This window comes from Megalobrama amblycephala, linkage group LG3 (genome assembly GCF_018812025.1).
Source record: "Megalobrama amblycephala isolate DHTTF-2021 linkage group LG3, ASM1881202v1, whole genome shotgun sequence".
Classification (NCBI taxonomy): domain Eukaryota; kingdom Metazoa; phylum Chordata; class Actinopteri; order Cypriniformes; family Xenocyprididae; genus Megalobrama; species Megalobrama amblycephala.
This window is the reverse complement of record NC_063046.1, coordinates 36,465,249-36,537,337: the sequence shown is the minus strand read 5'-3', so window position 1 is coordinate 36,537,337 and position 72,089 is coordinate 36,465,249. Positions and strand designations below refer to the sequence as shown.

Sequence of the window (72,089 nt, the reverse complement as noted above, 5' to 3'; positions counted from 1 at the left end):
CATAAAATAGCAAATGTCCTTGTGAAAACCTGAGTATTTTTTTTTTTTTTTTTAGTGGTGTTAAAAATATTCTTGATTTAAGAACATTATTAATGTATGTTTTACAGACTGTTTATGATATTGCACTTTGTGTAGCCACTTGTTACAGAAATGTAAAAACTTAAGTTACACATTTTGACTAGCACATAGGACTGCTCTAACTGTGCTTTCACTTTTGTTGTTTGTACAAGTTCAAAGAGCAGAGCAATCCCTAACATATGAAGATCAAACCAGTCAGAATGTGTTGACCGGGACAAATAATAACTGGAATTTTTAATAACCAATTCTTTAACTTTTACTTGGTCTCCCTCTTCTTAAATGTTTAGTTACATCGTTGTCTATAATATTATAGATTGTAAAATATAAACTAGTTTGCATGTTTTCAAACTGAAACTCGGGGATGGGCGGACCGATCTCGAAGAATTGCTAGCCTGTTTTCGGGGATGGTCCTCACTTATCGAAAGATCCTCACTTAAATTACAAATTCAAGACAAATTTAACCATGAAAATGCGTATCACAAGAGAAAAAGAAAAGGTTGTAAGGTACAATGCCTGCGGCACATGCAGTCGATAGCAGCGCGCTCATTCATAGAAATGTATAGAAAGTATTTTTCTGTAGTTGTTTTACATCGAGCAGCCACGAATGGAAATGTGGCATTTAATATCACTGGTTTGTGTGTTGTTTGTTATAAGTTTAAATTGAAAGTTGCTAAAAGACTGGCAATGATCTGTTATTGATTGCTGATAAATGCTCAACAAAACTGAAATCTGATAATTATGTTAAAAGTAGGCTACGGCTTTCAAATGTTACTTAAATGGTTATAATTACCTGTTTTATTCACAGAAATCGCAAAAACTTTACATTCAGAAGAGACAGACCTGGCTATCGATATTGGTAGCCTATCTCGTTGAGTTGATATCTGGATAGATTACGTGGTATCCGATACAATAGCGGTAAGTGTCTTCCTGGTTCTTAAACATACGTCATCCACCCCACGAAAGGGTCATGTAACCACTGAAACTTTTAAGGACAGTAGCCTACAAACAAAAAAGCTGTTAAAACCGTTCATTTACATACGATTTTGTGAAATAGCAAAGTCTTTTATTGTTTATTTGGTTTATTATTTAGTTTTGGTTTTTATGTTGGTCTATACTTTCTTGTTTGGTTGATATTTTTGTATATTTGTTCGCAGGCATTTTTGTTGTTGTTGTTGTTGTTTCTATTTTGTAATTGTTGTTCAAGCATTAATTTAAAAAGAAAAGAAAGTAAGCACTGAAACATATTTGGCACCTTCCTATAGGCTATAATACACGTAATGCTACAGATTTAGAAAAGTACAAAGTTTGAAGTGGTTTGTAGGAACAGTTTAATTGTAAGATATGTTCAACAAGCCAGTCTCACATATTTAAAAAGATACAAAAAGAATGAGATCCTGACAAACGGACTGCTGCAATAGAGGGTATGCATTGACGTCACTTTCCCGCCGGAACGCGCTCCCTCAGCTGGACTGAGTGGCAAAAGAACCTGCTGCGTGACTGGATTTAATTGGGGAAACAAACGAATTACACTAAAGGTTGGGCTCGAAAGTGTTCCTTATAGCATGTCAAAGAAACCTAATCCATGCATATTGACATGCAGCCAAGAATCGCGAGTTTCCTGATATTTATATGTGCCTGATTTCGACGCCAGGGAAATACATAAAGCAAATCCGCATGTGAACGTTTTATATAACTACAATAGGTATGTCCAAATATTGGTGATCACTTATATCAATGTTATATAATATCGTCATATCGTCCAGCCCTAACACTTGTATAGTTTTTTATCAGTGTTTATTTAAAAACACCCAATTATGCATAATATAAGATTGTAAATATTTAATTGATGAGTTGTCAACACAATATATAACAATACAATATATAGGGTATGATTTTACCTCAAAAGCCAACATTTTGACACAAAATGATCAATGTTTCTCTGCCTGGAGTCCAGTTGGCATGTGGCAGTGGTATGTAAATGGCAGTGATCTATTGCTTCTTTTTTTCTGTAGCTTTCAGCAGTCTGTAAAAATATAATGTCAAAGTTGTTCGTACAGTCAATCCCAAAGCTCTTTCTCTTTTTGGATGTGTTTTGTGTGTTTTTCGCAGCATTCACGCTGAAAACCAATGCTGCCACTCAGTCTTTTTGCCACTCAGTGGGCATAACTAAATTACATTATTTGCTAACTGCATTCTTTATATTGTAATGTTGACATGCATTCTCTGTAAAGCTGCTTTGAAATGATATGTATCGTGAAAAGCGCTATACAAATAAATGTGAATAACCGCAGTCATAACGGCCGTCAGTGATGTCACATGCAGACCCTCTATTCATAGGTTAGAGAGCTTTCATTCTGAAGGTCAGGGCTGGATTAGTAATTTGGCATACCTGCCATTTTCCCGGTGGGCTGACGCACTTGGCAGCCGGTAATGTTTTTTAATTTTTTTTATTTTTTGCCAAGTACTGGCCTATCATGCAGGGAAAGCTGCCCGATTGTGTAATATATATGCATGCTAGTGTTGCCAAAAATATAGATATTTCGATATGTATCGATTCTGAAATATCTGAAACAATCTCAGTAGTCATTTCCTGCAGTACACCGATAGGACCAGCTGCGCAATCTTGTTCTCCCTTCTCTCTGATGGCGAATTGACAGTTTAACACAGTGTTTCTCAACCAGGGGTCCATGGACCCCTAGTGGTCCTTGACAGAATGCCAGGGGGTCCTTATAAAATATCTGAATAAAATTTTTGTATATTTTGACATTTGACATGTTCCCATAAAAGAAGAAGTTAATATATGTATTATATAACTGACTATATGACTAAATATAGGACAAGTCAACTAACGTAGTAGTAAATTATTCTTGATTGCATTTGGTCATTACAAAGACATTAGTGATACCAATGAGCCAATTTTATTCTGGGGTCCTTGAGGATGGTTCCAAATATGACGGGGGTCCATTACTCAAAAAAGGTTGAGATTCACTGGTTTAACACACACCTGCCTCTTCTCACTCACTTGTCTCATTTGCTCCAGCTGAATAGTGTTACAGGGCACGAATTTTGGTGCGTGGTTGCAGGTATTGTGCATAATTTTACTCATTCCTGCAGGTTTTGCTCTCACATGAAAAGTATGCCACCACTGATCTACTGTGTATAAGTGTAGGCAGGGGTTAAATTGGGATTTGTTATGTGTGGGTGCTCTGTGGTTTCAGGCTTTCGAGGGGTGCATGTGTATGAGAAGACTACAAAATCGTATCAATTGACAAACTAAAATTTAACAAGTTGAGAGGGCCCTCTGCTATGAACAATAAAATGCTGATCAAAATCATTCTATAGATGCTGGTAGTGTGCAAAACATCTTTCTGTAGGCCTGTGCCTTCTCCTTAGTGTCAGTATCAAATATAGGAGTGATGCTACTATTAAAGGAGAGAATATAAATACAAAATAAAGAGTTCGACATTTAGCCTTGTTTTGTGCTTGTCTCTTGGACAACTAAAATGGTCATTTACTTGTCAGAGTAAAAAACTAGTTTGCCTGGGGGGAAAAAAGTTTTTTTTTTTGTGTGTGTGTTGTAAATATAATTTATACTGAAACAAGCAAAATTCTCATCAGTGTTTTATCTGCAGTGATATATTTAAGTCTGCATATTTATGTTATTTACCCTGGGGGTATTTTATTAATATTCCTTACATAATAATAATAATAATTCCTTAATTAATAATAATAATAATAATTCCATAATTAATAATAATAATAATAATAATAATTAACCTTTATAAAGGGCACCCCCCCCCCCAAAAACAAAAAAAAAACATGCAATATTGGACCTAAAACGTAAGTGATTAATATTAACTACTTGTTTATTGAACTGTTGTATGAAATTAGTGTCAATTTCAATCAAGGTGATATTCAGGTGGACGCTTTGCGCCGAGCACTCACTCCTCGTCCACCTTCACCGGCACCAGCAGTCACTTCCAGCAACACCGTCTTCACTCCTTCACCGACCGTCACGCCAGTCCCATGGCCAAACCAGCGCCCTACTCAGGATCGGCGGAGGATTGCAGCGGTTTCCTCCTGCAATGTGCGCTGGTCCTGGAGATGCAACTGCACCTCATCCCAATGACACTTCAAAAATAGCGTTCATCATTTCCCAACACAAGGCAAAGCGCTGCAATGGGCAGACTCCCTCTGGTCTCAGAAAGGTCCTGTTGTTCAGTCCTATAACTCCTTCGTTACCCATTCCGGGAAGTCTTCGGTAAACCAGTCTCTGACTCTTCCATTGGTGAGAAACTTTACAATTTAAAACAAGGTTCTATGTCTGTCAATGAGTATGCTTTGCAATTTAGAACGCTAGCGGCGTCTAGCGGATGGAACGAGCAAGCGCTCATTACCACCTACCTGGCAAGGTCTGGAACCCAGGGTGCAGTTGCATCTCGCTGCATACGAGGATTCCATCGGCCTCGAGCGCCTCATCCAGCTGTCCATCCGCGTCAGCTCTCGTATGCAGTCGTGTATTGAAGAACACCAGGGCCAGCCACCATTCAACACCCTCCTCCATCGGTCCGAACCCGTCAGCCCTCCAGAACCAGCCAGCGAACCCATACAAGTTGAAAATTCAAGACTTTCATCTCCTGAACGTCAAAGAAGGCTGACCCTGAATCTCTGTCTCTATTGTGGTGCTCCTGGGAATGTCATATCTGCATGCCCCATCCATCGTCCTCGTCCCATGGTGAGTGCCATCATTCCCTCCATTAAAAAGATGAAACCACTCACTACTGTTGTAAACCTTACTGCTGCTGATGTATCTATTCCAGTGGTGGCGCTCCTCGATTCAGGGTCAGCAGGAAACTTCATCTCCGGCACCCTCTGCTGACAACTCAAGCTCAAGACCTCGCCCTCTCCAACCATCTACCAGATCCATTCAATCACGGGCAAACCCCTGAGTCGTAGAAAGGTCAGTTGTTGTGTGGGCCCCCTTCAACTATGGATTGGAATTCTACATCTGGAAGAAATTCACCTGCTGGTTCTGGAGGAATCCACCTCTGACGTGGTTCTAGGGCGCCCGTGGTTGGAGCAGCACAACCCTACCATCTCGTGGAGAACGGGTGAGATCCTGAAGTGGGGCGATAATTGTTTCTCTAACTGTTTCTCTGAGTTTCCTGTTTCCAAATCTCCATTTGTACCACCTCCATCGAAAGCCTTTTAGAGAAATGCTCCGTGGACATTCCAGCATGTTACGCCCCCTTCAGTGACGTCTTCTGCCCACAAAGAGCCTCCAAGCTGCCTCCACACCGGCCATGGGACTGTGCCATCGATCTGCTACCGGGTGAGCCAGTGCCCAGGGGAAGGATCTACCCCCTGTCAATACCGGAGGAGAAGGCCATGGAGGAATACATCAAAGAGGCCCTAGACCAAGGTTACATCTGCCCGTCTACTTCCCTTGCTGCTTCGAGTTTCTTCTTTGTGGCAAAAAAGGACGGAGGCTTGCGGCCCTGTATTGATTACCGTGCTCTAAATAAAACCACTGTCAAGTTCCGTTATCCCCTTCCTCTCGTCCCAGCAGCTCTGGAACATCTCCGTGGTGCCACTGTGTTCACCAAGCTGGACCTCCGCAGTGCGTATAACCTCATCCGGATACGCGAGGGGGACGAGTGGAAGACCGCCTTCGTCACGCCCACCGGCCACTATGAATACCTTGTCATGCCGTATGGCCTGGCCAACGCCTCCTCCGTATTCCAGGATTTCATCCATGAGGTGCTCCGGGAGTTTCTCCACAAATTTGTTCTGGTCTACATAGATGACATCTTGATCTACTCCCGGAGCTTGGCCGAACATCGCCACCACGTTGCGGAGGTCCTCCAACGCCTGAGACAGTTCCATCTCTTCCTGAAGGCAAAAAAATGCTCATTCCACCAACCCTCTGTACACTTCCTGGAATACATCATCGATCACAGTGGCATCCGGATGGACGAGGGGAAGGTGGAAGCTATCAAGTCTTGGCCCACTCCATCTACCATTAAAGAACTCCAACGCTTCCTTGGCTTCGCAAACTTCTATCGCCGCTTCATCAAGAATTACAGTTCCATCGTTCATCCACTCACCAACCTGCTCCGGAACCAGCCCAAGTCTCTGTCCTGGACCCCAGCTGCCACCAACGCCTTTGAAGCCCTCAAAGAAGCCTTCACCACCGCTCCCCTCCTCGTCCACCCCAATCCAGACCTGCCCTTCGTAGTAGAGGTGGACGCCTCCACCACAGGAGTGGGAGCGGTTTTATCTCAGCAGCAGGGGACACCAAGTAGGCTCCATTCATGCGCCTTCTTCTCCCGCAAGCTCAACCCAGCGGAGGTCAACTATGACATCGGTGCCCGCGAGCTCCTGGCGGTTAAGTTGGCTCTGGAGGAATGGAGGCATTGGCTGGAGGGAGCCAAACATTCCTTCCTGGTCCTCACTGATCATAAGAACTTGGAATACCCTCGAGCTGCTAAAAGACTGAATCCCCGACAAGCACGCTGGGCTATGTTCTTCTCCCACTTTGATTTCTCCATCTCCTATCGTCCTGGCTCCAAAAATGTCAAGGCGGATGCCTTATCTCGTCTCCACGCCCCAGATGAAAAGAATGAAGAACCAGAAACTATTCTCCCCGAGTCTATCTTCGTGAGCCCTATCTCCTGGTCAGAAGAGACACTACCCTTCTCCAATGCCTTCCACAAACGCTCCGCCGGGTTGTCCACCAGGCTTGCAATACATCACCAGAACACAACGCACGCTACTTATCCACTCTGCCCACACGTCACTTGGCACTGGCCACCCGGGCGTCAATGAGACCCTCTCGCTGCTGAAGGAGCACTTCTGGTGGCCAAACGTGGCAACGGACGTCAGAAGGTACGTGCAGGGCTGCAGGGAGTGCGCAATCTCCAAGAGCCCTCACCATCTTCCAGCCGGCAAGCTCAATCCTCTGCCCGTTCCTGATCGACCCTGGTCACACCTGGGAGTGGACTTCATCACAGACCTACAAGCATCCGATGGCCACACCTGCATCCTGGTTGTCGTAGACCGTTTCTCCAAGGAATGTCGTCTGATTCCCCTGAGAGGTCTACCTACCGCCATGGAAACTGCTGAACTCATGTTTAATCACGTATTCCGATACTATGGTATTCCCGAAGACATCATCTCAGACAGAGGACCCCAATTCATCTCTCGGGTATGGATGGCCTTCCTATCCCTCCTAGGTGTGACCGTCAGTCTCTCCTCCGGCTACCATCCTCAGTCGAACGGGCAGACGGAGAGGAAGGCTACCATCCTCAGTCAAACGGGCAGACGGAGAGGAAGATCCAGGAGATCGGTCGCTTCCTCCGTACCTTCTGTCATGGCCACCAGGACTCTTGGAACCAGTACCTGGGTTGGGCCGAGTACGCACAGAACTCCCTACGTCAACCATCTACTGGACTCACTCCATTCCAGTGCGTACTCGGTTACCAACCCCCACTGTTCCCCTGGGACGGGGAACCATCTAACGTCTCAGCAGTCGACTACTGGTTCCGAGAGAGCAAGAGGGTCTGGAACTCAGCACACCATCAGCTGCAGCGAGCCCTGCGCAGACGCAGGATGACAGCTGTCAACACGGGACATCAGACTGCATCTGCCCTGCAAGAAGCTGAGTCCCAGGTTCATTGGCCCATTAACCATCACCAAATGTCTTTCCATGTCTCACTTTTAAAACCTCACCACCCCTCTGTTTCTGTTTCCACAGAGCCTGATGTGGCAGCCGCCAAACCCCCCCTTCCATTCATCCTGGATGACAGTGCAGCCTACAAGGTTCATGAGATCTTGGACTCTCGGCGCCGTGGTGGTCTACTAGAATATCTGGTGGACTGGGAAGGCTACGGTCCTGAGGAGCGCTCTTGGGTCCCCCAGAAATGACATCCTCGATCCCAATCTTCTTCAAACATTCCACGCCAACCATCCCGACAGACCTGCCCCATGTGGAAGAGGACGACCTCAGGAGGGGGTCGTGGGAGGGGGGGGTACTGTCACAGACACGCCAGGCTCCACCGTCAACCAATCACAGCGTACCCAGTCACCAGAGTACTGATCACCGGCACCTGCACCTCATCACCCACAGTATAAAGAACACTCACACACACCACTCCAGTGTCTGGTCTCGTTTGCATCTAGACTTACTTGTATGCTTACCTTAAGGACTCCAAATGATCTACTTACCTGTCTCCAGCATCTCCTGTTCTCCTCGTGTGAATTCCTGTCTGTGTGTGAGTGTTCTCCGTCTCCAACGTCAAGTTCCTCCAGCGTCAGTCAAGTTCTCCACTTCTGCAACCACAAAAGGACAGTATCACTATTCTACACTCCATTCATCATCACTGCTTTAAGTTTTACTCACCTGCACTGCTGTTTTGCTCAGCTGATAACAATAAACAACCCTGTGTGTGAATTCCTGTCTCCGACCCTTCTGTGTTGTAACAACCCCACATATTGAATTTTTATTGCAACATGATAACTGAGTTTCTTTGTGTGAGCAGAGCTCATTTGTTTTTAATTCTCCTCAATAGGTTATGTGCACTTCAAGAGCATAATAGGCTATCATCACCAGCGATATATTAGGCTACATTACTATCCACTATCACTATCGCCTCTTAAGCTAAATGAATCATTCTTGCATTTTGGTTGTTATTGACATTTTAATCAAGCTATTTATCTGGTCAGGCAAGTAAAATTCTCTTTCACTTCAAAAAATCCACTTGTCCCGCATTCCTGGACAAGCGTATGTCGAGCCCTGGTAAGCCCAGAGCCATAGAGAGAGAGAGTTGCGACAACAGAAGTTCAAAACGCTTGACCGCCACGTGATTCGCGTAGGCTTAGTTCCAGGAAGTGCTTCGGAGGCAATTCAAAAAGATAGGGTTTGAGAGACAGAACCGTGATTTTTGGTAATTTGTAGTCAATAAATGCATTGGTTTACAAAATTTATGTAATACACATGTGAATGTAGTATATGTATGTAGTTACAGCAATGTTGTTTTTAAAAGATAAAAACCTGCTAATATTTGAGGATTAGTGTGGTCAACCAGCATTGCCTGCCTTGTTAACATACTTCTGGCTAACATTACCTTGGTTAAAGACCTTGTTGCTGTTGTTTTGAAGTATTTTTATGTTTTTAAACTTGTTTGTTAGTTAAGGGCAATCACGTCATGTTCACTATGGTTTCACAAGGACATGAAAAGACCTGCAGGTGACAGGTGATTGCCTTAAAAAAAACATTGCAAATAAGTGAAATGTAAAATATAATTAAGTGAAATTTAATTAATCTTAATGTTAACAATTGTTATGCACCCCATTCACTTAATACTATATACATTCATACACAATATATTCAATTCTAAAACAAAACATGATTATACACACACATTGACTTTTGCACTGATTTAGTACTGGATAGTAATGGATTTATTTCTAATAAACTGCATGTCAAGCATTTTGTCTGTCCTTTCCTACATGTTCTTGTAGTCTCCACTATGGTTTGCAGTGCTGCATGAGGATGATCCAGTTGTTCAGAGAAAGCAGTATGAATGCATGGTTTCCCCACTGACACGGAAAGGAGAAAGTTATGTTCAAGTCAGCAGGAGCAATCTAAATAGAACTAAAGATTGTGTGCTAAGTTGTGTGTTAATCATATACAGGTGTATCTGCCCTTTTTCACAAAAACCAACACTGGGAACTTTTATGTTTATTAAAGGTTTATTAAAAATAAGGAACAAGGAAAAGCTTGTAAAATCCAAGGAGCAGAGACTGGTGGCGAGGGTACAACATCATTCAGGATCTGAATCCCCTTCGTGCTTGTATTGAAAGCAAGATAAAAGGAGACAAAACGGGAGGAGAAATTAAATACAGTAGTAGTATATAATATACTAAACACAGTTTTGGTATTTAGTATGATTAGTATTTAGTATTTGGTATTTAGTATATTTGCTGCTTTAAAGCATTCTTTTTTTTTATCTCACTTATAAACTTCCCTCTCCCCATCAATCCAAAAATCAGCTGAGCTAACACATAATAGACAGACAGTCAACAGAATCACAATACATTCTAAAATAAGGATTTTTTTTTCTTTATTCCCAGGTGAAAAAAAATACTATAGTAATTTATAGTAAATAATATAGTGTCTTCTTAGTGTTTTTGAACCATACTATAGTAAAGTACTTGAATTAATTTACTGTGGTAATTCTATAGTTGCTGTGGTAATAGTAATAATAATAATAATAATAATAATTCCTTACATTTATATAGCGCTTTTCTGGGCACTCAAAGCGCTTTACATGTTGAAGGGGGAATCTCCTCAACCACCACCAATGTGCAGCATCCACCTGGATGATGCGACGGCAGCCATATTGCGCCAGAACGCCCACCACACACCAGCTTATTGGTGGAGAGGAGACAGAGTGATGAAGCCAATCACTGTATGGGGATGATTAGGAGGCCATGATGGACAGAGGCCAATGGGCAAGTTTGGCCAGGATGTCGGGGTTACACCCCTACTCTTTTCGAAGGACATCCTGGGATTTTAATGACCACAGAGAGTCAGGACCTCGGTTTAACGTCTCATCCGAAGGACGGTGCTTTTTGACAGTATAGTGTCCCCATCACTATACTGGGGCATTAGGACCCACACAGACTACAGGGTGAGCACCCCCTGCTGGCCTCACTAACACCTCTTCCAGCAGCAACCTAGTTTTCTCCCATCCAGGTACTAACCAGGCTCAGCCCTGCTTGGCTTCAGTGGGCAACCAGTCTTGGGCTACAGGGTGATATGGCTGCTGGCAATATTGGCCACAATACAATATTGTACAATATTGGGTAAAGTAATTTGTTTATATTACTATAGTTGTTCTAAGTTTTCTACAACTTTAGGGTATATTATACTACAATATACACTACAGTTTACTTTATTTTTTTACTACAGTATACTACAGTATTTATTACAGTATCAGTTCACTATACTGCAGTATGCTGTAGCATTCATTAACAAAGTGTTGTAAATACTATAATATATACAGTATACTACAATTTACTATAGTATGGTTCAAAAACACTATAGTATTTTTTCACCTGGGTTGTACATTTAATAAGGAATAAGGATATTCTCATTTTACCACTTTCACCCACCACAAGCCCCAAAGTTATATTTAATCCCGTTTAGAAGCCTTTTTCTCCAATTACACATCTATGAATAAACTGTTTTAATCTACTGATAACATTCCCTGAAACTATTTATTTAGTGAGTAAAATCAGCTACCATGCTTTAATACACAAGTTAATTTGATTCAGATGTAGGCTACTGATAATATAAAATCTTATAATTTAAATGGCTTACCTTTTAAAAGTACATCATAAACGGTCTGTTCTGCTGTAACTCTATGGCGCGGCTGCTACTTCCGGGAACTATTGAGAGGCTCCACGAGCCACCATTGCTGTAAAAAACCGTTCCATTGGAGTCAATGGAGTTGTCGCAACTCTCTCTCTATATGGCTCTGGGCAAGCCTATGTGCCGGGGCACAGCCCCAGACGGCCCCGGCCCAATTTAACCCCTGAGTGTAGGCTATAAATCACTCGCTGCTTTTGACTGAATCACTTTTGTAACTTTAATTGTTAATTAATTTTAATCTGTATTTCATTTTTACAATGAAGTATAGGCTATCTGTCACAGACACGCCAGGCTCCACCACTGTCCAATAACAGCGCACTCCCTCACCCGAATACTGATCACACGCACCTGCCACCCTATCAGCGAGGGCTCTCTGCAGGTGGTGGTGTGCTGAGTCCCAGACCCTCTCGCTCTCAAGGAACCAGTAATCCACAGCTGGGACGTCCGATGGTTCCCCGGTCCACGGGAACAGTGGGGGTTGGTAACTGAGCGGTTGACGCAGGGAATTTTGTGCGTACTCGGCCCAACCCAAATACTGGTTCCAAGAGTCCTGGTGGTCGTGGCAGAAGGTACGGAGGAAGCGGCCAATTTCCTGGATCTTTCTTTCCGTTCGACTGTGGATGGTATCCCGATGATAGGCTTACGGTCACACCTAGGAGTGAATGGAAGGCTTTCCACACTCGGGAGATGAACTGAGGACCTCTGTCTGAGACGATGTCTTCTGGTATTCCGAAGTACCTGAACACGTGATTGAACATAAGTTCAGCTGTCTCCATGGCGGTGGGTAACTGTCTTAGTGGAACTAGACGACATGACTTGGAGAAACGGTCGATGATTACTAGAATGCAGGTGCAGCCCTCTGATGCGGGTAGATCTGTTACAAATTCCACTCCTAGGTGTGACCAGGGTCGGTTAGGAACGGGCAGAGGATGGAGCTTGCCGGATGGAAGATGGCGAGGGCTCTTGGAAATGGCGCACTCCCTGCAGCCCTGCACGTACCTTCTGACATCAGATGCCATACTCGGCCACCAGAAGCGTTCCCTTAGCAACGAGAGGGTCTCATTGACCCCCGGGTGGCCAGTGCCGAGCGAAGAGTGGGCTGTGTGGATAAGTGGAGTGCGTCGTGCTCGGGTGATGTATAGCAAGCCAGGTGGGCAACCCGGCGGAGGGTTAGTGGAGGCATTGGAGGAGGGAATGGTCTCTTCTGACCAGGAGATGGGACTCACAATGATGGAACTAGGGAGGATGGATTCAGGTTCTGCGGTGGTTTCTTCAGGAGCGTGAAGTCGAGGGAGAGCGTCTGCTTTGACATTTTTTGATCCAGGACGATAGGAAATGGTGAAGTCAAACCGGGAGAAGAATAAGGCCCAACGTGCTTATCTAGGGTTTAATCTTTTGGCGGCTCGTAAGTATTCCAGATTCTTATGGTCTGTCAGCACAAGGAACTGATGTTTGGCTCCCTCCAACCAATGCCTCCACTCTTCTAGAGCCAACTTCACGGCTAGGAGTTCCCTGTTTCCTATGTCGTAGTTGACCTCTGAAGGCGCATGGGTGGAGTCTACTTGGTGTCCCCTGCTGCTGAGACAAAACGGCTCCCACTCCTGTGGTGGAGGCGTCCACCTCCACGACGAAAGGGAGGTCCGGGTTAGGGTGGACGAGGAGGGGAGCGGTGGTGAAGGCTTCTTTGAGACTTTCGAAGGCGTTGGTGGCAGCTGGTGTCCAGGACAGAGACTTGGGCTGGTTACGGAGCAGGTTGGTGAGTGGATGGGTTATGGAGCTATAATTCTTGATGAACCATCGATAGAAATTGGCAAAGCCGAGGAAACGTTGGAGTTCTTTTATGGAATGTAGAAATTGGCCAGGTCTTGATGGCGTCCACCTTCCCCTCGTCCATCCGGATGCCACTGTGATCGATGATGTACCCGAGGAAGTGAACAGAAGGTTGATGAAAGGAGCACTTTTTGGCCTTGAGGAAGAGATGGAACTGGCGAAGTCGTTGGAGGACCTCCGCAACGTGGTGGCGATGTTCGGCCAGGCTCCGGGAGTATATCAGGATGTCTTTGATATAAACAGCACGAACTTGTGGAGGAACTCCCGGAGCACCTCATGTATGAAATCCTGGAATATGGAGGGGGCGTTGACCAGGCCATACGGCATAACAAGATATTCATAATGGCCGGTGGGCGTGATGAAGGCGGTCTTCCACTCGTCCCCCTCGCGTATCCGGATGAGGTTGTACGCGCTGCGGAGGTCCAGCTTCGTGAACACAGTGGCACCACGGAGATGTTCCAGGGCCGCTGGGACGAGAGGAAGGGGGTAACAGAACTTGATGGTGATCTTGTTTAGTGAGCGGTAGTCAATGCAGGGCCTCAAGCCTCCGTCCTTTTTAGCCACAAAGAAGAAGCTCGAAGCAGCAGGGGAAGTAGACGGGCGGATGTATCCTTGAGCAAGGGCCTCTTTGATGTATTCCTCCATGGCCTTCTCCTCCGGGATGGAAAGGGGATAGATCTTACCCCTTGGCACTGGCTCACCCGGAAGCAGATCGATGGCACAGTCCCATGGCCAGTGTGGAGGCAGCTTGGAGGCTTTCTGCGGGCAGAAGATGTCACTGAAGGGGGCGTAGCATTCTGGGATCTCGGTGGAACGTTTCTCAACTGGACTCTCGATGGAGGTGGTGCAGATGGCTAGATCATGAGAGGATGGTACCCGAGGAACTGGAAGGTCAGAGAAACTGCTTGAGAAACAGGCTTCGCCCCACTTCAGGATCTCGCCGGTTCTCCAGGAGATGGAAGGGTTGTGCTGCTCCAACCAGGGATGCCCTAGAACCACGTCAGAGGTGGATTCATCCAGAACCAGCAGATGGATCTCTTCTTGATGGAGTATGCCGACACGTAGTTGAATGGGACCCACACATCATCACACACATCTTCGGCTCAATGGTTTCCCTGTGATTGAGTTGATCTGATAGACAGTCGGAGAGGGCGAGGTCTTGAATTTGAGCTGCCTGCAGAGGGCGCCGGAGATGAAGTTGCCGGCTGACCCTGAATCGAGGAGCGCCACCACTGGAAGGGAAATACCGGCAGCAGTAAGGTTGACAACAGTGGTGAGTGGTTTCATCTTATTGAGTGAAGGAATAATGGCACTCGCCATCGATCGCGGGAACGAGTTGGGCACGCCGAGATGATGTGCCCAGGTAAACCACAATATAAGCAGAGGTTCAGGGTCAGCCGTCTCTGGCGCTCGGAAGGAGTAAGGCGAGAGTTTTCGACATGCATGGGTTCGTGGGCTGGTTCTGGAGGGCTGATGGGTTCTGGTCGGCGGAGGAGATGGTGGAAAAGTGACTGGTCCTGGTGTTCTTCTATACACGACTGCATATGAGAGGCAAAGCGGATGGACAGCTGGATGAATCGCTCGAGGCCGATGGAATCCTCGTATGCAGCGAGATGCAACCGCACCCGAGGATCCAAACCTTGACGGTAGGTGTTATGAGGGCTTGTTCGTTCCATCCACTGGATGGGGCTAGCGTTCTGAACTGCAAGGCATAGTCGTTAATAGTCATTGAACCTTGTTTGAGATTACACAATTTCTCGCCAATAGAGGAGTCGTAGGAGGGTTTACCAAACACCTCCCGGAAGTGGGTAACGAAGGAATCATATGATTGAATGACAGGACCTTTTTGAGACCAGATGGATTCAGCCCACTGCAACGCCTTGCCTTGTAATTGGGAGATGATGAACGCTACCTTGGATGTATCGCTGGGATAGCGGTGCGGTTGCATCTCCAGGACCAGTGCACACTGCAGGAGGAAACCGCTGCAGTTCTCCGCCGATCCTGAGTAGGGCGCTGGTCTAGCCATGGGACTGGCAGGTGCTGAAGGAGAGGAAGAGGTGACTGTGTTTGCGGAAGTGCTGGCTTGTGGTGGTGGAGGTGCGCGGGTGGTGAGTGTTCGTCGGAGAACGTCGACAAGTTCCTGGAAGGGATCCGGGGAGCTCATACTGGCCTCGCGCTGTTAGGGTCCGGTCTTCTGTTACAACACAGAAGGGACAGAGACGGACTTGAACAGTTAGATGAGCTTTATTGACAACCAGTATGAGCAGTGGCAGAAGTGCAGGTGAGTAAGCAGTGTAGTAGAAAGGTATCTTGAGAGGAATGGATGATAACTGAGTCTTTTGTGGTTAACAGGTACCGGGAACCTTGGAGCTGGAAACACTGGAGATACTGGAGACGCTGGAGATACTGGAGACGCTGGAGGTAGGGAGCACTCACACGGAGAGGAGAGAACACACGAGGAGATTCTTGGAAGCAGGTAAGTAGATCGTGGGTGAGTCCTTAAGGTAAGCATACAGGTAATGTTAATGCAAACGAGACCGGACATTCGAGTGGTGTGTGTGAGTGCTCTATATGCAGACAGTGATGAGGTGCTGATGAGGTGCAGGTGCCGGTGATCAGTATTCTGGTGATTGGGTGCACTGTGGTTGGTGAGCGGTGGAGCCTGACGTGTCTGTGACAATAGCTTCTGTATGAAAACAAACATATGAAAAATTGGAGGAAATTAATGTGTAAGAAATGTCTTATATGAAAGAATGTAGAGAAGAAGAAAAAATCAACAACAGATGTTTGTATTAAAGAAAGAAAGACAACTGGTATTGTAACGCCTTTATTAAAGCATATATTAACCACTTAATAAAGAATGAAAAACTGGTATTATAATGCATTTGTTAGTAGCATGTTAGTAGATTAGAGAGGAAAAAATATGTATTAGATAAAAAAGCAGGTATTACCCTAAAGCAATGTGTTGCAGACGAGAAGCAGATGAGGAGCAGGCGACAGCAGCAGTGGAGGGCCCAGAGGAGAAGGACAAGAAAACAGTGGGCTATATATAAGCAAGTCCTAAGGTGCTTTCCCGAGCTTATGACAGCCCAGGACTTTGGATTCGACCAATTAACTGTAAAGGACTGATGATTTATGAGGGGATTTTTTATGTATCATTACATCAGTGATTTGTGTTGTCTATAAAAGACTATAGGAGAAGAACAAGAGGTCAGACGCTGATTCTTAATGAACGGCCTCTCCGGTGTTAGGTAACTTGCTGTTAGCACCTCCTGCAGACAAACCCTTGTAACCTAAGTGTTGACTGTAATTTGATTTTACTTTATTACTTTATTTAGTGTATTGTATGTAAGCTACTTAACCTGTAATTAATAAAACTATATTACTTATAACTAAGAAGCTCGCCTGCCAAAAAAGTCTCTGATTTCTAAACTGAGCTGAACAGACCACAGAGAAGTCTTCTGAGACCTGTTTTGTAAGTATGAGATTTCAACTGCTTTATGAATTAGGACAGATTTGACTTGCTTTACCTAGCCTAAGAATAATTAAAATAAGGTAGAAGGTGTAAACATTTTTAGCACCATAGAACAGTATGCATACACTATATATACTACTGTAGTTTGCATTTGGTTTTTGTTGAATATCATATTACACACACACACACACACACACAAACACATTTATTCATCAGGCTTTTATGGCATTTATATGCAATTCATTGCAAATCAATGATAGTTGAGAGATGGAAAATGTTCCCCAAAAGCCTGTGTCATATTTGACATTTTTACATTAACATGAAAAAATGCCAAAAGAATTTAAAATTTTTAATATTAAAAAAATTGTGTATGAATAACCAAAGTAAACCCAAGTTGCTTTAGTACAGTAAATGTTAATCTTAAATTTACTCTGTAAAAATCAATAAGATTTATGAGGAAAAATGGACTTTACTTGATTAAAAAAAGTATGAATTATCAATCAGAGGACAGAAGGCATGGAGTAGATTGTGTACAACAGGGTTTTTTTTTAGCAAAGTTTTGGTCATATTGATAATTTATAGGACCTAGAAATTTTCTTATTAAATATATATATAAATATAATTATAATATATCCATATATTATCCAATATTAGGCATTATACTTATTGTTCAACAGAATTATACAAAGAATGTTTAGTTTAAGTTATGAGAGAATAAATGCTTTAAAAAATTAGCTATAATGATGTAATATGCATTGCCAAACAAGCATTCTTTTTTCAAAAAAGGAAAAAGAAAAAGTAATTTTAGGGTGTGCTGCGCCAGCCAAGCAATTTCCATTGATATTTGCTCAACCATTCTGTGTAGATTATGCACTGTGGGTTGCTCTAGGTCTTGCCAAGGTTTGTCAAAATGTTGCCCCAGTGAATTCCAGCCTGTTTTGTCATGGCCACAGAGGTGTTTTTAGTTCTTCCATTTCAATAGCTGCATTTTGTTACAGTTCACATCTAGCCTGGACTCCATTTCCCATGATCCTCCCTGTTCCACACCTGAACTCGCTTCCCTCATCATCTCTCCCGCTCTCCCTGGATTCCCTGCACCTGGTCTTCGTCATTAGCACTCCCTATATATTGGACTCACTTCCCTGCACTCCTTGTCCATTGTTAAATGTTTAGTTGTTTGTTTATTATGTTTGGGTGCTATTTTGCCTCTTTATTGAATAAAGCTATCTTTTGTGGAGATCCGATTTTGCCTCATCCCTGCAGCAACTGCATTGTGACACATTTAGATCTGTTGTCTCCTCATGCTTCCTTGGGCTTTGTGTTACAGTCACAGGTTTTTATAACGTAACGAGAAGGTCAGAGTATTTCATAATGTCAATTTTATCAACACTTATCTTAATAAACTCATTATTGGCACATACATTATGGTTATATGCAGAATCTGTAAGAGATTTTTTTTTAAGAGTGTGATCTTTTTTAGTACTGACATGAGGTTGCTCTATGACAGATATTTCCATATTTCCATAAGATAAAGCAAGAACTGAAATTACAGTGTGTAAAAATGTACTCTTTTATTATCATGAAACAGAGGGGTAGACAACAGGAATTCAGGTAATTTAAGTTTATTAAACAGATGAAGCAGATGGCAGACAGAATGGCAGACTTAAGAGTCTTGGTCTTTGCAGGTATATGATGGCTTGAGAAGATAATGAAACAATGCAGGCAGGTAATGGTAGGCAGGTTTACATGCAACCAAATAATCCATTAGTAATCGGACTGGCGGCTCAATCGGATTGAAAAGCCATGTAAACATCTTAATTGATCCGATTGAGCTCAATCAGAATGAAATTTTGATCAGATTGAAAGGGGTGGTTTACTCCTTTTCTCATCCGATCGAGAGAACATGTAAACACTTGATCGGATTGAAAACTGAAACTGGAAAGGACATTGCATGTGTAAAGACAGAGAAATGGCATAATGACGTATGATTGGAACCAGCTGCAATTGTTGTTAAAATGTCATAAATGACTCGTGTTATTCTAAAATTCTCCTACCACTCATCATCTGTGAAGTGGAGCAGAACAACGTCCCATCAGCCCTCACTTCATACTCTCATCCACAGACACTTTATTTTGGGCATGAGAAGGGGTGTTTTTACTGTTTGATAAATATAAGCAGCATGGCATAATGGATCACGAGCTCGTTGTCTCCTAATCAGAACCTGAAATAGATAAATATTAAAGAATTAGCTCACTTTAAATAGAAAATTACTCCAAGCTATACTTACCCTCAAGTCGTCCTAGGTGTATATGAATTTCTTCTTTCTGATGAACTGGAGTTATATTACTAAATAAAAGTAAAATGTCTAGCTTCCGCCAGACCGGCTTCCGTATTCAACTTAAGAAGAAAGCGTAACTGACTTCATGCTTATTTTACTTTATAACTTCTTAAATATGGATATTTTTCTTACACAAACGCATCGCTTCACTCCAGAAGGCTTTTATTAACCCCCCAGAGCCATGTGGAGCAAGTTTTGCTTTGGATGGATGCACTTTCTTGAGCTTTATACTCATTGGTCCCGTTCACTGCCATTATAAAGCTCAGATGCATCAGGATATTTATTAATATACCTCCGATTGTGTTCATCTGAAAGAAGAAATTCATATACACCGAGGATGGCTTGAGGGTGTGTAAAGCAGTGGCGATTTCTTTAAGACTGCAAGGGAAGCTCGGCTTCCCTTATAATGTCACAAAATTAATGGTCAAATATGTACTATTGTATTAACATTTTATTGACTAAAAATGCGTTAGAAAACGTTCTTCAAAGACGATTCGTTCAGAACAGTTACATATAGCAGGTCGGCTACTCGATTTCCTTCTCATCATTCCCGCAGCGTAAGTGCATTTCCCTATTGAAGCCCAGCGTCCATTGACTTCAATGGGGCTGCTTTGAACGGTTTTTTTCAGCGCTTCGAAACTAGACGGTCATTGGATAAAACGCTGCGATTATGTCCCGCCCACGGACGCTCAGCGTCTCTGGGGTGAATGGGGAGTGGGCTGGCCCGGACTCCGAGCTTCTGCGTGATGATTGGAGGGTCTGTCGAAAGACTGCATCTCCTTTTGACTGACAGCGATTCTGTACTATAAGGAATCCTGAAGCTATTCGGCTCAGTCCCATCCGGATTTCTCAAGTCAGTCGAAATAAAAACTGCTGCACCTATTTCTTTGATATTTGCTTGCGAAATTGCTTGATTTTCATCATACATTTCACACAATTATACACCACATTCCTTGTTTCAGTTTTACAGAGTTTAATATTTTTTTTTTAGATGTTCATTCATTCATTCCTTCATTCATTCATTCATATAACGTTAGTAGGCTAGGCTAGCGCTTGAAACTGCGCACGATGGCAGACGGTGCTAATATTTCGACCTGATTTTGGCGAAGCCATTTGAAAGTGTTCCTTACGAGGAAAAACTTAGAATTAAACAGCAGGGCAGATCAACACCTAAGATTGATTTAGTGCAAAAGATAGGGAAAAATAACAGGTCTTTTCAGCTCTCCTGGTATGACAAAGTCTGTTTAATGGAAGTCATACAAACTGTTCTCATTAGTGGCAACAATTGGAGCTACATCTGCAGGTGTAGAAAGGAGCTTCTCCTGTTTAAAGCGACTCAAGTCCTACACCCGAAACACAATGGGCCAAGGCCGTTTAAGCAGCCTAGCTCTGCTGGCCATTGAGAGGACACTGGTCAAGTCACTTGAAAAGACTCCTAGTTGGTACGACAGGGTCACAGACCATTTTCTTGAAAAGGAACGTAGGGCAGAATTTACTTTTAAATAAATAGACAATTTTATGATGTAGGCCGAAAATGAGCTTCCCCTCTCTGACAGACCAGTAGCCGCCACTGGTGTAAAGCTTGGGGTCATTTTCATTTTAAAGTGAACTAATCCTTTAAATAAGTGTAGGAGAATAGAATGTGCAAACAGCGGGAAACTCTGTGTATTCCTGCAGTGTGCTCATGTCAAAAAAATTAATTCTGTGAATGATTCAGTCGGAATTAATGAATTTAATCCGACTGAAACAAAAGGTGTGCATGTAAACATAGTCAATGTTTTTCAGTTGTCAGGGCCTGATTTCCCAAAAAACAATGGATCTTAGCTCATCTTCCATCTGTCCCCACATTTAAACTCATTCATGAAATACCTTCATTATGCAAAATCAATGTACATACTAAAAAATACCAACAATCATATCTGTGGAACTGAGCAGAAGAACTTTTTCAGACTCGCCCTGGAGTTCCATCCTCTCTCCTTTGCAAACCTGAACACACTCCCAAAGAGATCAGGGAATGAATCCATCAGGTTGATGCTCTCTGCGTCATCTGGACTATGTAGAGACACCAAAAAACATGTTTTGACACACAATACTACTAAATATTGAACAAATGTGCATCATGTACATGTAACTCACTAATGCTCGTGTAGGTTGCGTATGAAACGCAGCAGGCCCAGTGTGTTCTCAGGATAGGGCTTCCTATTCATTTCCATTTTCTGGACAAGCTCAGAGAAAAACTGACGAAAGAAATATATTTACAAAAGTAAAATTCTTTTTCAAACCAAGAGTAAAGCAGGCCATGAACTACATTCAAATGATTTGTAACAAAGAATATCCTGAAGACATTAAATCAGTTTTTTGAAGTTGTTACTACTATTTACTAAATATATAAATAATTAAAATATGTTTATACAAATATGTTTGAATATTTCAGCTCTGAAATTAGACTCACTTTAGTTTTCCATTCAGAAAAGCTTTTCCCCTCAGTGTATTTTTCAATAGCATGAAGGAGCTCCTCATCAACATTACGACAGCTCTCGGCTTCATTCTGGTTCCCCATTTTTTTCAAATACTCCACTCTCCTGACAGGATTTCAAAAACAGTTCAATCTCTTCAGCTGATAAAATAGTATGTACAGTAGATACAATGCAGTTTCCCACTTCATTTAATATAAAACCAGAATTTACTAGCTCTATGAGCAGTTCCGAACCTCTCTGTCTTATTTAGACTGATAAATGTCATTGCCAAATCAATGGAATATTCTACCTTTCATCAGTCCAGAAGAAGGGGTGTGCAAGGGTCTGCTCCACAGTTGGTCTGTTGTTTGGATCTTCATTGATCATCCACTCGACAAGATCCTTCGCTACATCATCATCCAGATGTTCCAGTGAGTATCTTCCTTGTAGAATGTTGACTTCACAAAATGGACCTTTACCAAATGGATGGTGTCCTCTAGAGAGAATGTAGTACACTAACATCCCAGCAACCTTCAAACAGGTTACAGTGATACAAGTTTAGAATTTTAATCAAATACAATTTAAATGAATTGTATTTGTAATTGTGTATTTAAGTCAATAATTGAATCTCTAATAATATATTTATAATTATTTAACTTTAAGTTATAATAATTACAGTATAGTTGACTTATAAGGAAAGGAGAGACCACCTGAATGTCGGAGCTCCTCTTGTACCCAGTGTTGCCCTCCTCCTCTATGGTCTCCTTTGCCTTCCAGCATCTAGTTCCAGCAATGCTTGTTCGTAATGTTGTTTGGCTTAAGTTCAGTCTACGACTTATGCCAAAATCAGCCAATCTAGCTTTTCCATTTATGTCTATAACAAACAGAAGTTTCAAATTAATGGGAGAAAAAAAATCAGATCATTTTAATTACTCAGGTTTAGCTCCTACCAATCAGAACATTCTGGGGTTTGATGTCCCGATGAAGCACTTTGGTCTGCGGTTGGTGTAAAACCTGTAAGCTGCAGAGAACTTCCTTCACCAGCTTCTTCAGAACCGAACTTCTCTCAGTGCTATTATCTGGTAAATGCTCTTGGATATATTCCTCCAGTGTGTACTCACAAAGCTGAAGAACAAGATATCCAAAATTGTGATCTTCATCAAAGTCCACATATCGCACAATGGAAGGACTATCAAGTTGTGGAAGTCGTAGAAATTCCTCCTCATTTTTGAGGACCTGATAATTGGACTTAATCATTCGTTTCACAGCCACCTCTGTGCCGTCATTCCTCAATCCTAGAAAAACTTCTGTTCCATCACTTCCTTTAGCAATCTGAAATTCATCTCTGAGTACAAGAGTAAGGTTTCCCAGCCTATAGGTATTGCTAATATCCATGTTAGCTAGCTTCTCAAGCTTTGGCCTCCAGCGGTGGCTGGTCTTAACCCACCTTTTTGAGATATTTGGATTCTCAGCAGGCTGTGTGAATGGCACACATGAATTTGATTTCTCAATGGATTTCACTTCAGTGTCTGGATACAGTTCCTCTTCATCTTGCAGCTCACCTTCTTTTGATCCCACTTCTTGCTGGATTTTTTTCTTCTTTTTCTTTTTCTTCTTCTTTCTGCTTGTTGACAGAGCAGAAGCCTCCTCACATAAACTATCCACTGCACTTGGATTTCTCAGTGATTCATCCAACTTCTGCATTTTTTTTTTCATGGCTTCATCCATCTCTGTCTCTGCTTTGATAAGTATCATCTCTGGGACGGGAGATAATCCACACAATGCAACAAGTTCAGGAGCAAAATCATTTATTTTGGTGAACAGTCCATAGGTCCAAAGTCTAATTTGACTTGAATAATCAGGATGTGTGAGAGGCAATAGACTTTTGCATAACTTCTCATAGACAGAATTGTTTGTACTCATTTTCTGCTCAGACGTCTTCTGCATCATGACATTAATTATCTTTAGTATCAAATGATTGATTCTTTCTTCTTGTGCATTTCCAAATTGCTGAAGACTCTTTGTTAAAATTGCCACAAGCTCACTGAATACCTGAGAAGAGATGCTTTCACTGACACACAAAGCAGCATTTAAGCAGTTCAGTGCAATCGGCCTGTGTTCCTGAAGGATTCTTGGGAAGCGCTTGATGAGTCCCTCAATGTATCTGTCAGCACTCTTTGTATCTTTTAACCACTTGATGGCGCTCTGACGGTACTGCTCTGCACCACGACCAACAACACCAAAGTAGAGCTCAAAATAAATCAAATTATCAAAAGGATCCTCTTGAAAGAAATGATCCTTATAGACTCTGTAAACTTCTGTCTGGTCTTTCGTCAGTACAGCACAAGTAAAAGAGAAAGATATACGTACTTTGTCAGACACTTCACCCTGTGAAGATAGTTGATGAATCGTTGTCTCCACCTGTTTATCAAGTTCTGGATTCACACCATAGTTCCTTACAGGTGAAGCTCCACCCTTTATAAGTGCTTTCACAATGTCTTCATGGCCATTTTTAACAGCACACTGCAATGGAGTAAAAATTTGTAATCCATGTCCATCTGGGTTAGCCTTTGCTGCAAGTAATCTTTTCACAATAGTCAATGGAACTCCAGTTAAAGCAGCATAATGTAGAGGTGTTTGTCCATTTGTTGAGGGTTTGTCAGGGTCAGCTGACTCTTTAAGTAAATAAGAGCAGATTTCTTCATTTCTGCATATAACTGCTGCTGTTAATGGTGTAACATCATCATGCCAAACTTCAGATGAGTACAAACCATTAATATCTCTACCTCTTATTATTAATTTGCTAAGGTTCTTTAACTTCTTGTCTATGATGCATTGTATTAGAGGATCTGTTTTTCTAGGTCCTGCTGGAATTGGAATTGGAAGTGGAACTGAAAATGGTAATTGGATCTGGAATGCCATGGATCTTCAAATGTTCTTTATAATCTGTGGAGAGATGTTAAACACCATTGCCATTATAGACATTTAATACATCTCAGTCATTAATGCTTCTTCAACTCCAGAAGTTTTCTTTTTTAGAAGTAGTTTTAGCAGTAGACAAAAGTCATAAGACAGCAAAAATGTAAAGGTTATGTACAAAAATATAAGACCCTTGTTAGCCAACAAATATTAATGACAAAAATATTAACGTTTTTCTTACTGTTAAATCCTCCATATAATTGTCCCTTTTATATGTCATTTTGTTCACCTGTTTAACAAACTATAGCATATTATTTAAGATGTCGTTTGGAGGACACACACACACAAAAAAAGTAATGCATTATTTATATAAAACTGGTTGTGGAACAGAAAACAGCCATTTGGATCAGTGTGAAATAGTTTCAGTTTTATTTGAAATGGAGCAAGCCATATTCAATATGTTTCCCTAGGCCTTTAAAGTCTGCTTTATGATTGGCATCAATATCATAATATAGCCTATAAAATATATAATGCTGGCAATGCATCCAATTTTAAAGATGCATAAAGATCAGATATGTGTTCTGTTTTTGTTGATTTGAGGGAAAAGTAAAGTCAGTTTGTGTCTTATCCCCTTAAACCTAACACAAATGTTCGGTAGGGATAGGGCTGTTTATCAGCAAGAATCTGGCAATATGATACCTACAGTATCTGTCAGTATTATGTCTGATTTGCCTTTGTGTTTTGATCTGTTTTTCTGTTCAGTTCATGTCTAAGTGTCATTGCTATCTCCTAATTATTTAGTTTTCATTCGTTCTCTCCCTGTTTGTATCCATGGTTACTGATTTGATTAGAGTCCTCGTTTCAGGTGTGTATTGTTAATTATTCCTCTGTTTGCCATGTATTTACAGTAAGCCCTCTGTTTCTGTCTGGTCTTATTAGTATTAGCTTAGCTCAGTTTGATTGTGGTTGTATGTTTCCTATTCTCCTGGTTTTTGTTATTATTAGTAGATTAAAAGACTTTCCAAGCATTTCATCCATCGTGCGCTTTATCTACAGCCACACACTGTGACAGAATGCTACACCTTTACAGAAGGTTGGTTCTCTCAGCACTGCAAATGAAAGTGGTCACAGTGTCTCCAGATCCAACAACAGCAGCAGTAAAGATGGACTCAGTGGGTGAGGTCTTGTGCTCCATTTTCCAAGATGGTCGTGATATAGAGTTATACATGGAGATTCGATGAGAATTATACAATGATAGTTCATACAGCACTGCCATCTGACTGCATGGAGTGATCAACAGCTGATGGATTTATTTTGGAGTGGTTTTGACCCACACTTCACTCTTCATGGCCGCCATGCCTGAGCCCTCAGCCAAGATGGCTGCCACGCCTGAGCCCTCAGCCAAGTTGGCTGCCACGCCTGAGCCCTCAGAGATTGCAGAGCTGGCCATTATGACCACAGCTATTTGATGTGTGTGGGCTGCACACACATCGGCTCCAGCCGATGTGGGGGGGGACAAGGTGGCTGTCCCTAAACTGTCAGATCTGCCCTGGCCCCCAAAACTGCAGGTTCCGCCCTAGTCCCCCAGAGATGCTTGTGCCCGGAATGCACAGGAAACCCTTTGCTAGTTTGGATAACTCAGGGTATGCGTGTTTATGTTCTTTCCACCAACTGAGTGGGTTTTCTTGAAGAGGCAATGTTTTTTCTTTTGTAAACCTCTTAATCTCAGCTGCAGCAGTATCATGTGTAGATTTTGGTGGCATGTTGTTTTCAGAAGTGGCAAATTCCAAGCAAGTCAGCCAATGCACAATATTCTCCGTGGTCTCTTTATGGGTTGCAGGGAGGTGGAGGCAGGGCTGTCTTTATAGTCAGGTAGGTGATCTTCAACATCTTTTGACTGGTCAGTGTCCTCTACTGGACAGTATACCTCCTCTTTCTGCTGAAAAACAAAGCATCAAATCAAACTATTATTTTGTTACAGTAAATTGAACACCAATGAACATTTTTATTTATTTTTATCTATTTTAACTAATACACTTTAATGTATTTAAAGAAAACAAGTAGCCTAATTTATTGTATTTACTTACATTCTGTTCCTCCTTTATGGCAGCCATTTTGGAGTAGGTCTCTTTGATCTCTGTTTAAGAGAGAAAGGGTAGATCCTTAAACCTTGGGTCCAGAGCTGATGGCATGCACAGTGTCTCTCTCTCTCATTGGCATATTTCTTTCCAAGATCTTGCACTATAGCAGCCTTGATGTCCTTTGCTGTCTTTATATGATCTAGGCTTTCTTCTGTACCCATGACAAGCTTTGAATAAAGTGATGCAATGACAGAAAGAGTGTGTCATGGTTCGTAGGTTCGCCTGCTCATGCTGACTGTTTGTTGTTGTGCTTTCAGTGTCAGATTGCCAATCAGCATTGCTGTAGCGGCTAACTGCGCAGATGAGCTGGCTGATCAGCCGCAGGTGTGGCTCGTTATCTGTCCTATATGTAGTTATGTGTTTGCTGTGTTCATTGTAAGATTGTTATGGTGTTCACGTCCTGTTCCCAGCAGTATTCTCTTGTCTCCAGTTCCTGTGTTTGATGCCTGCTCAAGTTTGGATTTATTTCTGTCTCTGGATTATCTTCTCCTGTGGATCAGCGGATTCCAGCCCACTGCAGTCTCCTCGTTACCAAAGCCTGATACATTCTCTGCACTATTGCATCTGACCATCCTGCCTTGCTTATCTTTCTGCTGTTTATTTACAATAAACTGTTATTGCATTTGCAACTGGATCTTGTGTTATTTCCCATGACATAATGATCTGGCCATTATGGATCCAGCAAGTGCTGCCAAGCTGAGAGATATCCTGTCAAGTAACAATGCTTGTCTAGAACATCAAGAGGATCAGATCATGGCTACAGGTCAAGCAGTTCAGGCTTTGGTAGCGCAGGTTTTGGACTTGACCACCCAGTTCCAACAGCTACGGACAGACTCTGCCCATGCTCCCACTGCGCCCAACCCATCACTGGCTGTTCCACCTGCAGATCACTCCATTTGCGTCACTGAGCCTCAACTGCCACTTCCAGCTGCCTATTCTGGTGAGCCTCAATCTGGCCAAATGTTCAGTTTTTTGCTTTTCCTACAGAGGAATCCAAAGTGGCTTTTGTGATAACACTGTTATCTGGAAGAGCAGGGCTTTGGGAACAAGGTCATCCATGTTGCTCATGTTGCTGAAGTGCGAAACACGTTCAGCACTTCAGACAAGTGCTTCAGAGGTTGCTAGAGAATGGGCTTTATGTCAAGGGGGAGAAATGTGTTTTTCATGCACAGTCTGTTCCCTTTTTAGGGTACATCGTGTCGTCAGAGGGAGTGCGCGTGGATCCCGACAAGGTTCAGGCTGTGGTTGATTGGCCAACTCCAGATTCCCGAAAGGCCCTGCAGAGGTTTCTGGGCTTTGCCAATTTTTACCAGCATTTCATTCTCAATTACAGTCAGCTAGCCGCTCCTCTGACTGCCTTGACCTCCACCAAAACAACATTCAGGTAGTCCAGTCCAGCTGAGGCTGCATTTTCCAAACTCAAAAGCTGCTTTGTTTCAGCTCCCATTCTTGTCGCCCCTGATCCTTCTTGTCAGTTTATGGTGGAGATCGACGCATCAGAGGTGGGGGTTGCCGCAGTTCTTTCCCAGCTCTTTTCCACGTACGGCAAGATGCATCCATGTGTGTATTTTTCGCATCCTTTGTCATCGGCCGAATGCAATTCCGACATTGGTAATAGAGAATTGTTGGCAATAAAACTCTCTTTGGAGGAGTGACGTCCTTCGTTGGAGGGCTTGGGAGTATCTTTCATCGTTTGGACCGATCATAAGAATCTTGAGTATATCAGATCCGCTAAACTCTAGGTAGGCTTGGTGGGCAAATTATTTTTTATTTATTTATTTTTTTTTTTTTCTTCTTTCCTCCTCCTATCATCCGATCTGAACACCCGCTGTCTCCCGAGCCCAGCTTGCCACTTAAACGTGTGTTATCTGTCCTATATGTAGTCGTGTGCGTTTGCTGTGTTGACTGTCAGATCGTTCTGGTTGTCACATCCTGCCTCCGTTGTTCCAAGCAGTATTCTCTCGTCTCCAGGTCCTGTGTGTTTGATTCCTGCTCAAGTTTGGATTTATTTCTCAGTCAGATCATCTCTGGATTGTCTTTTCTTGTGGATCAGCGGATTCCAGCCCATTGCAATCTCATTACCAAAGCCTGATACATTTTCTGCACCATTGCATCTGACTATCTTGCCTTGCTTATCTTTCTGCTGTTTAATTACAATAAACTGTTAATGCATACAAGATCCAGTTGTGAGTTATTTCCAATGACAGAGTGGGCATGCTCTCTTCTGACATTACCAATGTGGCATTCTTCATTGGCTTCAGTGCCTTGAGCACTTCCTCAGCACGTGATGTCCACTTCATTCAGTGTGAAGACATCCTTTTCACTCTTTCTGAACTCTGTTGAAAGTAGTGCTGCATAGATGGCTAGTTGTTCTAAAAATCTTTCTATCATGTCATAAGAGCTATTCCACTTTGTGACATCTGTAATTAACCTGCGTTTTGGTAATTGGAGCAGGTCTTGTTTGTGTTTTAGCTGGTGGCTGGCTATGGTGCTGCGCCTGAAAAAGCTTGTAACAAGTCTGATCCTGCTCAGTCGCTTCACTGCTGGCAATTTCAGTGCTTTCTGTGAGGCGAAATTCAGGCTGTGTGCAAAACATTGTGTGTGATGTCATGTCACGACATTCATAATGGATTCATTGTCTGTTACAATCATGGGATGTTTCTCTTCCAAACCCCATTCAGTAATGGCCTCCTTTAGTAATTCTGCAATGTTATCCCCTGTTATCCCACGCCCCAACATTGCTTAAGATTTCATTTGAATTGCACAACAGTAATATTGAGTATATAAAATCAAGTGAGACATAACTTTACTTTTACTTATTACTTTTTTTCTTACTTGACTTATTTTACTTTGAACCGCATAATGGCAAACAAAATTGCCTACAGTTTGGTACAGGACATAACAAATCTTGGTTTTAACCCTTTAACACGTACGATCACACCGGTGTGATCAGTCTTGGCTGGCCCCAGGAGCGTACTAGAACGTTCAGTGCATTACGTGATCAACTGCCAAATTCAAATGTGCGTGCGCGCTTTAACTGGCGCTAAACCAGAGACGGACGCGCGCAGCGCTTTTCATATATCACATATATGCTGTGTTTTCAACCAAATAATGTTCATTTCAGGTTTCAGACATTTAAATACACATGAGTACTAACAAAACAATATATTTAGAGTTTGTAAAATACACAATGATGTCTATAGAAGTGGAAATAACAACCCTTTCCATTATAACCTGACAAAACGTTTAATTCATATCAGATACACATTGTGAAAGTAACTTAAAAGCTTACTCTATTCTTCCCCAGTTCACCGGCACACTTACTTTCATGTATTTCGGGAGAAGTGGATAAATTCACGGGTTGTAAATCCAACAGATCCGATTCTCTGTGCAGCGCAAACTAACATGGCGGCGCCCATCGCTTATATGGCTCAACTAACACGATCGTTATAAAGGTGTTTAAACAGCAAAAACACATCCACTTGCACATATTTGGCAATCGGAATATTAGATATTTCATGCTATAGTTAACAAATTTGTGAATATTTTGAATAAAAAAGGAAAAATTAAATGAAAGCAGATCATCATTCATACAGTGCTGCGGTGTGTCACGTAACAAGCAATGACGCGTCACCATGGAAACCATAAAGTGATACGTTCTAAATAACGGTCGCCTTAAAATCACGCTGGGGAGTCAGCCAGAATATTTGAAACTTACGTGCGAAAGGGTTAAAAATAAAAAACCGTGTCTATTGTCTTATACAAAATGATACAGAATCATTTTATAAGAAATTGAAGGTCTTGGTTTTACCTTGAGCAAAAATCTAGTCCTTTCAGCTGAATTGAACCTTTCTGCTTTTTGCTTCAGCAAAATCCTTAATTATATCCTCCATGTTCATGGATCTTCTGATTCTCTGCTCAATAGAAATCACTGCTAAGCCATTCAGTCATTCCTGAGATCTTGCTTGAAGTGTTCCTCTGGTGTGAACTGAGCCTCCTCTTTTCCCTCATAAAGAAACATGTGTTCTCCGTTGTCGTGCAACAGGAAAGGTCATGTCTATCTGCATATTTTCAGCAAATTCTCTTGCATCTGTTTAAGCTGATGAGTCCATCTCTGCACTCCTGGAGAAAATATTTGACATTGTCTGTTTCCCATTTGAGAACATACATTTACATTTTGGGACTCTATCAGATTGATTGTGTAAGTTAGCTTCTGCAAAGTACATTGTACCAGATCACAATGCAGAGAACAAACCGCCAGGATGTCAGCTCTTACCAGCTCTTGTCAATGTCTGTCCATCCTCCTTTTCTGCAGCATGTTTACCAAGTGCAGTTAAGGCCTCTACCATCTCAGGCAACTGGTGATATAGTGCTTTCACACTGTCAATGCAACATTCCTATCTTGCTGTTGACAGATTTGACACATGACAGAGCTGCACATGGCTTTGCAGGATTGACCAGCATTGTACTGATGAGCTGAAGAGGTTATACAGATGCTGAAGAATGCCAAAAAAAAGTCACAAAGCACAATTCAATGAATGACTGCTGCAGGGAACATGCAGAGCCTTGTTATGGTTCTCAGTCTTTTCTGGAGTCCCTGCTTGTGTCCCATCATATTACTCCCATTTTCATATGACTGACCATGACAATGTGAAATATTCAATCTGAAACTGTCAAGCTGCTCAGTTAGGGTATCAAACAGGCCTTTCCCTGTGGTATCATTTACACTGACAAATCCAACAAAGTGTTCTGCAATATTTGCTCCCACCAATGACTCTCAATTCACAATGTGAAGCACCAATGATAGTTGTTCATTGTGGCTAATATCGGGTGTGCAGTCCATTATTACAGAAAATTACTTCTGCCTTCTTGACTTTCTGAAGAATTGCATCCTTTGTTTTCTCTCCAACTAATGCAATGAGCTTGTTTTAGATGAGGGCACTCCCACTCATCTCCGCTGCTGGCAAACGTAGTGGATGCAGCTTGTTCAGTGGGCGGCGCCAGAATGGCTGGGTCTTCCTCCTCTTCAGTTGTCATTTTGATTTTTAGGCAAAAAAAATTCAGTATTTGATTTCTTTTCTTTTTGTTTTCTTTCGTTTTTGAGCGCCACTTGGATCCACTCTTTTAATGTTAGCCATTTGCTGCTGTTGTCCTGTTAGCCGTAAATCAGAATAGTCGTTATGTGCACCTCCTGATTTCTTGCGTTCTTCGAATATTTGATGTTTGCATTGCACAGTTTACACTGCAATACTTTTGTCACAATCTCTTTTGTGCCTTGTCTGTAACGAAAGCCCAAATGATGCTACACTTCAGCTTTGTGCACCGAGGCGGGAGCTGGAACAATTCTATTGCCAAACAAAATATAGCGATACTCACGTGTATTGATATTTTCTTGCACCCCAAAGTAGGGCTACTGCAAAGGGGTTTTCAATAACTCTTTTATGTTTGGTCTTCCCCTTTTTCAATGTTTTGTTACATGTTTATATATAATAAAAAAAAAAAAAAAAAACAAGAGTAAAAAAAAATTAATGCAATAAATGTAAAATGTCCATTGTGGAGAAAAAAAAAAAAACATTTTAGCGTGCCTTTTGTTTTTATGGAAATGAAATTCGGGTGGGCAATGGCGGTAAAGTTAGTTTAACATGTTGACATTCATTAGACATTCTGTTTCATACCCAGTAAACTCTGTTTTCAGCCTAAACCAACTCAGGTATACATAAACAAATACCCTTTGCATAGCACAATTAAAAAAATTAAAAAAATTAAATATATATTAATTAGCCCTATAAATCAATTAAACAATTTAACTATAAGTGACCCTGGACCACACAACCAGTCATAAGGGTACATTTTTTTTTCAAATTAAAATATTTGCATAATCTGAAAGCTGAATAAATAAGCTTCCAATTGATGTATGCTTTGTTAGGATAGGAAAAGATATTTGGGCGAGATGCAACCATTTGAAAATCTACAATCTGAAGGTGCAAAAAAATCAAAATATTAAGAATCACCTTTACAGGTGTCACCTTTACAATGCATATCCAATCACAAAAATAAATGTTTGAGATATTTACGGTAGGAAAAGTACAAAATATCTTCATGGAACATGATCTTTACTTAATATCCTAATGATTTTTGGCATAAAAGAAAATCGATAATTTTGACCCATACAATTGGCTATTGCTACAAACATACCAGTGCTACTTATATGTGACCTTGGACCACAAAACGTATTATGATATCAAACTAAGAGTAAAATGTTCAGAAAAATATCCCTTTATTGCACAAGGCTCTGTTTGGGAATATTTCATATATTTTATAATAATTTTGGAACTTTAATGGATGTACAAGGTTGCATACATTTAAACTACAACAGTGTTTGGTCAAAAGGTATCAAACCAACTGTAAATTACTCAGAATACTGATCCTCATGTTGACTTGTTTTTCAGACTATTAATCTGGTATTTTTATTAATTGGAAAAACAAGCCTTTGTGCAATAGAGGGAATAATATTCTGAGTAATTTACAGTTGATTTGAAACCTTCAGGCCAAATGCTGTTGTAGTTTAAAGGTGCTGTATGGGATTTCTCAAATTCGTTGTATTTACCAATGACGCTAAACACCACATTCTCTAGCAATCAGTAGTTTAACTGCAAAACCCTCACTATCTGGCCACTGTTCCACACGTAATGCGAGCGGATGTCTGTTTATCACAGCTGACGCGCAACAAAATGCTTCACGAAAAATAAAGCACAGATGATGTATGAACTTCAAGGAAGCACAAAAAATGAGCATGCAGTACATAAGAGTAAATACAAACAAGTGTTCGTTGTTAGTCCCGTTTAGCGTTCTAAACACGGGTCCTAAAGCACTTGCCCAGTCATAAACCTTCATTCCAGTGATATTCTTTTGAGCTGTTTTGTATTGTCCCTTTTTTGTTTTTTTTTTTTTTTTTTTTTTTTTGTGCAACATGGCTGATTGATTGTGCAACAAAGGATTCAACTCATTAAGACAGTGACTTGCCTTCACCTACTTGTGGTTTTAGTTTCATATTTAAAATGTAGCCTATTTCATTTTCCCCAATCTATTCATATTTCTACAATAAAACTGATATATTTAAAACAATCTCCTAGCATAATGTATGCACGGTGTTGGGGAAGTTGCTCTAAAAATAATTATTAATTACTATCTGCTAATTACATCCTCAGCTGTGCAATTAGATTATTGTACTAAAGACTCTCTCTCTAAAAAGTATTCCATTACTTATTATGGCCCGAGCACTGATGGTCCGATGTTGTGAGGACCCTATTGTAATTGCTCAGTCACTTATTTCCGAAATTAATTATTTTTGAGGGCCTAAACATGCTCAAACTCATGAAACTTTGCATACGTGTCAGAAGTGGTGAACATTTGCGTCTGATATATTAGGGTTTCAATATTAGGTGTGGCCAAATGGCTCGATAGCGCCACCTACAAAATCTAAATTAGCTTCCTTCGCACCACATTTCATGTACAAGTATGTAATTCAGTAGACACATGTAACAGCCAATACCTACAAAAAGTCCTTGTGTGCAAAATCTGAAAACCCAACAGGAAGTGAGATATTTTGAATTTTCTCTGCAAAATTTTTGCAGTTTTCGCCATTTCCAGACATCCAGACTTTAACTGAAGATCTAGGAGTAGTTTATCAAATCAACATCAAATTTGGTCAGTATAATCTAAAGGCCTTTGCAATGTTAAATTTCGAAGATCTTGAGTTTTTGTTGAAGGGTGTGTCTGTGGCGCTTGACAAATCTGATGTTTTGCCATGAAAGAGGAAACTGTTGTAAGTCGGGTATACAGTGTCCGATCTGCCCCAAACTTCACATTTGATAATAGTCCTGGCCAAAAGCCATCTACATGGCAATATTCAGCAATAGTCAAAGCGGCACCTGTTGGCAGCAGGAAGTGTGGCACATCAAAATGACTTTGCTATATTTCTCCTATATTTACTCGCTTACATGCACGTCGCCCACTGTTCACTGTTTGCAGCTTTAATTACTAATTATTTTCTAAATCCCATAAGAACCTTGACAGTTGAACAATACTAAGACATGAAACTGCTCTTTTAATTCTTGCAAATAAATAAAACGGCATAAATCATTCTCGTTGTATAGTCTATGCAGTATGAAAATGAAGAGTAATCCCTCACTTTTTGAAGGAAAAGTAATTAAATTACAGTAATTAGTTAGTTAGTAATGCATTACATCCAACACTGATTATGCAATTATAATTGCAGTGTAAATCCATTCATGCCATGTCTGTGCTGCAATAAACAGTAAGTGTAAATATAAAGATGGATTTTGTTGATAGGCTACTGATTTTATTTGAGCCATAAAGTGTCTTTTTTATTATTCTGATTGAATTTATTGATTTAAATTTAAGAAAAGAGAACACAGATATGACAATACTTAATAAAAAAAAAAAAAAAAAAAAAAAAAAAAACAGGCTACTGTTCATCACTGGCTTTATTGCTCAGTGTTATTTCAGGGTTTTGATCTTCTCTCAGCTGAAAAAGCACATTCTGTACTTTATAGTATTATAAAGACTATTTAATATTACCTCTAAACATTGACTAGGCATGTTGCATATTAATTGTTCTAGGAACCTCAAAATATTTTAATGTTTAAGTGTATTTTGTGCTACTCTATAATGATGTTCTAGATAAGGTCATTTGTAATTGAGTTATCCCAAACATAAACTCAGCCCCCTCAGTCCTGCCCTGGTTGTATTAATTTGTGCTACTGCTTGTAATTTGTTAATTTGTTAATATTTTATTACTGACTATTTACTTGTTTTTATATTTATTAATATACTAATACTTTTTTGTGTGGTAGGCCTATCACAATGTTAGAAAAGGAAGAGAAAAAGTGGCTAAATGAACAATTTCTCTGGCAGTCTAAACGCCTGCTGCAAGGCATTTCATGCCCTCGTGCTCAATTATATATAGAAAGACTAATATTAGCAACTGGAGTTGTTTCACATTGAATAGCCAGGAATGTAAATGTGACATATAGCTAGCCTAACGGGTTTGTGTGCTGTTTAAGTTTTAATTCAATGTTGCTAAAAGACTGGCAATAATCTATGATTGCTATTATATGCTCAACAAAATAGAAGCCTGATAATTAAATGTTAAAATTACGGATTTCAAATATCATATTAAATGGTTACAATTACCTGTGTCATTCCCAGGAATCGCAAAAAAACGTTATATTCAGAAGAGATATGACTATCGGTATTGGTATCCGTCAACACTGACCGTGATAATGTACTTATCCGACAAAAAGGTGCCGTATCTTCCTCGTTCTAATACACACTGTACACGTCATCCACTCCACGCCCATTTGTGTAAGGAACCACTGAATTCATTGGAGGGTAAGGAACTCCAAGGCAAAAAAGTCTAGACTGTTGTAAAGCCTTGAAATTTTATCTTTTTATCTTGTTTACTGTATATTTTAAGGAACTTTCTATTTATTTTGTAATTAGAGATATTGATTTTATTTCAGTACCCCTGTGTAGGCTATATAGTTATTCATCTTTGTGTTATTTTGTCGTTTATTTATTTTGTATTGTGTATTTTATATTTTTTTTACTGATTTTCTTGCTATTATTATTATTGCTATCAATATTATTTTATATTTATTTGTTGTGTTTTGTTACTAAATAATGCTTAAAAAAAAAAAAAAAAAAGCATGCAACATGGCTTAGGGCAGTGCCTGCTCAAAAAACCTGGATGAGAAAATAATCGATATTACAAAATAAAACAACGCAAACGTTACAAAATTTGCCATTAAAAAGTGTAAAAGTCACTTCTAAAGAAACACTGTCAAATAGCGACACCCGCAGGCAAAGTTACAGCGTGGAGTCCGTGGGTGCTTCTCAATTCTTATTTGTGCATCCTCGAGGACGGAGAAATTGAATCAAGTGAACTGATGCGTTCCATTCGGAAGGGCTCATCCCTATGCCCTAATCCCTTCAAAGGGTTTACCTTCGGGAGTGAGAGCTTCGAAGGGATGAAGGGTGTAGGGGTCAAAAAAAAAATTTTTTTGGAATGCACTTCTGCGTCATCTTAACGAGACAGTCATTAAGGAGTAGATTGTGCAAGCTGCACCTTTTGTTTAACGTTAGTTTATATATTTGTTTATTTTTGGTTTATCGCACCATAAGTATTATTGTGTCTATGAATTTGAAACATCTGAATGGACGGATAAAGGGAACTGTAAAGTATTTTTGTTTAAGTACAATGTCGTTTTGACCATAATAATGTACTAAATCGAACTCGTATAAATATTACAGTAGTATAGAAAAATACTATACAGGTAAAATCGAACTCTGAGACTCCTGTACACTGTAAAAAAAATCCCGTTGTTTCTACGGAAAAATACCGGCAGCTGTGGTTACCAGAACAATACTGTAAAAATGACATCAAACCGTAAACATACTTACGGAGTTACATGTGAATTTTACATTTTAAATATGTATATTTAACATTGGATTTCAGTACACTGTAAAAAAAATCCCAGTAAAATTTACGGTAAAATAACATATTTCATTAACTGATATAATGTTAATTTACCAACCTAATGAAGTACTAATATCTGTTTTGTATCTTTTAATACACTGACAATCACCAAACACAGTGGTGATAAGAGTCACATGATGAATCAAAGTTCATCACAAGCAGCTTTTCCACAAGCTGAGGAGGACAACACTAACATATAGAAGGAGCACACAGTGTCATTCACACACACACTAAACACCATCATGGTAACATGCATGAAATTTTAAAAATGCAATAAACATTAATTTAACACCATTAGATGTAACATAAAACCCTAATGTACATAACTGATTAGAAAAAAATGAGAAAAACTAAGAAGAAACAGAGTTATTTCAACAAAAATATATCAAATGTGAAGTGTCACGCAGGGAATTGTGGGAATGTCAATTTACGGTTTTTCACTGTAAATTTTACAATGAATTGTTATTTTTCACTTTCAAAAACTGTGAATTTAACGGTATTTTACCGTGAAATTACATTAAATGTACCGTTAGATCTATTACAGTTATTCACCGTATATAGTACGGAAACTTTCTGTAAACCAATTAACAGTTTTTCACCGCAGCATTTTTACAGTCTTTTACTGTTAAAATCACGGTAATTTTTTACAGTGTACCTGTGACGACAAACAGTTTCACTGTGCAAAGGATCATGGGGGCCCGAAGTGTCCATCAGTTGTACCCTTCGAAATCCTTCATTCTGAAGGGCCCTTTGAAGTGGCCAGTTTTGAGCACTTCAGTTTGGAACGACCCTTCAATATGGCGGCCATGATTGTTTTCACTCCGAAGTGCCCTTCGGAGGGCGATATATCCCGTTTGGAACAAAATTCGTAATATAAAATATTACAAAAATAAAATAAAAATATTAAATATTAAAAAATAAGTACAAACTATTATATATTGTTTAAATTGTTACTGCCTTAGTTATTATTTTGGAATAAATGTAAAAATGCGTAAAAACACTAACTTGATGAAATTTATACTTGGTTTTAATAAATAGAACATTATATAGTGTAAAAATATAAAATAGAATTGAATTTGGTCTCTCTTTTTATGTAATGTTAATCAGGAAAATTGCGTAACAGGGACATAAATGAGGACGTTACCACCTCATTTTAAAACACCACCGGCTTAGGGGCCGTTCACACGCCGCATCTAAAAACGGGTGGAAAACGCTGGTGAAGAAGTCGATTCTGTTTCCATCCGGCATTCCTGTTCCCCCCTCGACGAAGCGTGTCTGCTGACACAGCGCATGCAGAGGCACCAAAGCACAGCAGGGTGTACGGATCACGGAAAGCGAAAAAAGCCAAAGTAGTGGAGCTACTTTCAAATGTCTTGCTACACTCCAGCATAATAAAATGATTCTCACACTCCAGTTATTGTTCTGTGAATTGAATTAATCTTGCACTTGTTTATTGTATATTATGCCTGAATTTATGCAGTTGAATTTTGCATACAAATTAGCCTAATCTGTCGGTGTTGGCGTCCAAATTCGATGCCTCAGATGCACCTCGCCTCGCAAAAGTAGGTGGCTGCAGTGAGGGGAGGAGTGAAAAAAGTGCAGGCAAGGAATCCTGAAGACATTGATTAACTTGTTCAAGTGTGTTTGATTAGGGTTGGAGCTAAACTTTGCAGGACAGTGGCCCTTCAGGACCAACGTTCTCCATCCCTGGGTTTAGAGCTTTTGTAAGACTTGATTTTCCTGCTTAGACAAAAACTGAGATCAAACACCCTGCAATAAAGCAATAAAACTCATCTGAAGAGAAGATCTCAACAAAATGCATAGAACACTGCCTTGCCCAAACTTCTCACTTCACAGGGGCACTGAAAAGACATACACGCATGATACTTTCATCCACACTGTTGGATTCCTTTCTTTGGGCCGACAGGTGGTCCTTACACTTTCATAACTGAAGGTGCAGGGGTTGTTTGATTAAATTTTGAATAACACATCACTTCTTTAAAACAGAAATAGTATTTTGTGACATGAATTTTGTTCAGTTTATTGCAACCTTGGTGAATAATTCTTTCAAAATCAATTACAAACTTTTGAAAGTTTGTTCCAAAAAAGTATTTTAAGGGTTTGCTGTGCCAGTCGAGCAATTGCCATTGAGATTTACTCAACCATTCTCTGGAGATTATGCACTGTTGGTTACTATGGGTTGCTTTGTTTTTTGCCATGGTTTAGGACAAAATGTTGCCCCAGTGAATATTACACCAATAAGGCATATTGAGGCCATTTCAGCCTGTTTTGTCATGGCCACAGGGGTGATTTTAGTTCTTCCATTTCAATAGCTGCATTTAGATCTGTTGTCGTCTCCTACTTCCTTGGCTTTGTGTTACAGTCACAGGTTTTTATAATGTAATGAGAAGGTCAGAGTATTTCATTACATCAATTTTATTAACATTTAATAAACTCATTCACACATAGGGCCTACATTTCTGCTATAATACATGCAGAATCTGTAAGATGTTTATATATTTTTTATTGCCACGAGGTTGCTCTGTGACAGATATTTACATATTTTCCATAAGATAATGCAAGAACTGAAATTACCCATGTGTAAAAATGTACTACCGACTCCTGTTTTTTTATATTGTGCCTCTTTAACTGTCAATTATTCTTCAGTTGTCAGGGCCTCATTTCCTGAAAAACAATGGATCTCATGCCGTGTTCCAGGCAACCCGTAACCCGTGTTTTTCCAACCTTCTACCCGTGAAAGTGCACTGGAATGGCAGTCAAACCTGTGACTTCCCAACTCGTACTAGATCGATGTACTCCCAGTTCCGCACTCTGACGTCACACAGCCTGCAAAACAACAAAGGCAGCCCCTACAGATGCGGTATTTATTAGGGATGCACCGATGTATCAGACAATTTTTGCTCAATTTACAACCATCAGCATATCGGCTGTAGCAGGAAAAAGGCCTATGTAACAAACCAATGGTTTATTAATTAACTGCGTGAAGGCATTGAGCTTTATAATGACTGTTGCGTAATCCTAGCGCTGCTGTCTGCGCTTTAATGCTAATCAAATAACAGAAAAAAAAAAAAAAAATCGCACACTATTCTTGACTAAAAAAACTTATGTAACTTTCATAAGTGTAGCAGACCCCTATACGAATGATGACCAAAACTTTGCTGGTGTTTTATTAAGTTTATTGCATCCGTTTTCACTCCAATAAAATCACCACAAAAGCTAAACAATACAGAGCACAAGAAATGCGCATTAAACTCTCTCTGTCTCTCTCTCTCCATTGCATTATCATCAACAAACAACGAATTTCTCAAAACATTTAATACAACTAACAGTAAACAAACACATACATATCTTATGACTTTTCGGTGGATGCTTAATAAACTTGACAAACTTTAAATCTGCAAAATATCTCTGAAGTCGTCGTAAGAAACCATTGATGCTTTTGGGAAACGCAGCCCAGAACAAAGCTTAACTTAAAATATAATATTATTATTAGTATTAATTATTTTACAATAAACAAAATGAAATAGTAGCCTACATAGTTTGTGCAATTACATTTATTTAAATTGAATGTAAGTTGATGTTCTGTCAGAATACAAATGTTTCATTTTATGGGTGCAACAGCCGGTCACTGGCAACTTATGAAAATGAACCATTAGAGTGACCATAGTTCAGCATATAGTTGGCTTATTTGTACCTTTTTGGTTTACCATGTAAACATTTTAATCATGTGTAAACAAAAATATAAAATGAAATGCAACCTGAATGATGACAACACAGAATAAAATACTATAACTAGTGATCATCAGATCATCAAGGATTAGTACACTTTCTAAAGAAGTAGAGAGCTAGTTCAAGATGAGCATTTATGGTTAAAATGTATAAAATTAAAAAAAAATGAGAAAATGAGAAAATGAGCGATGGTTTCTACAGATAAGACCCTTATTTCTCATCTGGGATTGCTGTTGTAACGAGGCGACAGATTCGGTGAGATCCATATGCAGCTTTATTACAATATCGTAGTCGTACAGGCAAGGGTCAGATACCAGCAACAGCAGTGTAGAAGACAAGGCAGAATCAATAACAGTACCAGGCACTGGATCAGGACAGGCGGCAGGTAAGACAGGGGTAATCAGAAGACAGTTAGATATATCACAAGGCAGGCAGCAGGCAGAAAACAGGGTAACAAGGCAGTCCAAGGTCATACACAGAATAACAGTAAACAGGGAATAAACGCTCAGAAATGTCAGCTAGGCAGAACAACACTTCGCGAAGCATGATGGGGAATGATAGTCTTTTATAGTCCGGGGAGGATATGGATCAGGTGTGTGTGTAATCAGCCCAGGTACGTGGTATGGGAATTGTAGTCCAGGGAATGATCAGTACTCAGGTGAGGGTGCCCTCAGGTGGCGATCGGGGGGAGCCACAGAGACCGTTTCCGTGACAGCTGTAAACTGTAATTTTGACTTTCAGCCATTTGGGCTCCACTGAAGTCCACTATATGGAGAAAAATCCTGGAATGTTGTTTTCATCAAAAACCTTAATTTCTTTTCGACTGAAGAAAGAAAGACATGAACATCTTGGATGACATGGGAGTAAATTATCAGGAAATTTTAATTTGAAAGTGAACTAATCCTTTAACAGTTTATTTTACAAACTTTGTGTTTAAGTCTTCCACTTTTTCACAAAACCTTTGCTCTCTAGAAAACCAGTCAGTTTGGGTAAAATTCTTTGAAGTTCAAGTTTTATCATTATAGACACTGAATTAATACAACATATGAAACGTAACAAATTCATGAGTCGTGGTTTGAAGTCGTGACTCAAAAATCTGTCTGGAATGCAGCATAAGTAGAGATGCACCGTTACCAGTGTCGGTATCGGCTCGATACCAAGCTCATGCACTTGTATTCGTACTCGTAAATATACCCCCGATACCAAAGACCGATACCTCACATGACGTAACTGACAGAATTTTCCACGCACAGAGACTCCGGCGGCAGCAGCAGAAACAATGTCAGCCTCAGGGGTGTGGAAATACTTCAGAATTACTGATGACAACCGACAACCGAACTGCATGCAAATCGCGCTGAATGACACAGACCAGAAGCGTTCTCTCTCTCTTTCTTTCACGCGATCAGTTCTCCTCGAGCCTGAACGGTCAAATGCACAAATAGTTGTCAAAATGTCCATCGTTTATATAGAACTGTCTCTTTACCACCACAACAAACGGGAAATTTTTCAGATGCGCATTCCGACTTCGCCTCCGCCTCAGCACCAGGCGCAAGTCAAACGAGCGCAGAAAAGGTGCAGGTGACGACGAGGGAGCTTCAGTTGAACAACAGTGAACTGCGGTCAGATAAGATCTTGTCAGAAAAACTCAGAAAAATGAACATGACTGTCCAATCAGCCGTTATACTGTGCTCGTGGCACGCACTCAAGAATTGCATGCGCAAATGCGCCGGCGCGCGCTGCATAATTACTTTATTATAGCTTAAAGATAACAAAGAGTGAAAAATTTAAGGGGGTCTGAATACTTTCCGTACCCACTTGTATGTACACCAGGGAAATCAAAATTTTCTCGGGGGAGCATGTCCCCGTACCCCCCTACCAAACAACATTTTCTGACCTCGGTAATTATGAAACCCTGCGTACGGCCCGGCTTATTCGATCTAATGAAATATGAGGTAAATGTGTATTTCTCCAAATGTGCGCACTTTTGGACTTAAAGTATGTATACTTTGTATGTGTATACACTGTGATCAAAAATAAATGGGACCAAACGCGATTGAATGTAAAGATTTGTGTCTTGTTATTCTATTAATAACTACCGATTGATTTTGCATTTCTATTTTTTCACAAATCACACTCTGTGTATATATATATATATATATATATATATATATATATATATATATATAGGATTTCCCATTTACTTTTTAAAAAGCATGTATTTGGTAATTATGCCCTTTGAAGGTGTTTTGCTTTACTTTGAAGGTGTTTTACTTTTTTCATTGGAGTAATAATAAAGAAGCTGTCCTACACTCATTAGTGTCACTGTGTTGGAAAACTGCCATATCACCAAAAAAGAAAAGAAATTAATAAATGTATAGGCATCGGTATCGGCAAGTACCAGTAAAAAAATATTGGTACTCGTACTCGGACCTTAAAAAATGGTATTGGTGCATCCCTAGATATTAGCTCATCTTCCATCTGTCCCTACATTTAAACTCATTCATGAAATATATTCATGATGCAAAATCAATGTACATACTGTAACCAAAAACAACAACAATCAAATCTGTGGAACTGAGCTGAAGAACTTTTTCAGACTCGCCCTGGAGTTCCATCCTCTCTCCTTTGCAAACCTGAACACACTCCCAAAGAGATCAGGGAATGAATCCATCAGGTTGATGTTTAAAGTTTCCTCTTCACTATGTAGAGAAAAAAAGACAAAAACATGGTCTGACGCACAATAGCTGTAAATTATCTAATAAATACTGTGCATCACATTACATGTTACTCACTAATGCTCGTGTAGGTTGCGTATGAAACGCAGCAGGCCCAGTGTGTTCTCAGGATAGCCTTTCTTCTTACCATCCAGTTTCTGGACAAGCTCAGATGGCAGCTGACGAAAGAAAAGAGTTTTCAAACCAAGATTAAATCAGGAAAAAGGAACATCTTGAAGACATTAAATCAGATTCTTGAAGTTGTTACTATTTTTAATTTATTTAAATATATTTAAAATGTTTATATTTACATTTATAAATGTTTGAATGTATTTCTGCACTGAAATTAGACTCACTTTAGTTTTCCATTCAGAAAAGCTTTTCCCCTCTGTGTATTTTTCAATAGCACGAAGGAGCTCCTCATCAACATTACGACAGTTCTCGGCCTCATTCTGGTTCCCCATTTTTTTCAAATACTCCACTCTCCTGACAGGATTTCAAAAACAGTACAATCTCTTCAGCTGATAAAAATTATCTACAGTAGATGCAATTTCCTCTTCATTTAAAATCATAATTGGCTTAGTAAGCAGTTCTGAACCTCTCTGGCTTGTTTAGACTGATAAATGTCATTGCCAAATCACTGGGATATTCTACCTTTCATCAGTCCAGAAGAAGGGGTGTGCAAGGGTCTGCTCCACAGTTGGTCTGTTGTTTGGATCTTCATTGATCATCCACTCGACAAGATCCTTCGCTACATCATCATCCAGATGTTCCAGTGAGTATTTTCCTTGTAGAATGTTGACTTCACAAAATGGACCTTTACCAAATGGATGGTGTCCTCTAGAGAGAATGTAGTACACTAACATCCCAGCAACCTTCAAACAGGTTACAGTGATACAAGTTTAGAATTTTGTTTAAATTAATTGTATTTAAATCAATAATTGAATTTCTAATAATATTTTTAAATTATAGGTTACACTTCATTTTGATGGTCACCTTTAGACATTCTGTTGACTATAAGTAACGTTGCACATGTCAGCTAACTCTCATTAGTAGAGTATTAATAGGTTTGCTTAATATCTGCTAATACTTGACTGATGCTCCCCCAACAGACATTTTACTGACTATAGGTAACTTTGCAAGTATGTGATGTAAACTTATTCTACTAACCCTAACTTACATTCTATTAATACTCTGATTAGTTGACGTAGGTGTTATCTTTCTTTTTTTAAATTCAGTTATAATAATTAATATATTGTTGACTTAAAAGAAGAGGAGAGACCACCTGAATGTCGGAGCTCCTCTTGTACCCAGTGTTGACCTCCTCATCTATGCTCTCCTTTGCCTTCCAGCATCTAGTTCCAGCAGTGCTTGTTCGTAAAGTCGTTTGGCTTAGGTTCAGTCGACGACTTATGCCAAAATCAGCCAATCTAGCTTTTCCATTTATGTCTGGTAAACAGGGAAAGACCACTATCATTTAAAACAAACAAACAAACAAACAAACAAAAAAACCCTGATAACTTAAATAAACATATCTTTCAATGTTAAGAAACTATGGTTTAGCTCCTACCAATCAGAACATTCTGGGGTTTGATGTCCCGATGAAGCACTTTGGTCTGTGGTTGGTGTAAAACCTGTAAACTGTAGAGAAGTTCCTTCACCAGCTTCTTCAGAACCAAACTTCTCTCTGCGTTATCATCTGGTAAATGCTCTTGGATATATTCCTCCAGTGTGTACTCACAAAGCTGAAGAGCAAGATATCCAAAATTGTCATCTTCAGCGAAGTCCACATATCGCACAATGGAGGGACTATCAAGCTGTGGAAGTCGTAGAAATTCCTCCTCATTTTTGAGAACTTGGTAATTAAACCTAATCATTCGTTTCACAGCCACTTCTGTGCCGTCATCCCTCAAACCAAGAAAAACTTCTGTTCCATCACTTCCTTTAGCGATCCGAAATTCATCATTAAGTACAAGAGTAAGCCTACCATTTCCCAGCCTATATTTATTGCTAACATCCATGTTAGCTAGTTTCTCAAGCTTGGGTCTCCAACGGCGGCTGGTCTGAACCCACCTTTTTGAGATATTTGGGTTCTCAACAGGCAGTGAGAATGGCTGCACACTTGAGTTTGATTCTTCAATGGATTTAACTGCAGTGTCTGGATAAGGTTCCTCTTTATCTTGCAGCTCACCTTCTTGTGATCCCACTTCTTGCTGGATTTCTTTCTTAATTTTCTTCTTTTTCTTCTTCTTCCTGCTTGTTGATGGAGCAGCAGCCTCCTCACATAAACTATCCACTGCACTTGAACCCGCTGGATGTTTCAGTGATTTATCCAACTTTTGCAGCTTTTTTTTCATGGCTTCATCCATCTCTGTCTCTGCTTTGATAAGTATCATCTCTGGGATGGGAGACAATCCACACAATGCAACCAGTCCAGGAGCAAAATCATTTATATTGGCAAACAGTCCATATGTCGACATTCCAATTAGACTTGAATAATCAGGATGTGTGAGAGGCAATAGACTTTTGCACAGCTTCTCATAGACAGAATTGTTTGTACTCATTTTCTGTTCAGACGTCTTCTGCATCATGACATTGAGTATCTTTAGTATCAGGTGACTGACTCTTTCTTCTTGTGGATTTCCAAATTGCTGAAGACTCTTTGTTAAAATTGGCTCAAGCTCACTGAATACCTGAGAAGAGATGCTTTCACTGACACACAAAGCAGCATTTAAGCAGCTCAGTGTAACCGGCCTGTGTTCCTGAGGGATTCTTGGAAAGCGCTTGATGAGTCCCTCAATGTATCTGTCAGCACTCTTTGTATCTTTTAACCACTTGATGGCGCTCTGACGGTACTGCTCTTCACTTGGACCAACTACACCAAAGTAGAGCTCAAAATAAATCAAAGGAACAAAAGGATCCTCTTGAAAGAAATGTTCCTTAAAGAGTCTGTAAACTTCTGTCTGTTTTTTTGTTTGTACACCATAAAAAAAAGAGCAAGATATATAGACATTGTCAGACACTTCACCCTGTGAAGATAGATGAAAAATCATTCTCTCCACCTTTTTATCAAGTTCTAGATTCCTCCCATTATTCCTTACAGGTGAAGCTCCAGCATCTATAAGTGCTTTCACAATATCTTCCCGGTCACGATCAACAGCGCACTGCAATGGAGTAAACATTTGTAATCCATGTCCATTTGGGTTAGCTTTTGCTGCAAGTAATATTTTCACAATACTCAGTGGAACTCCATTTGTTAAAGCAGCATATTGTAGAGGTGTTCGTCCATTTGTTGAAGGTCTGTTTGGATCAGCTAACTCTTTAAGTAGATAAGAGCAGATTTCTTCATTTCTGCATAGAACTGCTGCTGTTAATGGTGTAACATCATCATTCCAGACTTCAGAAGAGTACAAACCATTAACATCTCTGCCTTTTATCAATTTGCGAAGTTTCTTTAACTTCTTGTCTATGATGCATTGTATTAAAGGATCTGTTTTTCTAGGTATTGGAATTGGAAGTGGAAGTGGAATTGGTACTTGGAACTGGAATTCCACAGATCTTCCAGTGTTCCTTACAATCTGTGGAGAGATGTTAAAAATGGCCATTATGAACATTTAATGCATCAGTCATTAATGCTTCTTCGAACCTTCGACCCTACTTTCAGTCTACTTTTTATGTACTTCTCAGAAATACTTCGACTTTTCTGTCAGTATAAGTCAAGTACTTGACTGTAAATTTAAAGTATATTTGGCCTGTACTTATGACACAATGCTTCTCTGCCATTAAAGTCCGCGTGAACCGGAAGTTGCAAACGACTTTTCTCCAGTGTTGTGACGTATTTCCAAGTGAAACAGGATATTGAACAGAGGGCAGAGTTTTACTTTAGCGCTCCTCCTCTCCATCTCTCCTCATAGCAGACTAACGGTTGCAGAGGAGTGGTTTAAGCAATTTCAACCCAAGCCGTCAAACTGACGTTATCAGAGAAGGGGCACCGTTGCAGAGGGGAGGAGCATTTTCAGATTTTGATTAAATATTACGAAGCCAAACTATTTTTGTGTGTGGATTGACTTGCACGGATGAATTGTTCACCACAAAACTAGCAATTTGAGCTAACAAAATAAATAAGGTCAATTTTGATTTCATGTGTACTTTAAGGAAAACATGGATTGACAGAAATTTTCACTGTTATACGATAGGGGGCGCTATTAAGCATCTTCTGAAAGAGTACAGAATCTCCGGATCAAAACACAGGTGAAGATGAAACAAAAGCATTGCTTATGCACATGTAGGATGCTTCTGAAACGGAAAGCTGCATTCTACTGAGGCTGGGGTCCTTCTCAGTCCAGCCCTTCTGAGACTTCTAGACTAGAGTCCTCCTTGGCATTAAATGCTAAAAGAAGACAGTCTATAAAATGCACATGGCTAAGTCATAAATGTTTCCTCCCTGCTGTCACGTCACGAAAGTACTACTTAAACTTATTTTTGGAAAAATACTTTGTATTCCCAATCTTTATATTAACTAGATTTCTATTAATGCAATACAGTGAATAAATGACAGCCATCTGTGGTCTCCCAATGGCTTACATTATTGGCAGTTCAGTGTTAAATTAATAATTTACAGCAAAGCAAATCATAACATCTATACTTTCATGTCTGAAAACATTATTTTTGTCTGTCTTTTTTTCTTCAGTTTATTGTCTTGAATTTAAATGTGTGCAAAGTATTGTGGGTCATTTAAGGCTGCAAAGGATACATCCAATGCATTCTTTAAAAGAGGTCAGAAGAACAGGACATGAAACGAAGGCCGCCTTTGATGACGTAGAAGCTGAGATATACAGCCTTCATAGGATGCAGCCTTACGTTTGAGAAGCACCCCTAATCTAACATGATCATCAAACATTAAACATATATAAATCAAAACGGCCTAACATGAAATGTCGATCCAGGAATAGACAAATGATGCTAGAATAAAATAAGATAGCTGTGTACTCAAAATTTAGCCTACTAATGTATACTTTTATATACTAAAAAGTGGGCCAATTTATGCTGCCTTCACGTGCTCGGAAATGTCATAATTCCCACTTCAGAAGTCATGATTACGAGCTTGTTGCATTCTATGCTTAAAAATATACTTAAATTAAGTATATTTAATAAAATTAACTTGAAGTATATTTATTTTTTATAAGGGAAGACGTTTTCTTTTTCAGAAAAGAAGCACCACAAAAGTCACAAGACAGCAAAAATTTTAAAGTTTTGCACAAAAATGTAAGGCCATTGTTGGCCAACAAATATTAATGAATAATCTGTAAACATTTTGTCATCCTTTCTGTTAAAACCTGTTTGTCCCTTTCCTATGTCATTTTGTTCACGTTTAACCAACTAGCCTATAGCAATACGATTTAAATTTTTGTTTGAATGACAAAATAAATAAACACACAAATAAATAAACAAATAAATAAATAAATAGTAATTAATTATTTATATGAAACTGGAAGTGGAACAGAAAAAAAGCCATTTGGATCAGTGTAAAAATTACTTTCAGTTTAACTTGAAATGGAGCCAGCTACATTCATTTTCATGGGAATAACATTTTTGTTTCCCCAGGCCTTTAAAGTCTGCTTTATGATTGGCATGTCCATGACCCCCTCATCTACTTTCATTAACTTTTCTTTGTCGATATCATAATATATAGCCTATAAAAATATTATGCTGGCAATACATCCAGTTTTAAAGACTCTTGTGCTTAGGAAAAAGTAAAGTCAATTTGTGTCTTAACCCAATTTAAACCTAACACAGATGTACAGTAAGGCTACTGCAAAGAGGGTTTCATAACCAATTTTTATAACTTTTATGTTTGGTCTTTCATTCTTCAATGTTTAGTTACATATTTTTATGTAATAAAAATACACGAGTCTAATGACTAAGAAATTAAAAATTAAAATGCAAAATGTGTCAAATAAATATCCATTCTGGGGGTTAAAAGTAAAACAAATAAAATAAATAAATAAATAAATAGATTTGGCGCGCTTTTTGTTTTCATGGAAATGAAACTCGGGAATGGGCGGACAGTGATGAGGGTCCTCACTTAACTAAAAATCATCATATAAATTCTTAGTGTTTAAACTAGTAATTTATTTTGTTTTCCCTCATGCAAATGCGTGTAACGGTGTTAGGAGAAAAAGAAAAAATGTAAATGAACAGTTTCTCCTGCAGTCTAAACACGCCTGCTGCAACATGCATCATGACGTCAATATCAGCGCGCTCATTTAGAAAGAGTAAAAGAAAAAAAGTATAGACCTATATAGACCTTCATTATCTGATGTTGTTTTACATTGAATAGCCACAAATGTATATGTGACATTAACGTGTTTGTGTGATGTTTGTTATGTTTAAATTAAAAGTTGCTAAAAGACTGGCATTGATTTGTCATTGCTGTTCAACAAAACAGAAGCCTCATAATTAAATGTTTAAGATTACACCTTTCAGATATCATGTTAAATGGTTATAATTACCTGTGTCATTCCCAGAAATCGCAAAAACTTTCTATTCAGAAGAGAAAGGATTATACAGTAGATGTCAATGACCCTAGCCTATCAGATAAATAGAGGTAACGTTAAGTGCCGTATTTCCCTCGTTCTTACACACTGTACACGTCATCGACCGTACTACGGTGTCCATTTTAGGACATTCTCAAACCTCAGTCATACAACGAAAAGGCATCATGCCTCAGGAAAAACAACGTCAGGTCTCGCACAATTAGGCATCAGACAAAAAGGCATCAGACTAGGGCAGAGGTCGGCAACCAGCGGCTCTAGAGCCGCGTGCGGCTCTTTAGCGTTCCACTAGTGGCTCCCTGGAGCTTTTTCAAAAATGTATGAAAATGGAAAAATATTTTTTGTTTTCATATGGTTTCTGTAGGAGGACAAACATGACACAAACATTCTTAACGTTTTCCAATGCTGTAAAAATGTATATAATATATTAACTTTCAACATTTCTGTCAACGAAGATTTGCGTCATAGCCTGCGACACACGTTTCAGCACGGCGCGAGGGTATGCATCGACGTCACTTTCCCACCGAAAGCGCGCTCCCTCAGCTGGACTGAGTGGCAAAAGAACCTGCTGCGTGACTGGATTTATGGGGGAAACTGAGAAAACGCGAGTAAAACAAACGAATTACACTAAAGGTTGGACTCGAAAGTGTTTCTTACAACTTGTCAAATAAACCTAATCCATGGATATTGACATGCAGTCAGGAGTCGTGTTTCCTGACATTTATATGTGCCTGATTTGACGCCGGGGAAATACATAAAGCAAATCTGGCTGTGAATATTTTATATAACTACAATATAGGTAGGTTTTAATCCGCGTAATCACTTATATCAATGTTATATATATCGTCATATTGTCCAGCCCTAAAACATATAGTTTTATAGTATAGTTTTTGTCAGTGTTTATTTTAAAACACATATTATGCAGAATAAGATGGAAAATATTTAATTGATGATTTGTCAACATAATATATAACAATACAATATATATATGGAATGATTTTACCTCAAAATCCAACAATTTGACACAAAATGATAAATGCAAATCCATGTTTCTCTGCTGGAGTCCAGCTGTTTCTGTGAATTGCAGCGATCCATTTGCTTCTTTTTTTCTGTAGCTTTCGGCAGTTTTTAAATATATACCTCGGGAATACCTCATTATGTATTTGTAGCCTACTTAGTCATTTTGATAGTAGGCTAATATAGCTAATATACACTTACAGCCTGTGTTGCCTTCATATAAAGCTTATATAAGGCTTTTTATTTTTTTGCGGCTCCAGAGAGATTTGTTTTTTGTTTTTTTGGTCCAATATGGCTCTTTGAACATTTTGGGTTGCCGACCCCTGGACTAGGGCATCAGTTTTTTTTTTTTTTTTTTGGCTGTGTTTTTTTGTATTGACTTATCCCATCGTAATTCGATCCTTCAGTTGTCTTTTTCTTTCTCCCTCCTTTTTATATTTATCTGTAACTATTACCAAATTGATGTAAGGTGTGTGTGCATGCATGTTAATTATGTAGAATCTATCTATTGATGGTATTCATGTAGGCTATTTATGTATTCCCTTAGAAATGTTCTTTGTTATTGTTATGCGATTTTCACATTGGTCTGCAGCTGGATACTATTGGAGAATCAATTATCTGAATTAAAATGTAATCGACTCCGACAGTAGGTGGCGCTGGAACAGCAGAAATAAAGCCGTTTCCTTGGTAACCTCTGTACACAAAGCAGCTGTGGTTATAACAACACAGTCTAATAGCTTGAAAGATTTTTTACTTCCCTTATGAAAATTAACCATGGTTTTACTAGAAATAAAACAAAAAACATGGTTATTGTAGTTAACCATGGTAACCACAAATTAATCATGGTTTTGCTACACTATAGATTCATGGTATTTGTAGTAAAATTATTGTTATACACATAGTATCAATCTGACAAAAAATCAGTTACCACACTTTTAATATAATATAATAAAATCATGATTCATTTTCATAAGTGTTCACAATAGTTTGCAATGTAAGCTAGTTGCAATGTGTTATTTAGCAAACTTTTTATAAATAAAACTAGCGAATAATACAAACTTACAAAATAATTCGATATGTTTTTAAGTTGCACAACTTAGTGTAACATTTAACAGTTAGAAAACTGCATGCGACATCACATTGAGGCAGGGAATAGAGGGTTATTTGCAGTTATCATTTTGTGTCGAATTGTTGGCTTTTGAGGTAAAATCATACCTTATATATTGTATTGTTATATATTATATTGACGACTCATCAATTAAATATTTTCCATCTTATATTATGCATAATTGGGTGTTTTTAAATAAACAACACTGTCAAAAACTATACTATAAAAGTTTTAGGGCTGGACAATATGATGATATAACATTGATATAAGTGATTAAGCAGATTTAAACCTACCGATATTGTATAAAATATTCACAGGCAGATTTGCTTTATGTATTTCCCTGCCCAGATAGGAAGCACTTTTGGGCCGATTCCGGCAGAAAAGCGGCACTGTCGGCTCACTGTCGACGTCGATGAAAAGATAATGGGCCATAACTCTGCCGACTGTAGCCTACGCATCTGGCTGACAGACAGCGTTTTCTTTATGGGCCGGTCTCGGCTGACATAGTTGTATTCGCGGCAGGTCCATATAACTCGGTATAGATCTATCGGCCCGAGTTCGTTTCGTAATAGGCGGGCCCCCAAATAACAAGCACTTTTGGGCCGATTCAGGTTTAAATGCGCCAACATCGACTCATTGGAGAGGGAGTCAAATCTTTGCGTGCCACAGATATACGCGCCTGTCACTCGACCTGCCACGGATAAACACGGCTGCCCCGCGACCTGCCACGGCTATATGCGCCTGTCACTCGACCTGCCACTCGACCTGTCACAGATATATGCGCCTGTCACTCGACCTGCCACAGATATACGCGCCTGTCACTCGACCTGCCACGGATAAACACGGCTGCCCCGCGACCTGCCACAGATATACGCGCCTGTCACTCGACCTGCCACGGCTATACGCGCCTGTCACTCGATCTGCCACCGCTGTCAGTCGACCTGCCACGGCTATATGCGCCTGTCACTCGACCTGCCACAAATAAACGCGCCTGTCAGTCGACCTGTCACAGATATATATATGCGCCTGTCACTCGACCTGCCACCGCTGTCAGTCGACCTGCCACGGCTATACGCGCCTGTCACTCGACCTGGGCCACATAAAACAATTTAAGTCAATTTTCAGTGTGCTGGCCAGACCTGGGCCACATCCATAAATAGAGTCTTTTTACATGGTGTGGGCCGCATCTGGGCCAGAGGAAATGGTTTGTGTCCATTTTCAGTGTGAGGACCGGTTTTGAACTGGGCCAGAATTGTAGCAAGGATGTGGCCCAGAAGTGGGCCAGACAAATTTTGCTATCTGGGTATGCGCCTGTCACTCGACCTGCCACAAATAAACGCGCCTGTCAGTCGACCTGTCACAGATATATATACGCGCCTGTCACTCGATCTGCCACCGCTGTCAGTCGACCTGCCACGGCTATACGCGCCTGTCACTCGACCTGCCACAGATATACGCGCCTGTCTCTCGATCTGCCACCGCTGTCAGTCGACCTGCCACGGCTATATGCGCCTGTCACTCGACCTGCCACAAATAAACGCGCCTGTCAGTCGACCTGTCACAGATATATATATGCGCCTGTCACTCGACCTGCCACGGATATACGCGTCTGTCACTCGACCTGCCACGGCTACACGCGCCTGCCCCGCGACCTGTATGCGGTCACGCCATCTATGCTTAAAATGTATTGCGCGTCTACATGAGGTAGCGTGGTAGGTGTTTAGTGTCGGTAAAAAATATTTTTAAAATTCATAAAAAAAATAAAAAAAAATGCAAATTTCACCTGATTCTTGTTATACATGTCCCCAAGTACCACTGTGGTGGCTATCATGTTGTTTTACTGTTTTATTCTTTTTATAATTATATGTCAAAGCCATTTACAAACATATTTTAAAAATTCATAAAACTATATGACATCAAATTGTTTTCTGCAAACTCCACCTGATTCTTGTTCTAGATCTCCCCAAGTAACACTGCGGTGATTTTCATGTTGTTTTACTGTTTTATTTTTTAATAATTATATGCCAAATTTTACGTTCCTATACAGACATATTTTAAAAATTCATAAAAATATGAAATCATTTTTTTTCTGCAAACTCCACCTGATTCTTGTTCTACATCTCCCCAAGTGCCACTGTGGTGATTTTCATTTCCTTTTACTGTTTTATTCTTTAATAATTATATGCCAAAGTTATGAGAAATATGGTTTACGTTGCTATATTTTAAAAACTCATAAAAATGTGTATAAGACTGGAGAGTGTAGATGTGGGTGCGTACTGCTGAGTGTGTCGATCTTGTGCTGTTTCCATCAGAACTCCAGACGCCAATCGGTCACTGCCACTGTCTTTAGCTCAATGCACACGTCATGTTTGAGGACACTGTTAGTCAGGATAACTTTAGCTCTGTGCAACAACCTAACGCCATGTTTCCAGATGGCAGGGGTAGTGGGGCTGTGTTTAGTCGTCCTGACAAAATGTCTGAAACTCCACCTCAATGTTTTGGGAGGGGAAGGGCATTCTTTAATTCAGAAATTGACCAGATACATGCATCTGATTCAGCTATTGGTGCCTCTGTGGGCCCTACTGCCTGTTCCACACCTTTTGCACGCTCAAATGCTGATCATGTTTTTACTCCAGAGTCCTTAGGTGGTTTTATTTCTGATTTAGCTCAGAAAATTGGAGAGAGCATTTCAGCCAGTCTCAATTTAACACAACAACCCAGTCAAATGCAGAGTAAGTCAAATGTGCAGCATTCAGATGACTGTGTTGATGCGTCAAAATTGAAAGTGATTGTCCAACATGATGTGACACCTCCACCATTCTTTAGAGGTGATCGAAGTGATTCATTTACTGTGCACGAATGGGAGGACATGATGTACAGTTATTTGAACAGTAAGAAATGCACTAATGAAACTGCTTCTGATATCATTTTGAGCAGATTGGCCGGAAAAGCAAGGGACGTGGTCAAAGTGTCCTTACGTAGCTTCCCAGGGCAGACTACTGCAGTGCTCCCCGCCACAGTGTTTGATATAATGAAGCGTAATTTCAGCGAGTTAACTTACTTGAACATGCCTATGGCTGACTTCTACAACACTCTCCCTAAGGTGGACGAGAGTCCAATGGACTACTGGATATGGCTGAATAAGGCAATTGATGTGGCTGATGAGTGTTTACGTAGACGCAACAAGTGTGTTGAGGATCCTGCAGCTGAAGCTGTTATGATGTTTGTCTCTCACTGTCCAGATCCTGGCCTTGCTTTGTCTTTTCAGTTCAAGCCTGCTGAACAGTGGAGTGCTGCTGAGGTTCAAGAGCGACTAGATTGTCACCGCAGGAACCTGAAAAGAACTTCTGCTAGAACCCAACGTTACTCGCCTGTGTTCGCCTGCCATCAGGACACTGTGACTGTCCGTGACGATCCTGTATTGAGTTCTCACAAACAGCCTGAACCCTCCTCAGGTCAGTCACCATGTTCGAATAGTCAGCTCAACCCTAACGCTGTCCCTTTTACGCCTAACAATAGTATGCAACAGTTAGTTGGCATGATGGATAAAGTTCTGTCTCTCTGCACTGCCTCACTGTCCTCGTCCAATCCTGGATGTCACATCACAACATCAGACCACAAGCCTAGTGTGAGCCCAACATGTAAAGTATGTCGATCTAAAGAGCACAATACACATACTCATTGCATGCGGCAGAGGCTTTGCCATAACTGCTTCAAGCCTGGACATTTTAAGAGCGATTGTCCAAAGACAACAAGCTTTGAGCCGCATTCTTCTGCCACTCAGTTAAACTAGATATCCTGTGTGTGGAAGGGGGTAGCATGGGCACTGATGTACTTCCCCTAAAAGATGAGTCGGACCCACATGAGATTTTTGTAAATAGTTGCAAGTTGCAGCCACCCGATAAAACGGTGCTGTATGTGGGATCTCAGAGGATCGATGGAGCTAGCGAACTGTTTTATGCTCCTGTGACTGTCAGTGGCCAGTCTGTACTGAATGGTTCGCTAGATTCTGGAAGTATGGCTTGCACCCTGAGTACGGAGAGTGAATCCAAGTTGCGTGCCGAAGGAGTTCTTTCGCAACCTTCAGTAGTTCCTGGTAACGTGGTCCTAGTGGGCTGTGGTGGTCTTACTATTCAGCCTAAGTGCACATATGACCTGGAAATCGAAGTCTATGGATTCAAGTTCATCGTACCTACTTTAGTAGTGCCTGGACAGAAAGATGAGTTCATTATCGGCAGTAACGTTATCAAATGCGTGCTTAAGAAGATGAAAGCCGAAAAGAAGTACTGGGAAGTAATTTCATGTGAAAACAGCAATCCTGAGTCTGAAGAGTTCCTTGAGCTTTTGAGCTGTATTTCTCGTTGGTCTGGTCCTCGCCAGCCTGTTAAGCTCGGCACGGTGAAGCTCTGTCAAGCAGTTACCTTACTTCCCAGATGTGAACACCTGGTCTGGGGAAAACTTCCTGCTAACGTTAATGTTTCCCCAGGAAGCACAGTCATCGTTGAACCCACTACTTCACGTTCAGTGCCCCGTCATGTTCTTGTGGGACGCATAGTGAGACCTATGTGGGGTGATCGATGGGTGCTGATGAAGATTTTGAACCCCACACAGTCCCCAATAACTCTTCGTCGTAATGCTAAGCTGGCTGATGTGTCTCCTTGTTTGGCAGTAGAGGATGTTGCTGTCACGCAAAATCTGTGCAGATCTCATGATGTTCCTGATACAGCTTTCCCCAAGCCCGTGCCATCTGTCGATCCTGTTAGGTTATTGCACGAGTACGGCTTGGATGACATTAACATCAATGCGTGTGAAGTCTCCGACTTATGGAAGGAGAAGTTGGCAAGTGTTATCGTGTCTTATCGTGATGTTTTCTCCAGAGACAGACTTGATTGTGGAGAGGCGAAGGACTTTGTACACAGGATACATTTATGTGATGAACGTCCTTTCCGTCTGCCCTACCGCAGAATCCCTCCTGCCCACTACCATAAGTTGCGAGAAGTTCTTTCTGAAATGGAAGAAAAAGGCATTATCAGCAAATCAGTTAGCGAGTATGCATCTCCTTTGGTAATGGTTTGGAAGAAGAATGGATCGTTAAGAGTCTGCACTGATTTTCGCTGGCTTAATGCAAAGACTATAAAGGACGCTCATCCTTTGCCCTATCAGGCGGATTGCCTGGCTGCTCTTGGTGGCAATCTTCTGTTCAGCTTTGTGGATTTAACATCGGGATTCTATAACGTCCCACTCCATGTATCTGATTGGCATTACACAGCATTCACAACTCCCATTGGCTTATATGAATATAACCGTCTCCCCCAGGGCCTGTGTAACAGTCCAGCATCCTTCATGCGCATGATGCTCAGCGTATTTGGAGATCTTAACTTTTCCAGCCTCCTTTGCTATCTTGACGATTTGCTGGTTTTCGCCCGTTCTGAAGAAGAGGCAAGTTTTTGGGCCATGTGATCAGTGATTCAGGAGTTTCAGTGGATGAAGATAAGGTTGCAGTCATTGCTGCCTTTCAGAATAGAACCTAATGAAAGAGGATGGCAGCACACCTTCGCCAAAGAGAATTAGATCGTTTCTGGGCATGGTTCTTTACTACCAAAGCTTCATCCCTGGCTGCTCACAAATCGCAAAGCCATTGTTCAAGTTGACTGCTGGTCAAAAAGGTTTGGTGAAAGGCACGAGTCGTTGTAATAATAATGGCACTTTCCGGGAGTTGACTCCTCAAGACTGGACTCCTGACTGTGATGTTGTCTTCGAGGAGTTAAAGGGCACCTATTATGCAAAATTCACTTTTACATGGTGTTTGACCATAAATGTGTGTTGGCAGTGTGTGAGCAAAACCACCCTAGAATGAGAAAAATCCACCCAGTGTTTTTTTTTACAATCTCAATAATTCATAAGCACTGTCTCAGAACGCCCTGTTCTAAGATTGCTCTCACTGTGACGTAGAATTGCGCTAAGCCCCACCCACGTGGTTTGATTGACAATCTGGTTTTGGCATAGACCCCGACCTCGGTGATCTGTCAACCATCCTCCATTGTTTCAATGACAGCCGGTAATGTCTCCTAAGAAACATAAGTTTTCTGTTGTGGGATGTAATAATGGACATAGTAGTTTTCACTTACTTCTGACATCAGAGCCACTGAAAACGCAGTGGATGGATTTTATTTACGAAGGAAAGGCGCCACTCAAAATTCCAAAATACGTTTATGTTTGCGCGAATCATTTTTTGACTGACTGTTTTGAGAACGAGGGTCAATTCAAAGCAGGTCTTGCTTCAAAGTTAATCCTCAAGTGTGGATCGTTGCCTACTGTTCGCGATCCAACGTCACCTCCAGAAGAAGTAAGTGTATTTAATGTTTTTTGAGCAAATAGTCATTTCAGTCGATGTCAACCAATTCAATAACAAATGCGTCTAAAGTTGTTGTCGTCGTCGTAGAATGTCTGTGTATATAATTTAAACCTTGTTTGTATAGTGTGTATCCACACGTATATATATATTTTTTAAAGATATTGTATTAAAAACTGTGTATGTTTACTTAGCAAACGTTATCACAGTATTTGTGTTTGTAGTTTCAAAAAATTGCGCGAACGTTATCACACAGTGTGTGTGTGTGTGTGTGTGTTGCACATCCATAATTGCAAAGGGGACGCGATTAAAACTCTATAAGTACATAAATGTATCAAATAACCATTCAGAGATGTCCTGCTCCATTCTCAATTGTGTTTCTTCTGCCGGAGTCTCTTCATCATCTGGGTCTGATTCCGGTTCAAACATGTACGGCTGAATGCCATACAAAACAGCGGGTCTCTCACTCTCAGCCATTCTGCTTCTACCCTCTGTTTATTGCCATAGGTATGCAAGTTACGCCCTCATCCAAAGGCAGGGCGGGGATATGCAGCTCATTTATATTTAAGGTGGTACACACCAAAACAGCTCTTTTTAAAACAGGCCCCCAAAATGACATTTTCAAATGGTTATAATAAATTAACTGTGGGGTATTTTGTGCTGAAACTTCACAAATACATTCTGGGGACACCCAAGACCAATATTACATCTTGTAAAAAGGGGCATAATAGGTGCCCTTTAAAAAGAGCCCTTGTCGAGAGCGTGGTGTTGGCCCATCCTGACTTTGAGCGTCCCTTCATCCTCTGCACTGACGCATCGTTGAATGGCCTTGGCGCAGTGCTCTCTCAAGTTACTGTTGGCGAGGATGAAGCACATCCAATAGCGTTCGCCAGCAAGTCTTTGAAACACAGCCAAGCCAATTACCCTGCACACAGGCTGGAGTTTTTGGCCTAGAAATGGTCTGTATGTGACAAGTTCAGCCATTGGCTTAAAGGCCATGAGTTCACTGTATGGACCGATAATAATCCGCTCACGTACATCATGACAAAACCGTGTGAGCAGCGCTGGGTTTCAAAACTTGCCCCGTACAACTTTAGGATCAAGTACATCCCCGGAAGGTTAAATGTTGAGGCGGATGCGCTCAGTCGTGACCCGTTTGTCAAGCCGGTGAGTCAGCGAATTCTGACCGAGCCTTACTCCGAGCTGCTGAAGCATGTACACAGTGTGGAAGATGATTCTGTACAGAGAGCATTCCATCTCACGTGCCAGCCACAAACACTTGGCACTGAACGCGATCAAAATTCTGAAATGGATGTTTCTATGACTGCTGAGGATGTGTCGTCCGTCTTGTCGTCTTGTGGTGATTGGGATTTAGGAGCAGTATCCAGAGCAACATCCCTAGCTGATCACATGAGCTCTTTAATTCCTGCCTGTCAAGATGTCTCCCATGCTTTTTCATTGTCTGAATTGCAGTGTCAGCAGCACAAAGACGTAGTTATTTCACGGGTGTCCTTCTATGTCAGCAGGAAGCGCAGACCTTCCAGGCGCGAGCGTGTGAATGAGGATTTGCGTGTATTGAGGATTTTGAAGCAGTGGGACAAACTCTTTCTGCTCAATGGCATTCTGTACAGAGCCATCAAAGATCCACTCACAAAGCATAAGAGAACTCAGTTCGTCCTGCCTGAATCCCTGAAACAGCAAGCTCTCTCTGGTGTTCATGATTTGGCCGGTCACCAGGGCCAGCCACGTACACTGTCTTTAGCCCGGCAGAGGTTTTATTGGCCTGGGATGGAAAGTGATGTACGTGATTACGTCAAGACTTGTACCCGTTGTGTCCTGAGTAAAACTCCAGAGCCAGCTGCAAGAGCACCCTTGGAGAGCATCAAGACTACTGCCCCATTGGAGCTCGTTTGTATTGATTTCTGGGCCGCCGAGGATAGGCACAATAAATCTGTGGATGTCTTGGTAATCACGGATCATTTCACCAAGCTAGCTCACGCTTTTCCATGCCAGAACCAATCGGCTAAGAGTGTTGCGAAGAAACTCTGGGATGGTTTCTTCTGTGTTTATGGCTTCCCTCAGCGTATCCATTCGGACCAGGGAGCAAATTTTGTGAGCGAGCTGATAGCAGAGCTCCTTGATCTTGCTGGCGTCGACAAGTCACGAACTTCCCCGTACCACCCAATGGGAAATGGTGGAACTGAGAGGTTTAACAGAATGTTAGGTAACATGTTGAGATCGCTTCCACCCAGATCTAAACAAAAGTGGCCGCAGTTAGTGCAGACAATGACATTCGTGTATAACTGCACTGCCCATGAAACAACTGGATTTGCCCCTTTTTACCTGATGTTTGGAAGGGTGCCGAGATTACCTGTTGACCTCATGTTTTCAAGTGTGCTTCGTGATGAGTCAATCTGTGATTACAATGACTATGTTCAATCTCTCGTCAGTGATCTACAGTCTGCTATGGTGCTGGCTCAAAAGAATTCTACTGCAGAACAGAAACACCAGTCTGATCAATACAACAAGAGAGTCAAGGGACTGCCTCTGTCAATTGGTGATCAAGTTCTCATCGCCAACAAAGGCTGTCGAGGTAAACGGAAGCTTGGCGATAAATGGGAACCCACCATGTACTCCGTTGTCGCTTCCAAACCTTCCCTGCACATTTATAAGATCCGTGACAGATCTGGTCATGAGAAAGTGGTACATCGGAATCTCTTGTTGCCAGTTAACTTTCTTCCTTTGCCCACAACAGAGTTTGAGTTTTCTGTTGGTGAATGTGCTGGTGATGGTCCTTGTTCCTCACCTTCTCGATCTGTATGTGATGTAACTGAGTCAACAATACCTGTCACTAATGGTTTGTCACATGCAGAGTCTCTATCTGTCATTTCTCGCATGGCTGTGTATGATGATGATGATTGTACAGCTTCTTGGGTCTCATCTCATTCTTTTCATGATGTTTCTGAAGCACAAGCTGATTTATCTGTTGTTGACCCTGACATTGTAGCTAGTGCTTTTTCACCTACTGTCCCTGTTTCTACAGATTTGCATGATCCTGTGGTTGACAATAACCCTGACAATCGTTACATTACCAGGCTTGGTAGAGTAATTAAGCCTGTTCGTAGGCTGATTGAGTCAATGGTTCAACTTGAGACCTTACTTGGTCTGGAGTCCATATCTCCTGTTATTCATGTTTAAATCTGTGTATAGCATTGCTCTTTGATACTACTGAGTGTAATGTATTGTATTTTGTCATGTGTAGTCTGAGTTTTTTTCAGAGTGTAAAAGGCACTTTGGTATGCCTACAACATGTGTAGTGGTTTGGCCAACTTCTTTCATGTTTGTATCCCTTAGTTGGGTAACTTTTCATGTTGATAGTCTTCACTGTTTTTTCTGGAGTGTAGACCAAGTCATTCTCATGACCTGTGCTCTTGTTTTTATTATACTCTGTGGAATTTTGTGTAAATTCTGGGGGGTGAGTGTAACAGGTATACAAAGTATACTACTAAATATTGTTATAATTCACACAAAATTGTTCTTTTATACATTTTATGATACCTGATCTAAAGGTGCGCTTCTCCTTTAAGTGATGCGTGGTCACAGAATGACCTAATTTCCTGTCCTAACTCCTCCTCTTCCCTTTTGAAATGTGATTCAATGGAAGAGGTAGGTTTCTTTTGTTATCCTGTTAATTTTATGTAATCCTTATTTTAATTATATCTTTTATATCTGTATTTCCACCCAAACTTATGTGTAAAGTACTATTTTATCTTTCCTTGGGATTATTTTCGTCATTATACATTCTTTGAGGTATATTTCTGTCTTTTATGTGAAACCAGCAAATGGTAATGGAGGCGCATCATTTGTTTTATAGAGTGTTATAGGGCCACTCAATCTGAGGCTGCTTATCTGTCTCTGTTAAACAGGTATGCTTTCTGTATATTTTACTTATGTTCATGTTTTCGCCCTTTTGAAATGTGGTTCAATGGAAGAGAGTGTTATAAGGGCCACTCAATCTGAGGCTGCTTATTTGTCTCTTAAACAGTAAAAAGATCCAGTGAATCGACTGCTGCTGTCCCGTGTCTGTCTTTGCATCCACACAACGTAACACAACACAGACCAAGTTTTAATACTCGGTGTCGCTGTCCGCACATCACGCTGGGCATAAGCGAGCCGCACGGGTTACATATGACTGAGGTTTGATAATGTCCTAATATGGACACCCCACTCTGTAAACGAAAGCCCAGATAGTAAGATCAGATTTCCATCATCAGACCACCAACATATATTAAACTTGCCTGATCATTAACCTCCTAAGCACTGGAAGCACTGGGACCATTTTGGGGATTTCCACCGGGATTTGGCATACCCAAATTAAAAAGCTTCCCATACCCACATACAGTGCTCTAAATACAAAATCTTGGTGTTATTTTACAGGAAGTCCTTTGAAGTTACATAAAACACCCCTAAAAGCAATAAAAAAAAATTATAGTATATATTGTATATAGGGGTGTCACAATATACCGGTATTGACGATAACTGTGATATGCATGATCGATACCGTGTTAATTTAGGGTCTGACAATAAACCGGTATTGGCAATAACCACAATATTTAAAATGAATAGGATGCTTATAAGCAATATCATGATATATGATACATAAATTATATCATGACATGTAAATACTCCAGCGCCAGTACCTGGTTGAGCTCTCAGGTGGCAGTATTGCACCTTAACGCTGACATCTGTCAAAGAAGAAGAAGATGCAGTGCGCGCAGCTATTCCAAGAAGTATTCGGTGCATTCCAAACGGGATATATCGTCCTCTGAAGGGCACTTCAGAGTGAAAATAATCATGGCCACCATATTGAAGGGTCGTTCCAAACCAGAGTGCTCAAAACTGGCCACTTCAAAGGGCCCTTCAGAATGAAGGATTTCAAATGGTACAACTGATAGACACTTCGGGCCCCCATGATTCTTTGCACAGGGAAGTTGTTTTACGTCACAGAATGGGTACAGGAGGTTAGGAGTTCGATTTTACCTATAAATGTATGTATAGTATTTAGACGTAATATTTATACAAGTTAGATTTAGTACATTATTATGGTCAAAATGACTTTGTACTTAAACAAAAATACTTTACAGCTCCCTTTATCAGTCCATTCAAATGTTTCAAATACATAGACAATATACAATATGGTGCGATAAACCAAAAATAAATAAATAAACAAACGTTAAACAAAGGGCGCAGCTTGCACAATCTATCTTCCTTGATTGTCTCGTTAAGATGACGCAGAAGTGTGTTCCAAAAGATGAGTTTTTTGACACCTACACCCATCATCCCTTCGAAGCTCTCACTCCGGAGGGTAAACCCTTTGAAGGGATTAGGGCATAGGGATGAGCCCTTCCGAATGGAACGCAGGGATAGAGTACCTCAGGGATGACGTGTTTTTGTAGGCCACCCCCGTTAGCGGCGCACGGGTTCCCTCGATTGAAAGCCTATGCATTTTTCCCATAGACTTTTGGAAAATCGCAAAAAAAAGCTCTGTTTTTAACAAAGGGTTATGACACTTACACGTTTTGTCTATCAAGATAATCTTTACAAGTTAACACAACATTTATACATTTTGACGCCTAAATAAAGTCGTCAGACATAAAAAGCTAGCAGTAGGCTATAAACGGACTACAGCACACAATGGTCGCGGATCAACATCACCACCACTAGGGCTGCGTTCCAGTTCGGTTTTTAAATGCCCTTCCCTCGCTAACTTCACCCGGTCTCGTTAACTCGGATGTACGTCATTGCTTACGTTGCACGAGTGCCCACTACTGGCGGAACCCTTGCAATGGGCTGAACTGGAACGTCCTAAGCCCTTGATCACTTGGATTTCGCAATGGAGCTGATTTATTATTTATTTTGTATCCCTTAAAAAATTTTTAATACATCATTCTATATGTATATATGTGTGTTTTAAATGTTTTACAAAATAATTAATATATCATAGAGCTGTTTGTGGTGGGGTAAAATAAACGCAATATGCGGTGACATCATAATCGTGTTGCATTGTGGGTTATGGAGCTGCCTGACGTGTACATGTGAAGTAGACTCGCTCCCTCGATTTTGACCGGGGTCTGAGGGTCTGTCCATATAAACTTCCCTCGTCCACTTCACGAAGTGGAACGCACTTCAAAATGGTGGCAGGGATTCCCCCGAGGGGAAGTGTTTAGGGAAGTTTGCGAGTGCGTGTCTAAAACTGGAGTGGAACGCACCCCAAGCCAAAGAATATACACTAACAAGAAGCGACACTCAATAGAACGTTCCATTGAAACACCGGCGCCCAGCAGCAGCCCTGCGTTTCCAGCATTTTGGGGTGAAAGCGAGTCGGCAGCCCACTAGTTTCGATGGCAATATCAGCTGCTTTGTTAAAAAAAAAAAAAAAAAAAAGTACATTAAAGGCGCTCTAAGCGATCCTGGGTGGAGTAACTTTCTGTTGACGTTCGAAGTGTTGTCAAACAAAACAGAGGCTATATGCTTGAATACTTGGGTAAAGTTGGTTTTATATTCACACATTCGGACTTCTGATAAATTCAGACTTTCCAATAAATGTGCAATAAATTAATGTTTGCGAATTTTAAGTAGCGACATGATATTGACAACCAACGATTGTCAACTTACAACATTTTTCACAGTTGACCAAAATAGGCAAGTATTGTTTTAATGGCATATTTACTTGTGAATGTCCACTGAATGTCCAATGTAGTGTGATTAACAAGGCTATTGAATACGAATGTCCGAATGTGCGAATATAAAACCAACTTTACCCAAGTTGCTTGAATGTGGGATGTAATGCCATATGAGAATAACATGCTATATATTTTTAAAACGTATTAAACTCACAACAATATTATGTATCGCAAGACTTTATATCCCCCATTAAAGGATATATTGGGAGTAAATTTTTTTAATGAATAAATTATAGAAATAATGTTTGTCATACATAATACGATCGGGGAAATTGCTGAATGGGTAGCTGCGTAGCCTTTAATGACAGCTGGTAATATAAATCCACCTGGCGGTAAATTCGAGCAACGGCCTGATTGGCCGTATAAGCTACAAACAAGTAGAAAATAATTTCTTTGTAGATTATACAACAGCAACTTGGAAAACAGACAAAACAGAAAAGGTAAGAAGCGATATTTGAGAAAAGAGCATATCAATCTAATAGCCGTTAGCCTTAGTTAGCAGAACTAACTTTACCCTGCGTCACGTGATTTCCGATTCTTGTGAAAAAGGCCTATTGCTGTAAAAAAACGTTCCATTGGAGTCAATGGAGTTGTCACGACTCTCTCTCTATATGGCTCTGGGTCTTATAATTAATCCTGATCGATTAAAATTATTAAACTAAGACATAATTAATTTCCAACACCACACTGTACACAACTATCAGTCTTTGCATTAATGTTGCAACAGCACAATACTGTGCATAATACACACTTAAAGATGATGACGACTGGAAAATATGAGTGAGAGATGACTGAGGTGTTTATATCCAGAAATATCAGGATGCGAGCGGTCCTGTTTCATGAATCAGAGGCTTGCGTGATAAATGATCAGCTGGCAGCTCCCTATCACTCATTTTCCTCTATTAGGCCTATGGCGGCTCATGGAGCCTCTCAATAGTTCCCGGAAGTAGCAGCCGTGCCGTAGAGTTACAGCAGAACAGACCGTTTGTGATGCACTTTTAAAAGGTAAGTTGTTTAAATTATAAGATTTTATATCATCAGTACAGTACATCTGAATCAAATTAACTTGTGTATTAAAGCATGCTAGCTGATATTGCTCACTAAATAAAGAGTTTCAGGGGAAGTTATCAGGTAGTAGATTAGATAATAGATTAAAACAGCTTTATTCATCGTTGTGTAATTAGAGAAAAAGGCTTCTCAACTGGATTAAATGCAACTTTGGGGCTTGTGGTGGGTGTAAGTGGTAAAATGAGAATATCCTTATTCCTTATGAAATGTACAACCCAGGTGAAAAAATACTATAGTAAATAGTATTGTGTTTTTGAACCATACTATAGTAAATTGTAGAATACTATATTAGCCTATAGTATTTACAACACTTTGTTAATGAATGCTAAAGCATACTGCAGTATAGTTAACTGATACTGTAATAAATACTGTATACTTTAGTTTTTTACTACATTGTGATTCTGTTGACTGTCTATTATGTGTCAGCTCGGCTGATTTTTGGATTGATGGGGAGAGGGAAGTTTATAAAAAAACAATGCTTAAAAGCAGCACTATATATATATATATATATATATATATATATATATATATATATATATATATATATATATTACACTAGGCTAAATGGGAAATCATACTAAATACCAAAACTGTATTATATACTACTACTGTATTTAATTTGTCCCGTTTTGTCTCCTTTTATCTTGCTTTCAATACAAGCACAAAGGGGATTCAGATCCTGAAGACTCCATGCAATATCGCTGTACCATCACCACCAGTCTCTGCTCCTTGGATTTTGCAAGCTTTTCCTTGCTCCTTATTTTTAATAAACCTTTAACAGCTTGATTTTGCAGTGTTGTCTAATGTCTGTTAAAGCAAAAGTGTCCAAAAGTGGGAATTATGCACTAACTGACAGCATGTATTATAAGATCATTATGTTTGTAGTGTGATCCATTAAAACGTACAAGCCTATTTCAATTCAGACCTAGTGATATATTATTATTATTTCTCCACTAGGTCTGAAATATATTGTTCGCTGCATCTTGATGATCTTAAATTTATTAATTATTAATTTACTATTAATAAATGTGTAAAGTTGCATAAAATGAAAGTACTCTACACTACCTACATTACTAACTACATTACCTCAGATGGATGAATGGTTGGATTCCACAACTGGAAAAATAAAACATATAAGAAAATACAACATTTACTGTAGGAGCCATACAATTTACTGGTGACTTAATTTAAAAAATATTGGGCTTCTGATTTGGGAGTAAAATTCGCCGATTTTGGGTGCGTAAGATGTGAAGGATTCTATGGTCCAGAATTAGTATTTTCAGCCCATAATGGCGGCCGCGCTATCGGAGCGCCATCTAGTGGCTGTTACCCAAAAAGTATCAAAGTGTCGCCTCTTGGCTCTAAGCTCTTTGTTAAGACAGTGACTTGCTGCCACCTACTGGCAGATTAGTTTAGTTTCATATTTAAGGTACATTTTAAATAAAAAGTTAAAATTAGAAAAAAAAATCCATATTTAAATGTTGAATTAAATTTATGTAGACAAATTGTAAATGCTGTGTAAATATATTAATGCCACTGTGTCACCTCTGTATTGCAAAGAAGGATTTTGTTGATAATGATTTCATTTGATTGGTAACAGCCATAATGTATAGGCTATTATGCTAGTATTAATTAATCTAGAACATCATTAGGTTACTGACGTAACCGCGGTTCTCTCATAACAAGAAATGAGGTATCTCACTATGGGACCGCCTCAGGGCGTGACCGATTGTGGAAGCACCAATAACACCATGTCTGCCAACCATGGCAGACCAATCGCTGCAGCGATCAGGGAGTCCTGCCTCCCTGTATATAAACTGCAGCTACCTGCCATTTCGTCATTCTCTGCATATCTCTTCTTTGTGCAGGACAGGCAAGGCAACCTAACCAGCTGGCTGCCGTGCAAATTTCTTGAATAGAGATGCCTCTAAATAGAGTCTAGGAGGTAGCCATGCCTCTAGAAGAGTGTGCTCATAGTCCTTGGGGGTTCTAAATTTGCATTATTGTAACATAATACGATAGCCTCGACCACCCAGTGAGAAAGGCGTTGACGGGAGATAGGTCTTCCTCTGTAAGAGTCAGCCCACGAGACAAATAGCTGATTGCTCTTATGAAGTGTGCGGGTTCTCAGAACATACGTATGCAGAGTACGAACCGGACATAAACTGTGTAGCCTCTCCTCCTCTGGGGATGCAAAGGGTGGTGGACGAAAAGCTAGCGGGTCCACTGATTGAACTGCACCAGCGTGATCAAACACTTTGGGTACAAACGCAGGGTTAGTTCTAAAGTGACTTTTTGAACACCAGGGCGGGACCAACGGCTTCGATACTGGGTGTAACCGATGTGCCCCTCTCATAAATCCACAGACGAGAGTGTGCTGGCCAATAGTACCCGAGTTAGGACCCACATGACATGCTGAGATAGCGAACAGATAAACCTTAAACGTAGAAAAGGCTCTGCTATCTAGAAGGTCCTGTAAAAAAAACAGCACATCCAAAACTGAACAATGTTCCTATCTGCGCACCAACCCTCAAACACCCTCCATTTGAGATTATATAAGGAACGCATTGAGGCAGCCCTCGCATTTTGAATTGTCTCATTACTTTCGGAGGTAGCCCAGCTGCATTCAGATTTAGGATCTCACTGGCCAGGCCCAGAGAGCTAGTTTCTGAGGGGAGAGGTGAAATATTTCCCCCCGTGCTTGTAAGAGGAGATCCCTGCACTCTGGTAACGGCCATGGCTGGTCGTAGAGCAGTTGCACAATCTCCGCAACCCAAAGTCTCCCCGGCCAGTATGGCTCGATCAGAATCATTACATGTTTGCGTTCCCGAACCCTCCGTAGTGTCGGCGCGATCAGGCTCAACGGAGGGAACGCGTCTGGCCACTCGAGGGCTAGAGCATCCACACCCAACGGTGCATCGTTGCCGACCAGTGAGAAGAACAGGGGACATTTTCCGTCTTCACGCGATGCGAAGAGATCTGTGGTGGTCTGGCCAAATCTCTGCCACACCATGAGTATAACTTGGGGGTGGAGTCTCCACTCCCCATACAGAGGATTCCCTCTGGACAGTAAATCTACTCCTCTATTAATTATTCCTGGAACATGCATCGCACATAATGACTGGAGGGTCCTGCTGCTCCACATAATCAGGTCTTTCGCTAACAAGTGAAGTTTGTGAGAACGCACTCCTCCCTGTCGATTTATGTAGGCTATCACCGTTGCATTGTCTGTCCTGACCAATAAATGATGATTCTTGAGAAAATGCACAAAATGTCTCAGAGCTAGTAACACTGTCAGTAGTTCTTGAAAATTTTTGTGCTTCTCTCTCAGTGCAGGAGACCAAACTCCCCTTACTGTTCTACCCTCGAACACTGCCCCCCCAGCACATGAGAGATGCATCTGTTGTCACCACTTTCCTCAATACAACAGGACCCAGAGGGTATCCTGTCCTGAGAAAAGACGGGACTCTCCAATGACAGAGAGTGCTCATTCATTCTGTTGAGACGCGCACTCTGCGGCTGAGATGGCTCGAGGGGCGAATGCCCTGTGACATTGTCCAGTTCTGAAAATCCCTCATTCGCAGCAGTCCCAGGGGAACCACTGACACTGTTGAGGCCATCAGACCCAGTAGTCAAAGACATATTCCAAAAGAGACTAACGCAGAGACGGCACGCAGATGAGCAGATCGTCCAGATATGATGAATCTCTGACTCCTCCGTTCCTTCAGAGCCACTTCCACACATTTGGTGAAAACCCTGGGCGCTAAAGCAAGGCCAAAGAGAATATTCATATACTCGTATGCTGTGGCGTGATAAGCAAACCTCAGATATTTCCTGTGAGAAGGAAAAATATCTATGTGAAAATATGCATCCTGGAGGTCCACTAAGGTGAACCAATCCCCTTGACGAATACTTTGACACAAAGTTCTGAGTGAAAGCATTTTGAATTTGTATTTTCTGAGGTGTTTGTTAAGGACCCGTAAATCTAAAATGGGACGGAGACCTCCCCCTCATTTGGGAATCACAAAATAACGGGAGTCTTTCCTCCCTCCGAACAAACCTCGTAGGTGGAGAAAGAGACAATTCTTTGGGGAGTGCTAGAGGAACATAAACCATTTTCACATGAACACTGGACTTTGAACTGTCCACACAAACACATTGCACATTTAAATTCCTTCTCCGTTTTGAAGGGATGGGACAGAGAAACCCTGAGTGCTGTCTCCAAACCCTTCTTGTTGCCAAACTGATGTCTCAGGACGGCCGCCTCTTTTTGTTCCCTTGAGGGGTGGCTGACCGGTGTTTCGCTGCTCTGGCTGCGAACGACTGTTTCGGTTTCACGAAACCAGGCTTTGATTGAGGGCCCGCGCTTCCTGGCTGTTGTGGTGTAGCAGGACGTGAAGTTTTATATGCAGAATGACCTCCTCTACCTGAAGGCCTGAAATTCGGATGGCTCAGGTGATAATGGTGAGCTGCCGGCTTTCTGGGGAGACAGACCTCGAATGCTTCTCTCTCTTTTGGTGGCAATGGAGCTACGATCAACTTAGGCTAACGATGCTTTTGGGAAGCGCTGCCCAGATTCAGTACGATGATCAAAACATAGAAAAGGGCTGTGGTCTACTTCACTTTTAGACATGCACTTGCAAACTTCCCTAAGCACTTCCCCTCGGGGGAATCCCTGCCAACATTTTGAAGTGCGTTCTACTTCCTGAATTGGATGAGGGAAGTTTATATGAACAGACCCTCATCCCTCGATTTAGGCAGAGGGAGCGAGTCTACTCCTATGTACACTTCAAGCAGCTTTATGTCCCACAATTCAACTTGATTGTGACATCACAGCAGATTGCGCTCAACTGTAGTGTATTATTTTGAGAATTAATCGTGTATTATATATTAATGTTGAGATTTAATTGCATAATACTTGTAGCTACCTTGCGTTCACAGTCAAAGTTTATAATATTGATTTTTTTTTGTTTGTGTAATTTATATAATTTGTATTTCATATATTTATAGGATTTTATATTTTCTCCATCAACTTACATGCATATAGAATGGTGCATAAAACAAATTTATAAATAAAAAAGGGGTTTAAATAATAAATCAGCTCCATAGTGAATTCTAAGTGATCAAGGGCTTTGTGTGTTTCATTTAAACATATTTGTGTATAATGCATTCCATTTTGCACAAGTTCCACTAGTATAGTGGACACTCGTAAGCAATGATGTACAACCGAGTCGACGAGATGGAGGGAAGTTTTCTAGTGAATGGCATAAAAATTCAGAGTGGAACACAGCCCTAGTAGATCAAGCGGAAGTGTGCCGCACAAGTCCTGGACAGTGAAGCCAAAGCTTCTCGATCGCCCCCAGGTGGTTGGTCCCAGTATAGGTCATAAACCCCACCCTCTCCATGTAATTTCATGGGAAGTGAGACAAACTAAACAATTAAATTACATTTCAAATATTTTTTTTTCCAAAGATGGTTTCTGTGATTTTATGTAGGCTAGTTTTTATCATGCTGTTGTAAAATAAAGTGTTCTTTTTTTAAATAAATT

The 72,089-nt window shown here is 40.6% G+C and overlaps 2 protein-coding genes across 6 annotated transcripts in view; both read right to left on the bottom strand.

Moving 5' to 3' along the window:
- LOC125265225 overlaps window positions 1–1,051 on the bottom strand; it is a 3,898-nt gene extending 2,847 nt beyond the window's left edge. The window contains exon 1 of one of the 2 annotated variants that reach the window (XM_048185330.1): window positions 869–1,051. The gene's annotated coding sequence lies outside the window, so the exon portion shown is untranslated. The remainder of the gene's footprint in view (window positions 1–868) is intronic. The other variant, XM_048185331.1, reaches the window with a different exon arrangement.
- Window positions 1,052–18,376: 17,325 nt separating this feature from the next.
- Window positions 18,377–50,537, bottom strand: LOC125265223. 4 transcript variants are annotated; one of them, XM_048185326.1, is made up of 8 exons: window positions 50,212–50,537; window positions 45,270–47,277; window positions 44,985–45,148; window positions 44,354–44,574; window positions 44,056–44,185; window positions 43,778–43,878; window positions 21,070–21,210; window positions 18,377–19,041 (listed from the first exon to the last, which is right to left on the bottom strand). In XM_048185326.1, the coding sequence occupies exons 1-7, from the start codon at window positions 50,218–50,220 to the stop codon at window positions 21,072–21,074; spliced, it is 2,772 nt and encodes a 923-aa protein (XP_048041283.1). In that variant the 5' UTR covers window positions 50,221–50,537; the 3' UTR covers window positions 18,377–19,041; window positions 21,070–21,071. The 4 variants fall into 4 exon arrangements, with proteins under 4 accessions (XP_048041283.1, XP_048041285.1, XP_048041286.1 ...); XM_048185328.1 differs by lacking the exons at window positions 18,377–19,041; window positions 43,778–43,878; window positions 44,056–44,185; ... (2 more) ...; window positions 45,270–47,277; window positions 50,212–50,537 and adding exons at window positions 21,295–21,395; window positions 21,611–21,740; window positions 21,925–22,145; ... (1 more) ...; window positions 22,565–24,560; window positions 35,891–36,043 and having other exon boundaries at window positions 20,738–21,210; XM_048185329.1 differs by lacking the exons at window positions 18,377–19,041; window positions 43,778–43,878; window positions 44,056–44,185; ... (2 more) ...; window positions 45,270–47,277; window positions 50,212–50,537 and adding exons at window positions 21,295–21,395; window positions 21,611–21,740; window positions 21,925–22,145; ... (1 more) ...; window positions 22,565–24,560; window positions 30,486–32,195 and having other exon boundaries at window positions 20,738–21,210.
- Window positions 50,538–72,089: the final 21,552 nt, after the last annotated feature.

What these genes read in the sequence shown, in the direction of transcription:
- LOC125265223 (XM_048185326.1), bottom strand. An exon ending in AGAGGAGCTCCGACATTCAG is followed by an intron (nt 44,575 to 44,984) that starts GTGGTCTCTCCT and finishes ACCTGTTTGAAG; the next exon opens with GTTGCTGGGATGTTAGTGTA. An exon ending in TTCTTCTGGACTGATGAAAG is followed by an intron (nt 44,186 to 44,353) that starts GTAGAATATCCC and finishes AAATCCTGTCAG; the next exon opens with GAGAGTGGAGTATTTGAAAA.